Below are 57,823 nucleotides of genomic sequence, written 5' to 3'. Positions count from 1 at the left end.
ATTCCTTAACGTGAACAAATGGTCACTAGTATTTTCCTGAGCGTCAAAATTCCCTCCAGCCAGGATAAGCTATTTTGTATCCTGGTGATTTGGGCTATGATGAACATTATCATGTGAGATTTCCGCTCTTCAGAAACTGATCGGCAGAAAAAGCATGCGTAAACAGCGCAAATTTGCTTTGATATTTTGTCTCAGAAGTGGTGCAAAACTTGAGATTGCAATACATAGGCTACCATAGACTAAGGAACCCGAAACAGAACAGTTCTAACGGGAGGGCGGCTCGTTTTGTCTCCGCAAGGAGGGATCGGTATAAACCAGACGGGGTGGAGCATAACACTGCCGTGCCCCTCTTCCCGCAGACGGCCTTGTGTCCCGTTTGCCTTGAGCAGAGAAAAAACTGTTGAAACTAACCGACAGAAAGAGGGGGCCGGCCTATGGGAGGGACTACTGCAAAGGGAGAATTGGAAGGAGGAGGGGGTGGGGAGGCGGCACGGGTGCTGTTTCTCCAGTCTCTTTCCCGTGTCTTTGTCTCACACTCTTTTGTTAGCCATGCCTAGCCTGCTGGTTCTAGCAGGGATCATGGACAAAAATGGGGGCTACGGCGGGGATCTAGCCGGCTCCGGCTTCGGTAGTGAAGGTCTCCTGGTGCCACCCGATGAAGAAGAGGATGGCTCTCGTGCCCTCAGGGTCGCGTTGGGCCAGCTGTCTCTGCTGGGTCTCGGGGAAGGCGAAGACGGTGGTGGGGTTCCAGCAACTGGAGTACAGGACCGGAGTAACAATAACAATAACCCCCACAACCATGCTAACAACGTCGGAGGAGGTGGTGGCGGCGATACCGGGCTTTTGCAAGGGAAGAGCAAGTTATGTGTCCTGTACGAGGGACCCTCAACTGAAACTAAAGGACGTGGCTGCAACATAACAGAATGCGTCCCTGTGCCCAGCTCTGAACATGTGGCCGAAATAGTGGGGAGACAAGGTAAAGACTGAGATATAATTCCCCCTCTTAATTCAAGCATGGCAGTCAGTTAAGTTTTTTGTTCGGGTTGTCGTTGTAGCCTGTTGTTTTGCTGCGCCAGAATTGATACCTGGGGTTATTGATAAAGAAAAGGGAGTGGTGCTCAATTTATGTTGTAGTCCGCTGAGACACGGCAACGTTGTTGCAGTTGTGTTATACATAACTGCCATAACTTGACACACTTACCCCTACATCGTAAATTTTAACAGTGTCCCATCGTGTCATCATTGGACAGACACAAAGCGCCAGTAGAACCGTTACCTCATGGGCGCATTATTCTAGCTCCACGCCATCAATGTCAGCATGCAGGCGCACACTTCACGCACGGGAAGCACTCCTTTGTCGTCTGAGCGCGGGCGACAGTTTTCAAAAAAAGAAGAAAAAAAAAAACCGTAAGAAAGCGCAAGCTACTCAAATCAACTCAGGGATAGGCTAAGTAATTGATGCCTAATTAAGGATTGTGCCGTTAACTGCCTAGGCAACGGGTGTTCCCCGAAAACATGTCTCTTCTCAAGTTGTTCTCAGTTTCGTTAAATTTTAATGCTGGCGGTTGTTTTTGTGTTCGGATGGCCTCGGTGACAGCGGACAATGGCGAAGGTTCACGTTGTAGCCTAACTAAGTTGCTCTAGCCCATGAAGACTACTTAAGTTTAGAGACATTGTGGCAGTTCTTTTCGGGTTTTCTATGAATGGGTTGACGTCCAACGATTTGGACGATACTGTAGATGACAGCAGCTGTCAAACAAAGGTGTGAGATTGAAAGAGAGGTGTGGTTGTGGGAGGCTTGAGCTGTTGCTTCCAAACAGGGGAATGAAAACGTGACTCAGCGAGAAACTAGTTTAGATGTATTGTATTTGGTCATAATTACTTTTATGCTCTTCTATCCCCTGGGTAAACTGTAGCTGGGTTGGAGATCTGCATGTAGCCTGTAATGCTGGCAGCACAATGCACATGATCTCAAATGATCAAATGGCCACATGGTTGGATAGCCTACTCTATTGGCTGTCTTGGAGTTTTAGGGAGCGTTGTTCAAAGTGCTTGTTGCTGTTATCTGGAGTAAAAAGTAGCAAAGTGTGTAGCCAATTTTTACAAAATGTGGATGCACTTAATTACCAGAATGTGCGCTGCATTGGAAATCGAGAATAGCTGGTAAAAAAATGGAGTGGGAGGGGGCGCGTTTTGGAATCGGTGAACATTCAGTCACGCCCAGCCACCCAATACAACAGTCCCTGAGATCCCCCCCTACGGAGCCAGCTTGGAAACCGTGGGGTCAGAGGAGTGCGCGAAACTGGGCCATGAAACAGCTGTCTTGAGACTTTGAAACCCGAGGCTTTGAATGAATTCACTGAATGACTTTTGAAAAAAAAAAATAAATAAATAAGAAAATGCACAGCTAAAAATTTAACCAGTTGTATGTGGTTGGAGAATAGCCAACATAAACCTCACTGTATGGCTCAATGTATAGCTGTTGGAGTTATGGCTCTGGTTCTGGATCTGGTTTTGGCGGTCATGTTTTGTTTTGTCTTGTCTGGCCATCCTCGCGCGTTTCTCTGAAGTGTGCGTTTGAATTTTAATGTGGGAGATGACAGCGCCATAGGGTGGATCCACGGAGCACGCGTGCAGCAGAATTTGCCCTCATTGAGAATTGCTGATTTGCAGGGTTTTAAAACAGTATCTCTGTTAATATGTTTTTGTGTATGTTAGTTTGTTCAAACCTTTTGTTGCACAACCAAATAATCCCTTTCTTAATGGGTTGTGGGGTATTTTGATAGGGATAGTCACCTCTGGCACTGGGTGTAGGGTGCTGTGCAGGTTTTGTCTTAGTTATCCTTACCTTGTCCTGGAGAAGCTATGGGTGTAATTTCATTTACAGGTGTCCATTTTTCAAGAGATTGAGAGATTCAAGAGTTTCAGGTGTTGAGATTCAGAGATTGATAGGCAGATCCCACTGTAACTAGTCAGTTGCAGAGCCATGACCAGAGCGCCTATTATCAAAATTATCACTCTTCGCACAATGGTAATAAATTACACAAATCTCATGATTATCTTAGTTGTTTGTGCAACTTGTATCAATTCAGTTACTTCTTCTATTCATATACTGTCAGGATTATATAAACATTACAACACAAATGAAACGTGAGATATTTAGATTAATGTCATTCTCTCAACAGATACCCATTGATTGCGAGCAGTGAGCAGTGTAGACATAATACATAATAACAAATAACATCATGTATACAGCCTACCTTAGTCAATATCATTCTTATTTTCAGTGCACTGAGGAACACAACTCTGGGCCCTCAATATATGAATATATTGTAGGGACTACGTGCAAGGTTCAGTCTGATATATTTCCACCACAAAAGCTTGGCTTTGTCAAAATGTCAGACAAATATTCTCTGAGAGGACCACACTGGAGGCTTTTTGTCCACCGTTAAATTCAACTACAATCTGATGCAATGCGCTCCAATAGCCATGGATCTTGGAAATAAACCACTGTGGTGAATATTTTTAATACAAATTTGTACACTGAATTTAAGCACCGAACACTGAATTTTCAAGCGTATAAAGCTAAGACCATAAAAGATGCTAAATTCCTTAAGATGGCAGGCCTTGCTTTTCAGCGGATTTGTGTGAAGCTTAAGAAATTCCTTCTTGTGGAATGTTGACGGAGTGAACGCTCATCCAGGTAAACTTTTTGTCATCTTGAGGATGCAAATAGACTGATGATGCTTGGGCCTCTCCATCACCCATAGTAATTCTCATGTTTAAAACAGATTTATTAGTGAGTGGGGCTTTACATAGACATACACACACACACACACACACACCCTGTTGCTGTATAGAGCTGATGTTCACTCGAGGTTCTTGATTTTCAGACTCTAATGTAGTAACGAAAAGATGAGCAGAGCTCAATTGAATAAATTAGCTCCCATCACCAGTAAACTACATGCCATACAACAACGTGTGTGTGTGAACTTTCTCAGTTTTTTTTCCAATCTGGTACAATAACAACCAGTCTCAGGTCGCCATTCACTATTGTAGCAGAGAGTATTGTTCAGTTGTCTTTTAATATTAGTGCCATGAGGGCTCTGAACTCCGCTTTGTCACTGTTCATTATCTCTCCATTCACCAGTGTCCTGCTGTTCTTTAGCATTGCATGCTAGCATCAGGCTTCCGTGTGAAGAACACGGCAAATAGAAAGCTTTCGTATTTTACAACTCATCGCCTCATGTATAAATTAAGACTGTATTAGAGCCAAGCCACAGGTAGAAGTTGGGTGGCTAAACTACAACATACATGGCTAGGTGTGTTTCTTGCCTAGCTCTCTGTTATGTCAAAAGCATGCCTGCCATTAGTCCAGTAGTCCAGTAAAGGTCCAGTTAAATCACTGAAATATTATTGGACAACATTGTTGTTCTACAGAGCAGATACAGCTTAATTAGAGGATGTTTCTCTTCTCTTTTGAAACGGAGCTATGGGTTTGGCATTGAACGCTCCAGTCTGTGCCAGTTTGGACACGCTCTTCAGCATGAACATCCTGATGGTGAAACGCATAGTTATTAAAAAAAACCAGTGATGCTGTAACATCAGGTTATTTCTAACTGACAGCCAAAATCATTCTTTCCTGCATATGAATGTCCTCTACCCAAGAACATGTGTCCTCTCCCCTCCCTCAATCTGGCTATGTTCTCCCTACAGGGTGCAAGATCAAGGCACTCCGAGCCAAGACCAACACCTACATCAAAACGCCCGTCCGGGGCGAGGAGCCTGTCTTCCTCATCACCGGCCGCAAAGAAGACGTGGCGCTGGCAAGACGCGAGATCATCTCAGCGGCCGAGCACTTCTCTATGCTGCGGGCTTCCCGCAACAAGCTTGGGGTCTCCTTCAGCGGTTCCCCGCCCACGCCCCTGCCTGGCCAGACCACCATCCAGGTAAGGGTCCCGTACCGTGTGGTGGGCTTGGTGGTCGGCCCCAAGGGCTCCACCATCAAGCGCATCCAGCAGCAGACGTGCACGTACATCGTGACTCCCAGCCGCGACAGGGACCCCGTCTTCGAGATCACGGGCTCCCCGAGCAACGCCGAGCGGGCACGCGAGGAGATCGAGGCGCATATTGCCTTCCGCACGGGCGGCATCCACGACCACAACAACGAGAACGACTGCCTGGGGCCCGACAGTGCCACCACGGGGTTGGAGAGTCGTCTGCAGCAGGTGTGGGGCCTGCAGGGAGGCCAGCGCAAGCCCCTCACCAGCAGCTACCGCCAGAATTTCTCTGACGCCATGGTCGGTGGTAATGGAGGAGTAGGGGGCAGCAACGGTGGTGGGGGCGGGATATACAGCAAGGGTGAGTACCCCAACCCTGGCGGCAACGACAAGCCAGGCTCCTACTTCGGTTCCGACGGATCTTCCAGCTGGGTGGACCCTGACTACCCCAAACAAATGGCCTTCTACGCCCAGCAGCGCTCCAAAAGCTTTGGGGGTCTTCCTCTGCCTCTCACCAGACTGTCCCCCAGCCTGCCGGAGTCCTGTGGCACCACGGCGCCGCCTGTGGTCGGGGGGTCCCCCCACGCGCAGGCCCGACGTGCCCACAGCGAGCCCACCTCCAGCAGCCCCGCCTTCCCTCCCGGTCGGCTGCCACTGTCCGACTCCCCGCCCACCATGAGGGACTGCATGACGTGTTTCGAGAGCAAGGTGACAGCTGCACTGGTGCCATGCGGTCACAACCTCTTCTGCATGGAGTGCGCCATCCGTATCTGTGAGCTCAGCCACCCCGAGTGCCCTGTCTGCCACACCCTTGTTACGCAGGCCATCCGAATATTCTCATAGAAACAAACAAAAAAAAATCTTTTTTTATTTTAGTTTTATGTTACTCTGTGATTGATTGAATGAATGATTTAATGATTCAGTGAATATGATTTTTTATTTTATTTTTTATGTTTCTTTTGTTACATTTTGTGTTTTGCTCTTTTTTAAGTGAATTTTAACCAAACAAGCAGATATTTTAGAGGGCACTGCTTGCTTTACTAAAAAAAGTCAGAAATATTTTTAAGTTTTTCTTTTATAAATATACACACATATATATTTTATAAAACTTTTCATTTATACGTAAAATATAGGTCGAAACATTTTTCTTTGACTCAAAAAGGCTGCTGTTTACCCGATCTTATTCAAGAATGGGTGTGAACAGACAACTCATAATGTGAACATTTGAGTTATCTTTTTTTAAACGAGAAAGTATGGAGGATAGTTTTACATCCTGGTATTCAAATTAACATGTAAGAAGCAAACATATTTTGAAAATATGTTTAAAAGAAAAACTAGCTGCACCTTACATTTATTCACATCAAACTATGATTGTCAACCCTCCTTGCTAATTAGAATATTATTATCGATATATAGGATTCTCCAAACCTTAACTTGATTTTATATGTATACCAAACTAACAGTTGAGAATTGAACAAAAGCTCAGAGGACTGACAATTTATTTGCTATTTAATTTGCACCATTTTTCATAATTATGAAACAAAGAACCCTTACAAAAAATGCTAGCAGTCCTGTTAATATCCACAAGAATGTTCTGGAAAAAATGGAGGGAAAGAAAAAAGTAGGAACCTAAGGAATTTTACTTAACAATATGTTTGGCCAAATGCCTAAGTCTCTATGTCCAGTCTGCCTAGTAACACTCGGTATGTCTTCATACATCAGTTAGAACCATTTTATTCTTAAACACTTTTAATAGATATTCAGATATGAACAGGAAACCATTTTTATTAGTGACTCATGTGACATCGTTGTGGTTTTCTGAATTTATAAAACTCAGTAGAAGTTGAATGAGGATGGCTGTCTGGTTAGGATTCATTCAGTCTTTCCAGGAAACAGTTTCCCCTCAGAATCCTCGTCCTAAAACCCCCCTCTCGTGCCCAGATAATTTCTCTGTTCAGTGGGTGTTGCGTAAATAATCTGAGAACTGTTTTTTTTTTTGTCTTGTTGGATGTCCAAGAGTGTCTGTGTGTGTGTTAACGGTTGAGAGAAGCTTCACAGTATAGTTGAGCTGTGAGTCACAGATGATGCAGCGATAAATTTGGGAGAAAAGTTGGCCTATAATCAGATTTGGAAAAAGCCCCGCACAAAGAAGGGGACAGGGCGAGAGGCTTAGCTCTACTCTACATCATGAGGCCTCCCCTCCCCCATTTACCACAGTCGTCTATTTGGGCTACAAAGTGCCTGCTGTCCGGTTTTTGTGTGTTGTAGTAATTACTGAAGCAGCAGCTAAAAGCAGGTGTTTCATAGTGCACTGTAGATGTGACCTCAAGTTCAAGTCCTCCCCCCTCCTGCTCCTTTCTGCCAGCCTTTCTCTCCCTTCATTTTCTTTAGGACTGCCCCCCCCCCCCCCCCCCTCCCAACTTTACCCCGTTTAGCCGCTCACACATACACAGACCCAAAGCAAGCCTTAATGACTAGCTGCTGCTCCTGTCGGGTCCTTCCCAGAGCCTCACATTGTTTCGTCCATAGTGGCGGCATTGGCGCACTACTCTCCGAGCTCAGTCCTCCCTTATGAGGGATCGATAATTAATCACGTGACCTGGTTCCAGGTGCAAGCAGCAGCGGCAGCATGGGCACAGCCGAGGCAGCAGGGGAGGACCAACAGCTCTGGGTCCAGCTGCCAGTGGCGAAACCGACACACACACACATACACACACACACACACCACGGCCAAGCCACCACCTCCACAGTTGGGTCTGAGAAACAGGCCGCTCACTTGCTACCCCTTACTCTTTTCATTTGGAGCCTGGACTTGGTGCAGCTGGGACTGCCCTCCACCTCCCCAACAACCACCATACACACAGACACACAGACACACACACACACACACACACACACCTCCCTCTCTAACTCTCCCTCCTCCCTGCTCTAATCTACAGTGCTTCCACAGGGGAAAGGGGCCTCCTTTGTCCTGTCAAAAAAAACGACAAAAAATAAAAGATTTCAAAGAAAGAAAAAACAGGGCCAGCTGAAATGGATGCCAACTCAGACTGCTTACTGCTAATCAGTTGCCTTTTGTGTGTGTGTGTGTGTTTTTTTTTCTCATTTCGCCCCCTACTTCTTTTCTTTTGGATGACAGTGGTATTGTTGGGTTAGGAAAGGATGTCCCCTTGCATGAAGTTCCCCCACACACAAGAAGAAGAGTATAAGATGATGCTGCAGAGCTAGCGAAACGAAGACCTAAGACCTAACATCATACAAACTAATGGTTGTGTTAGTGGAGGGGGAAGTGCAGATAATGTGTGAATTGTATGCCCTTATGGGTTGGTGTGTGTTATGTTTGGGGGAGGGCTGTATCCTTCAGTTACCCCACCACACACACACACACACACACACACACAAATGCACACACAGGTCATGGTTTGTGTGTGACCTCATCCAGCCCATAGCAGGACCACACTGGACTCCAGAATGCAATCACACAATTGTAAATGACAAGAAAGTGGAGGAAACGCCCCATTTAGCTTCTGCTCATGCTGAATCAAATTACAGAGCCACTGCCTGCCACATACCCAGGCTGGGGCTTTTCAGAGGAGGGGATTAGGGCCATTGGAGAGCGTCTTTTTTGAGAGCAGGGGAGAGAGGGGAGGATGGAATACTGCAAGACTGGAGAGTTGGTGTGGAACTACAGTGTTTCTGAATGGCGGGTTGCTTTTGGAATTTGGGTGAGGTTCTCCCTAATACATCCCTTTAGAGCTAGACGTTTGGGTTCATGATTGGTTTTATTCAGGAGCCTTTTAGCTACCCATGCAATAGGTGTTTTTTGAGGATGGCAAAAAAAATGTGCGGCGGTTTGGCCTTGATTTGAACTGAATATTTAAAGGCTTCCTCAACTTTAAATATTGACAGCAGCTTCTTAATAATCAGTGTGGGGCAATAATTTAAAAGACACGGGTAAGCTTTCAGTTAGTTGTACGTAGATACCCACTTAACCCCTTCAGATAATTTTTACTTAAATTAGCCATTTAATTCATGTTAAAATGCGGCGATAATGACATTTGAAAATATTGAGAAAGCACCTTATTTCTAAGAAAGGACAGTATGGACGGAAGCTAAACCGACTGTTGATGGTGGACATTCATGGTAGTTGAGAGTTGTGCACAACCTGGATTTTATTCAAGCAAGATGATTGTTGTTTGGTGTAGTGTGACTAGATTTTGGGTGTACTTTGATTTGCACTGAAAGCTTTTGGAGAAAACCATTTCAAATAGTGGTAGGCATGATGAGACCGTGAGTTTAGTTCAAATGGGTTCAGGCATCCACACTACTATATATATCTTTCTGTTAGCTAACACCGCCCTCTTACTGAAATAGTCGTGAATCTATCAAATAAACATCAGATGAATCGCCATACTCTCTGACATAGATGTTTAGTAGAAGTGTACACACACTTTATTGCACTGCTATTACCTAACATCAATATATTACTCATTCATCAAACCATAAGCAGAAGAGTGTATCTATGCAGTGCATGGCGTTATGGTTAAACGCTTTTGTCCAAAGTGACGAACAATAACAACAATAAGCATTTAGCTAAATACATCTGTCACATTGAAAGATTGTCAAACAACAGTTTCCACCACCAAAAGATCACGCCTTTACATAAACCAGGTTGCACATAAATGCTGGAAAAAGCAATATCACTCTCAAACAAACCAGCAGTAAAACTTCATAAACAGAAAAAGATATTAAAACGGTTAACATACTTTGTTGTAAGTTTATATCTATAGTCAGTGGAAGTTCCAGTGTGAGGGAAATCCGTGACAAGTATTATTTTCAATTCTTGAGTTGTTGGATGATGTATTCTATCTTTTTCTGTTACACTAACGCGTACTATTCCCAATTGTCACTGACTGCATATGCATTCAAAATATGCCTTCTTACAAGAACTTTAATATTGTTAATGCCAGCACAGTTTGTCATCAGTGAATATGTTTGTATAGTTAAAAACTTTTTGTGTTTTTATTTTTTGTTTTGTTTCATTTTACAAAGTTCTTAAGGTGACAAGAACAAAAGCTACATTTCCTGTTTGCCCCAAGCAGGACAACAGGGGCCCCTGAACCTGTAGAATGGGATTTTTGTGTCCAAAACAAGTCATGAACAGTTGTGAGCACAATAGAAAGTTTGGGAACAGTTTACTTTATTACCCCTTTAGGACTGCTCAAAGATGGCTTTTACAACCATGAACAAACTGATGCCCACTAACTAACACTATTGAGCCAAACATATCTCTTTTAAAGAAAAGTAGCATTTATTTGACATTTATTACGTGTACTCATATGTAGGGAAAATCTTTATAAAAAAATATATAGCATACCATAAGCATATCATGAAAATATATTTCAGTATTGAAGTTGATTAAGAAATTATTTTCTGTAGTTAATGGATGGGACTGCTTAGCTAGGTCTTTAAAATGTTACAGCTAGTTTTCCGTTCTCTGGGTAAGAAATTTAAGATCAAATGTCTATGGTAGCCAAAGAATAACCGAATAGGGAGGCATTTCTAAAATATGTAAAAATAATCACAATACTGAGCAAACATCATCTGAAATATATTGGATTTAGTATGTTCAGGCAGCTGACTGAAACCAATTCATAGCCAACTCAACCAACTCCCTCCATCTTACAACACCATCCATTCATCAACGTCTTATGCCACTGAACGATAGAAGAAAATCTTGCAAAACAACGGTGCACTTCTGTGGAATTCATATCCAGTCAAGTGCAATCCCAGTAGTATTGCATGATTCATTTGCAATCCAACTTACTTGTCTTGTATTGAACTCCATAAAAAAAAAAAATCAGGTAACACCAGGTTATGTGATGGAGTGCTGTTTTGTCAACATCACCAGGTAGTCAGGCGTGCTTAATTAAGGAGACGGGCCTTTGTTTACACTTTATTTTCATGAACAAATGCCACATGGGCTATATTATTCTTTGATTCCCCCAGGGATTTGAAATGTAAAAGGGGTCTACAAGTAAGGGTTTAGGTTAAGAGTATACTATGGTTTTACGAGTATGTATTGCTCTTGTATTTTTTAAAATACCATGTTTATAAGTAGCTCTTTGATTTTGCATGCCGTTGAATTGATGCAGAACATTAACCTATAAAATGTTAAGAGTAAGATATGGACCACAGGCTGTAAGATGAAAGCTTTAGCAATGATTTTTACCTAATGTTAGCAACAGTGTAATAATGACTATAACCACATCTTAATGAAATGTTTGCTTTGAGATATAGCTTCATATATTCCCTCAAATGGTAAAGGATGCTATCCCATGTCTTAAAATTAAGAAAGCAGAGCTTTTTTGTGACACAGGGATGTATATCTTCTATCCTCATTCCTATAATATTAGTATTATTCATACAATATTACATAAGCCTATATTACAATAGCTATGCTAGAAACTTTATGATAATTTATTTTCTGAATAAGATGTTTTCAAGGCTGCATTCTACATTTTATAATCATGGCAGTGTCCCTTTTCAGTGATTGGAACTTTAGATGCACTTAAGTAAGGCCTATCAGTATAGAAAGATAGGTAGTTAATACATTTGAATGTAAAATTACCCCTCCCCTGACCCAAATCTCTACATCAACCAATGGACTTCTTTTGCCTTTTGTTTATTTGTCAAATATAAGCTTTAAGTTGTTGTCATGGCAAGAGCATGAGAGAAGGGTCAATCACAGTATATGTTTGGGTCATTCCGCTCCACGTTTATAGAAAGCAACTAAAAGAAGAAAAAAATATTATTACAGTTTCGTAAAATTCTATTTTGCTAACATGAGTTATTATTTCATAGCAAGAGGAAAAAAGGGTCAGTATCTGGATGTTATTTATGAAATCAAACATATTTATGAGTGACCTCAAGACATTTTGTTTTTTAATTAAAAATTACAAGAAGTTAATATATTTCTAAACTCGAAGTTGGTTTCTACTAAAAATATTACAAAATGAAAGACGTTTTATTTATTAAAGTTTAAGAAATCCTTCCAGCTTGATTTCACTGACAAAGTGACATCAGGTGATGGAGGGTTTCTTTGACTTCTACTTAAACTTCAGATATGCACTATTTTAAAGGAAGACCAGTGCATTCAACAGTGGAAATACGTCAGAGTGTAATATAATATTTTTAGGATTTGGAAGTATTTTAGTTACTCAGCGTTAAATTCGTGCCTCAATTACGCATTACTTTTGCGTCTTGCATCAACACTTAGTAAGTGTTGTTTGCTTAACCCTCTGACTAATCCCACATAACCAACTCGACATATAACACCCCTTTTGTGTCCTAGAATTCCTCCTATAATTTGTATTTTGTTTTCCTTCCTTGCTGCTGCATCATTCCTGATTGCAGTGCTGAGAATTGATATCACAGGTGACGAAGTGAGACTGATTCATTCAGTCAACTTACTGTAAACAGACACTAACTTGCATACTTACATGCATATATATTTACTACACATACTGGTGCTCTTAAAATCCTGTGGACACAATTCAGGGCCTGTGGAAAATGACATCATGGGAGAGGCAATGTGACAAATGAAATGGCTCCATTGTTATGAACTCTCATTTTAGAGACTATAAGTGTCAAGACTGTATTTGGATTTTGTACCATATTCCCGGGATGTTTCCATGAATACTTGAGCTTATGTGTAGTGGATCTATGAGTCTCTCTGCCGCACACACATACATGCAGACACACACACACACACATACAATCCAATATACCTGTACAAGTTTGCATGTATCATATATCATCACCAAAACTGGAGAAGCATTGAACCTTTTGTGTTTGTGCTGTTGAACCTATTAACACAAGGGCTCAAGTGCTTTTTTCCGCTTGTAGATTTTCATAGGCAACACTTAGAGGACTGTGTATTTACAATATGACATCAATAAAGGACACAGCTTATGTCCATCTGACTATTTATAATATGACATCAATAAAGGACACCGCTTATGTCCATCTGACTTTGATGGCACATTTCAATAGGCTGAAGTGAAGGAAATGTCTGTTGAAGTGTGTTATCAGGTCAACACTCTTCTGAACAACTTTACATCCATTTTTTTGTTGTTTTTCTTCAAACCTGTTTCATATATGCATTTACAAGAAATTGTGTGTGATTTGTTCTCAGTCATGAATGGTATTGAATTAAGAGAGGGATGGGACAGTCAGTCTTATCCTTTTCAGAAGGTGATATTCCCGTCTGTCTTAGGTAGCTTTCAGAATCTTCCAGCACAGTAGAAGTGTTCCATACCAATTTTACATGAATAAATACATACATACAGTAGTGATCTTAGTGCTTTAGGTTTAAGCCAGTCAACTCCTAGTCTCAGTTTCTGGTTTCTTTGTGGTGAGTGAGAAGAGTTGGCCCTCTCATGGCCAGCCATTGCTTAAAAATGTTCATGTTCATTTGTTTTGCTTTGTTTCTATTCTGTGCAGTGCCCTCGTCAGGCATGTCAGATTGCAGGTTTATTTCCTAGCACGATTTTTTGTGAGTTATTTTAATTTGTTTACTTTTTGGGATACTTTTATTAATGTCTATATGCCATCTAGTTTTGATTATTTTCTTTATTCTATGAAATTCAAAATGTATTGTAAATGTTTCTAATAAAACAAAAAATAATCCTCCATCATGTTGCCGTGTACTGAAGATTAAAAAGCACATGCTTTCATGCATGACACATCGTAAATGGAACAGAATCAAGATGCCTGGGCCACTTGACTAATAGCAAATTCATTTTATTCATACATATTTATTCCAAATATACATAATGTTATTTATCATTAAAAATATCTTCCCACTACCAACCTATTCCTGCTGAGCAATGCCACTAGTGTTGCCAAGCCAAAGTTTCGAGAAAACGCACTACTTCAATCACATCATCAGGATTTATCCAATTAACAATGTTTATGTTGCTACTGCATAGGAGAGTGTTTTTGGTTGCATTGCCATTGATAGCATTAGGCTCTGGTTCTTTGACATGTTAGAGGGAAATACAATTGAACTGCCAGCGTGTCGGTCTGCATCGGAGCATCGCAGCGGGCACCAAGTTAATATTGACCTTCACTGCAGTGACCTTGACTTTGAAACAAGGCCCCCTACCTCCATGACAGAAGGGGTCTTGGTTGAGCCAATCCCCCACCACCACTGCCGCCGCCACCCTTTGGTCTGTCCCCTTTCCCCCGTACCACCCTGCTTAAGCCAGAACTCCAACATCCAAGCAGGAGGGAGAGCGGGGCCATAATCCATGAGATCTCCCATAAGACCCAGCTCTCTTTAGGTTACACACAGAAGAAAAAGGGATTTCATTTACAGTGAGACGAGTGTATAACGAAGCCTATCAGACATGCACAGGACAGGCCTGAGGCAAGGCGCTGGGCCTCCCTGCTCCTTGCAACCTAATACATGCACACAGATGATGAGGAAGCAGCCTAAAGGGAGAACAGAGGGAGCGCTGCATGCCTATTTGCTCTGAGTCAGACCCTTGAAACCTTTCCATCCAATAGAGACGTGGCTTTTAGAAACCGGAGATGCACCTTCAAAACAGTGTCCGGAGGCCACAAGCCACTGGTGCACCCGTTTAATGACTTAAAACTAACAGTACAAAGTGTGCAATGCATGGATGTGTTAAATGTGAGGAGGAAATAAAATACTATGTAAAAAAAAAAACATACAGTGAATCCAACATTGTCAGAGGTAAAAGAAGCTTCCAGTAAAGCAAGTACAAAAAAATATTTCTTAACATGTGCTCGTGATTTCTTTTGACACATCCTTTCATTACAAGAAATTGATCTGCTATACTTGACAGGTCTTTCATGGCATTCCCCTCAATCAAGTATGCATTTACTCGAAGCTGAAATTAATCGCGTACAATGATTTCATCCTTAAAGAATTTCTTGTGAATTTCATGTGAATCTGTAGTCACAAAGAGAAAAGAAGAAATAAAAAGAGTCACCCTTCATATCCCAGAAATAATATTAAATTAAAAAAGCCCAGTGTAGCTTTGAGATGATTCTCTGCGAGGCAAAAAAATAAAAAAATCCTCAGGTCAAACAATACAAACGAAAAATGTTCATATTAACATTAAATAAATACAGTAGGGGATGTCAAAAAAAGCAGTAAGCCAGAACTTTGCTGGAAGGTAGAACATAAGGTAATCTTTGCCATGTGCACAATGCGGTCAAATGGGTTTTTTTTTTTTTTTTAAATTAGCTGTGATTGACTCCATAAGCACAATTTCCCTTTATGGTAATTCAGACATTGAGCCAAACTGGGATGACATCCAGTATAAACTGCTATCTGCTCTTGCACCATGCCCTCGCTGAACGTTTCTCTCGTATACTTCTATCTCAGCTGCAAAGAAACATCAGATGTGCAAATATGTGCATGGGCCCAAATTTCACCTACATGTCCAGATGGATGGGAGAGAGACAGTGATCACAGCTAGCGGAAAGACTGCACTCTGCCCCAAACCATGGCTCGTTGTGACCCGCCCATATAATCGTATTAGTGTGAAAGATAAGAGGTATGGTGTTTCAGGAACAGACTAATCAGTATGCTAACCAAATTCATTTAATTCTACATTCACCCAACTCTTTCCTGGTGGTGCTTCATTTTTTTTGTCCACAGCTTATTGCATTTGCAGATTCTGGGGCCATAGCTGTAAAGCTTATTGCAATTGTAAGTTAACAAGAATGCATAGATAGAGTAAGGGGAGTACAGCGTACACAGCACTCATGCAGACACCTGTGTGTGTGTGTGTGTGGGGGGGGGGCAGTCCGGCATTCTGACTGTCTGTTTTACATTTTGCTTTTTTTTTTTTTGTTGCTTTTTTGCCTTTTCCCTCATGTTTTTTTTTCTGTTACCCAGGATCCTTAGCGTGTGCAGAAACTTCAGTTGTTCTGGCAGCAGGCGCCCTGCTTTGCTGAGCTCTGGGTGGGTTGCACAGTGATCGGCACAACATTGGAGTTTGGAGAGAAGTCGGCGTCACTACGCCCAGACATCTGCCGCTGGGACACTATGTGGTAGATGGCTGTGGAAGGGAGAGGTCATGAGGAGATGTATGTTAAAGGAACACTTTGCAGTTCTTTCACCTTAAAATAACAGCATCAAACTCATTCTGATGCTACACTGACACTATACAGTACCTAATCTCACTATATCCAGCTGTTTTTATAACTGGGAAGTTACTTTCAGGGTTACATGGAAACCCCTTAAAAATAATAATAAAAAATAAATAAATAAATAAAAAGACTTGCAGGTCAACTTTTGGAGCACTGCTGACAGGCAATGTTGCCGAGTGAGCACTTGGCCACTTATTTATCTGGAAACACTTTCATCATTAGTGGGCAGCTTATCACAGTCATCCGATCAGAACCACAGGAACTGGGTCAAGTAATTGTTTCAGGAACACTGCTCAAAAACATGCCCCTTGTATCATCACCACCTTAAGATATCCATTAAGAGGCCAGGGGCTGAGGGTGGTGTGCTAGTCCAGAGAGGTTTGCAAGTCCTATGATGCCAGCAAGCACCAGAGCTTAAACATGCAGTATGAGCTGTGGCCGAGTATTGACACTATTTACAAACCCACAGCAACTCTGTTCCAGAAGTAAAGAAAAGGAAGGAGCTTCTGAGATGATGCAAGAAAACTCGATCAGTGGAAGAACAGAATGCCATGGTTGTATTTTTGCAGAAGGGGAATACGTTGAAGGGGCAAGGGAACTGGAATGTACCTTTTCTCAGTTCAAATTAAAATTTGTAAAGCCATGTGAATTACCTCTCCAAAGAGATCACTAGCTATGCAGTAACTCTCTACAAAGAGGGTGGGTGGTGCCATGTACGCATACATGAGCCATTCTCTTAGACTGCCTTTTTTGAAGGCGGGTGAGGCTCCTCTTCTACACAGTAGAGCACTGAAATGGTTGGCCCCTGTTGGATGAATTAAATGAAAATATCGTTCATTAGCGTGGCGGCACGTCGTTAAGGCCCTTTTATCTGTCCCCAGCGCAAGACTTTACCTGAGCTGAACCTTGTTAATTTCTGACCCTTTATGCTGTATCAACCCAAGTTCCTGGGATGACCGACTCTGATAAATGATAGATCATCTGTAAAAATGGTAAATACTTGAAGACAACAGCCTGTTTTTGATGCTCTCGGGGCAATCTCAAATTTGGTTCTTTTGTGTGCAGTAGTAAGGAAGCTGTGTAATTGACCTCAGATTGATTTCATTCATGAAACAGCAGTCACATACAAACACCACAAACTTGGAATTTGCTGCCACCTACTGGTAGCAAGAAAGGGGATGTTCTCAAAATACTTGAGTGTATTCTTTTGGTCACCGACAGGCCTACATGACCCACTGACCTGTAAGAATAGTCTGGAAAGCCAACTCCACATTGGACGAGTCCAAAGCAGACGTCTCCAGGAAGGACAGTCCATGCTTTTCTGTAAAAACAAAGAGAGAATCGTTGTCATCAGAAAAAGCATACTATTCATGGGTTTTATCACGCCCCTTTCTACAGGTGTATTAATCAAGCACCATGCAGTCTGCATTCATAATCTAGGTGCTTGATTTTATACACCTGTGGAAAGGGACCTGATGAAACCCATGAATAGAGCAGTATCACCATTCACCTCTCCCTATGAGAAAAGAAGTATACGTAATTCTAAATTTTAAAGTTTAGTAGTTTACCATATATACCACTGCATTGCTTTGCTTTCTTGGAGTTCTGAAACCACACTAATGCTTTTGAGCCCATGGATTTCTATCCTAACCAAAGAATAGTGAAATGCCTATACACTGAAGACACCATTCAGGCATCATATTCCATCCTCCCCTTGAGCCCCGTTGAAGGGATATTTTCAAATATACTAATTTCAGTTGAATTTATTCACTCTGTAAATGTTAAGGGCCGTTGACACCAAGACCAATAACGGCAAAACATTATTGCTCTAGCTAATATGAATGACAACATCCGGTCCACACATAAACTATAACAATAACAGCATCCATGTTAGCTAGTGATGCTTCTTTGCCGTTTTCGTTATATTCATCGTTCTTGGTGTGAACGGGCCTAGTATATAAATATATATACTCTTTTGATCCCATGAGGGGAAATTTGGTCTTTGCATTTATCCCAATCCGTGAATTAGTGAAACACACTCAGCACACAGTGAACACACAGTGAGGTGAAGCACACACCAATCCTGACACAGTGAGCTGCCTGCCTACAGTGGCGCACGGGGAGCAGTGAGGGGTTAGGTGCTTCAGCCATTCCTACTGGTCGGCGTTCGAACCGGCAACCCTCCGGTTTCAAGTCCGAAGCACTAACCAGTAGGCCACGGCTGCCCCCTAAGGCCTTTACACATGGGAAGCAGAAGCAGCAGAAGCGGACGACCTACCAGCGAAGGCCTTGGCCTCGTCCGTGGGCACCGCTCTCAGGTGACGCAGGTCACTCTTGTTGCCCACCAGCATGATGACGATGTTGCTGTCAGCGTGGTCCTGCAGCTCTTTCAACCAGCGCTCGGCGTTTTCGTATGTCAGGTGCTTGGCGATGTCGTACACCAGGAGGGCACCAACAGCTCCTCGGTAGTAACTACACATGAAGGTAAGGAAATGATTAGCCCAGAAGGGGATTAAAATAGGTAGTGCCACCCATTGGACTTGTTTAAATAAAATAAAAAATACAAAAGTCAATAGGTAAAAAGGGTTGCACATGACTAATGAAATTAAAGTTGGAGAATGAACTTACTGCTACAACACTGTTGCTGATGGCCATTATATAGTCAACCTGAACCTTTGGTCAACTTATAGTTTACCGACATATGTTTCACAATGCAATAAGCAATGTCACAAGTTATGTAAGGCATAAATGTGTCTATTTCTTCACTCTGTGAGGGGGGTAGGAAGTACTTACATGGATGTGACTGCCCTGACGGGGGTTTACAGTGACTTACGCGTAGGGTTGCAAAGGGGCGGAAAATTTCCGGAAACTTTCCATGGGAAGTTAAGCTGGGGAATTTTGGAAATATTCCAAATTGGAAACTTTCATGGAATTAAAGGAAATTATGGTAATTAATGGGAATTTACGGGAATTAACTGGGAATTTTTGGTAACTCCTACTGTTTCATATACAGACATTAACATTTTGTTTCGTAATAAGCAATATGATTTGTTTGTTCGTATTTTCGCTTAGCTTAGCATACAAGGATAGCTAACATGCTAGCGGGAATCCCATTCTCTGCCTATGGTTTACTAGCGTGCTAAGCAACACTGAAACCACTGAACTGCCCAAGATACACCACGCCACTCAACAACAAAATCCAATTGGTTGGAACATTGACTGACAATCAGTTTGTTCAGTTAGAATCCCAGAAAATGGTAAAACAAATAAAAAATAATGACAACATACCACCCCAACCAAACCTTATAGATTATGTAAATTATATATAAATTGTCAAGCTTAATCAGACAGATTAATCGTCCCATTACAGTTTATGCAAAATTACGTACACCCATTTGAATGAAGACTCCATTGCAAACTTCCACCAGTTATTCCCACATGAGATGACATTTTCATTGGGAATTTATTTTCCCCATGCACATGAACGCATCATGGGTTTCCTTTATGTCTAGTAGCCTATGCTGATTGCTGTGTGCATGGGATTGACGTATGTGCAGGGTAGAAATTTGACTGAAATTGTTGTTTTAACTAATATTATGCTGCAAGATGGGGTTTTGTCCACTACATTTAAGTTCCCTGTTATAGACTAACTTGCCATATTAAAAATTCCTAGTTTATTCCCATTAATTCACGTTTATTCCTGTTAATTTCCGTATATTCCCATGGAAAGTTTCCAATTTGCAAAGTTTCCCAAATTCCCGAAACTTTGCAACCCAACTTACGCGGATGTGACTGCCCTGACGGGGGTTAACAGTGACTTACGCGGATGTGATTGCCCTGTAGCGCTCCTGGCCAGCTGTGTCCCAGATCTGCGCCTTGATGGTCTTTCCCTCCACCTGGATGCTACGTGTGGCAAACTCCACCCCGATTGTGCTTTTGCTCTCCAGGTTGAACTCGTTTCGGGTGAAGCGGGACAGAAGGTTGCTCTTTCCCACGCCAGAATCCCCAATTAGCACCACTGCAAGGTTGGACCAAAGCACAGTTTCATCAGTTGTTGGGAATGGAGCATAAATGCATTAGCAAGTACTAGAGTGCAAGTGAATGTTCCAAGCAGGGAAAGAAAAACAAATGAAGAGTTTGGTTCCAAAACGCTATATCCACCATTTTAATGACTTGTCATAAATATTTTTTTATTTTATTTTGCTTTGCAAGTAATTTCAGTAGAATTGTAATTGGATATGGTCATTTGATTTATCTTTACTCAATCAAAACAACAAAACAACAATTTGATTGATATTACCTGAAATACACAATGAAATAACATGACTTTTTAATGTTTTTAATGTTGCTTCAAATGTTCTGTTTCTCTTCACTATAGTAGTGGCCTAATACATAGTGGTGCAGTAATGTATAACCTAAAACCTAATACATGGAGAGATGACTTGATAACTAGTAAGTCAAAGCAGAAAAACTACTTAAAAGTCCTAAAATTGATTTGATTTAGTGATCACTGAAATCACCAATTCAGTGGTTTCCCATTTCATTTTCTTGAGTGAATAAAAGTAAAGAAACAATAATTGTGTGGTCAGTGCTTTTGTGACCCCAATGGCCTCGCCATGCCTTGTTTGCCATTGCCATCTGAACCGTGCTACACAAGTATCATTTTCCCTTTTGCAGTGAGTCAAACAATGACTGAATCACTATGGAATCCTTCAGCCAAGTCAAAATGATCCCCTTCTCTACAACACTGTACTACCTTTGTGTCGAACCAGTACCACATGACAGTCTACCAAACCTGATCGTTTGAGTTCATCGCACACCGACACACAGGGCCATAGTGGTTGTTTTCCACTGTGACTCCCGTACGTCCCAAGTCATGCTCCCGATTGTGACGCAAGCAAACGACTGGGCGTCAGCTCAGCTGTGCCACTGGACCGAGGGTGTGTTCCCCCAGATCTCTTTGACTGCTGAATGAAAAGCCACCTGAGAAGGACGCTCCCCTCCCATCCTCACCCACATACCATTGTGAAACGCTGCCTGGGTTGGGTGTCTGAGTGCACAACAAAGCCACAAAGAAATCACAGCCACTGCCCCATAGTGATCATGCAGCAATAACGATTATGTTATGGTGCCAAAAGTATTAGTGTTCAATGTGGCTCACAATTAGCTTTGATGTAACCTAGTATCAAGCTCAGACTGTAACTCCAAGCAATAAAAACAAAATCACAATGCAGTTATGACATACAGCCACTGATTCAGAAGCAAAGCAGTCTGCCTTACAGCAACACAGTGGGGGGTGCTGTAGAAGTGATGAAGTGGTTCTGCATGCTCTACCACAGCGTTCCTCAAAGTGTGGTCAGGGGACCACAAGTGGTCCGCGAGCAGACATGGTAAAATATAATATAAATGAGTTGTTTGCAATATTGAACCAACTTGTATGTAAATCCAAACAGTTCTGCAACACTATGTAAGCCTATGCCAGTTTAAAACATAGGAATCCTCTGAAACAATAAGCAAGGTGCAAAGACAATTAGCAAGGTGGTTCAGTGAGTAGGCCTTTTGTGTGATATACTGTTGACACTGTTGCTGTAGGTCTACTCTCTTTTTTTAGCTAGGTTGTCCATGAGTTTTTTTATTGGTTAAGTGGTCCTTGGTCTGAAAAAGCTTGAAAAACACTGTTCTACACCAACATAGTTAAACACCAACTAGGCACTGCAACTACAGTAAGACCAACCCACATCTAAGAGCATGTTTTGTGTGAATTCACCACATTCTTACTCTAACCAGTGTCATCTGTTTGTTTAATGATATCAAGAAACAAATGTGCTTGTGCCACACATTCATTGGAACCACCTCAAAGCTAGGGCACATTTTAGTCTCTAACTCACACCGGCATACGCATTACACACAACCATGCACAGACACACACTCTTCCTGATAGTAATACAGGTCTTTCCAGTTGGACAACTGCAGAGCCCGTTCCACTTGGGAACAAAGGGACACTTACTGTATTTCCTCTCTGGAATCAAAGACAGCTCAGAGAGTGAAGTCTGTGATTAAATGCATATCAATTCATATACAAATTGTAGTGTATATATACATATAATGTGTTATATATATATATATATATATAACACATTGTGTTCAAATGTATACTAGGCTATCCAAGACTGTAGCCTATGTCAATGTATTTAAATATAGATATTCCGCAGGTCATTTTAGGTAGGCTTAAATGATGTATCAGGTGAGACAAAACATATTCTAAGTATATATCGATCTATCTATCCGTCTTCTAATAACAGAAGTGACCAAGAATTTCAATGGCCAAAACAAGGACACTGGCTCAAGGTACCTAGGTCCACCTCAGGGTGACTCATCGCGATGTGTCATTCTGCCAACTAAATTCCCGATGACCACCTTCTAATTAGATTGCATCACATGCCTTGCTACAGTTGCTATTTGAATAGCTAACATGTGTTAGTTAGTTTGAAGTTGCCAGTCAAAACTGTCATCTACCGATTTTTCAAATTCCCTGTCACCCATCACACGCCTTGCAACTTAACGCAGACAGTATAAGCTAGTGGCACTAAAACTGTTGACTTTTTCATCTGTAGATATCAACAAAACATTATCTAAACCAGCAGCATACTGTTTGCTGGCAAACATCAGCTGATTTTAACATAGCAAATACATTGTTCACCTTTGCAAAAGTTACAGTGATCCGTCTGGCTACTTTACTGATTAGTTTGGTAAAATCATAACGATCGCAGTTAGCATGTAGACTAGCAAGCTCCAACAGCTTCAAGTGGCATTAGCTACTAACCTTGCTAGCGTACCTCGCTAGCTTACTAGCTTTTGCTAGCCAATTCACAAGGTAGCTAACTGTGCTAGCTGTGAGGCAACGTCATCGTTTAATGCGGAGGACTCACCTTTAAAGAGGTAGTCATATTCGTCTTCTCTCGTCGCCATTTCTTCAAATTGCTGTCCAGACAGCTCTTCTCGGGCAACAGATATCTTCTCGGGCAACGTAATTTGTAACGTTAAGTTACGACTTGTTGACTCGCCTTTGGCTAACAATTCCTAGCCACTTTATCGCGTGAGTCAAGGCAAATTCTCATCCAAACAGCTCGTGACAACCCACAAGCTCCTCTTTGGTTTATCTGTAGCACTCACTACAACTAAACTCCAAGGTCCCTGCTTCCGAAATAATTTAATTATATTATACTGCATCTACGTCTGAGAGGAGTGCAACAACAGAAACCCTGAAGCTTTTGGAAAGTTTTTAAGCGACCTACTCCTCCACTTCCGAGCGGCGTTGTGTGACGAATGCGCAGTCCCGCCCCTTGTTTGACTGGCAAGTAACACTAGCTGTCATTGTCTCTACGATGATTTGCCAGTGGTGCTTTCAGTCACGGGTTGCTTCACTGATTTTACCTGAGTTTTTTTTTCCTGAAAAGGTATGCGGTGCTCCAGGTTTCTTACCTGTACATCAGAGAAACAGACTGTTAACTGGCTATGACCTCACTTCCACATGATTTAGCTGCTGCTGTGGTGACACGTGGCTTATACTTTTGAGTGACAGTCATGGTACCAGATAGGTGTGGGCTAGAGAAGGCCTACCAACATAATTACAAGACTTAGTAGCAGGGGTGTAGTGGTGGGTGAACTATAATGGTGCCATGTGGTATCAGATTTATTAAAAAGACATTCAGAACATGTTTGATGATGGTGGAGGTTATTGTTCAATGTTTATAACAATACCAGTGGTATTAAATGGTTCCTAGAGTGTTGATGAGTGTAAATATTGTAAATGTGGTTAATACAGTGAGATTTTTGAATGTCAAAAACACTAATAAGAGGTGGATAAACTGTATTTCTGACATTTCAGAGGAGGATGACCTGTGTTTACTTGTGTTTTCCCTCACAGGATCAAAAGAGTATATATACTTACTCCACTACAGCCCTGCTAGATATATCAGCCAAGGTTGCCATATCCCTACAGCAATGAAGTCGAAGCTTGATGGAGAATTTCTCAAAATCAGTATCACCTAGGCCTACACCTATTAGCCTAGCAATTACTGGCATTTTCATAATTATTTAGTCAAATAAACCATGTTTTATACTTAACAGTGGCAGGCCTATTTATTGACAAGATTGGAATGAATATCATACAACAACGATATCCGACATACTTTAGCCTACTTTACTAGCCTATCATTTCAGATACAAATACATTGAATTTTCATATTCAGATACCTTAATACATTGAACTTTATATGACAAGAATCATTTATTGCAGTGATGGGAAAGACAAATCAGATTAGATCAGTAAAATCAATTTAACAGAAAGGTGTACAACAGTTTATCTAAAGGTAAACCTGCACTTTGATATGCCACGGTTTCAGATACTGTGAAAATTGTGTCTCTCGTTTAAAAAAACAAATTACAATATGGATCATAACCAGAACATAACAGTGAAACGCACTCACGCTCTTCCACTTCACACAAAGCCCATACGCTTATCTGTAAGACACAAGCCTATGACTGCGATCATCTAGTGTGTTTGTAAAAAATATAATTTATTTGTTCTAGTCACTAAAATTCACATGCTATTGTATAACATGATATTTTGCCTCTTTGTGGATCAATTTTGAGTACAAGACAAAGACTTTCAGCAGAGATTCTTGAACTTTAAGGGAGTTAGAGTCCATTTAAAAAGTATCAGACATTCCTGCAGCATGGTTTATTCTCTTCATTATTGGTGGATAGAGCATTCTCGCTAGTCAATGTCACAGCACTGATTGAGCCTCTGGTCACTTCTCTGCTGGACACTTTCTTGTGGATCTCTGCAAAGAAATGAGAGTACTCATGTCATATCAGAGGACTTCAGTCAATTATAGTTAATAGAATTTGAAGAATAGAGTTAATTAGAATTGTAATTTGTAATTTACCAGTAAGGACATTGTTAAAGGCAACCTCGACATTTGTGGATTCTAAAGCAGAGGTCTCCATGAACAACAAGCCATTCTTTTCTGCATCAAGGGGCAAAAAATGTTTTAAAACTCTGAATATAAATGTCCTTGAAAATATAATGGAAATTCATCATCAAGTGGTCCTACTCATTATACATGACCCATCAAAAAAAAACTATTTTTGCTTTATTTTGAGAACTGGCATTCATTTAATGGATACCTGCGAAGCCCTTGGCATCCTCAGTGGGAACTGACCGCACAGATGCCAGGTCAGACTTGTTTCCTACCAACATGACGACTATGTGGGGGTCTGCATGATCGTATAGCTCCTTCAGCCAACGTACTGCACTCTCATAAGTAAGGTGCTTTGAAATGTCATAGACAAGCAGAGCTCCAACTGCACCCCTGTAATATCTGGAGAGAATGCACCAAAAAGACTAAATGAGGAACACATTGAAACAGCAAATGTGGGTGGACAGACAGAAAAATAACTCTGGGGAGAATGTTTCTTAGGGTTAAAATGAGGTAAAGAAACAATCTCTTCAGTTGTCCTGGCTAACCAAAAGGAATTCCAGTGTAACTTCCATACAAAATACATGGAAGGCATTTATGGTTTGTATTGTTCCTCCAAATAAAATAAAATAAGCAACACAGGTAGGTCACAAAAACTGAATTATAATGTTACCAATGTACCAATTAGAGGATTTGTTTCTCAAACAAGCTTAAGGCTACATGCCATAATTTCCCCCCAATGTTGATGTGAACACATGGGTCAAATCATATATAAGACTAATTTAAAGTTGTTGGTGTTAGGAATCAGAGCATCCCCAGCAGGAAACACACTATATAACAAAACATATCTGTTGAGAGGAAGGACGGCATTTTGAGCACATCTGTCATTCTCCTATGCTACGAGTAGACTGACAAGTGGTTAGTTTGTAGCAGAGGTGTCAATCTTGAGTAGTAACCCACGCTGAGGTGATGGCCCTGTAGCGCTCCAGGCCGGCCGTGTCCCAGATCTGGGCCTTGATCGTGAGGCCGTTCAGCTGCACGGTCCTCGTGCTGAACTCCACTCCAATGGTGGTGCGGCTGTCGTGGTTGAACTCATTTTTGGTGAAGCGTGACAGCAGGTTGCTTTTGCCCACACCAGACTCGCCAATCAGAACCACTAGAGGCAACAAGAAGAACAGTCATCTGAGAATTAGCATTCCTTAGCTCAACTAACTGAACTGTGGTACAAATAGAATAGTATAACGTTGCAGGATTATAGCTATTTAAAGATAGAGATAACTAGTTACTAATAAATAGCAATGTTTCCAGAAAGATGAGGTAGTCTATGTCCAGTGAAGGAGTGCAGATATGAGGTTGCAAGGTACAGTCCCTAGTATCCACATAATATGTTACAAATCCTTAAATAACCATGGTGCACATTTGAGATTGGGCAACGGGTGAAACACTGCAGTCAAGTGCTCTAAATGAATGAGTAATAACAGACACCAGACACTCCCTACACGTGATATCTGGCCTCCAGTCTTAATGCTATCAGTAAGTCAGGACATGTATTTTCAACAGAAAAAAAGCAAGGGAAAGGGAAGGGCATTGTATAGTGCTCTCTTGCACATCACTGATCCTACTGTGATTCAAGACCAAACAAGGTGGTGGGGGCAGTTGGTGATGTGCACTTGCAAGAGAAAAAGAAACATTGTTTTTCACACTTAGTCTGATATGTGAGTGGAGTGTTTTCCCCCCTCAAAGTTGCAGGCAGCAAGGAATCAGTCAGTCACTAGATAATACCTGAAGACTTATGCATTACACATGCTGGTGGCATTCACCACCTCTCCTACTGTTGGCAGCTGATTCACCTTTCACATTGCTTGGAGTGGAGTAAAGGAGACTAAGTAAGACATTCTTGACAATGGGGGAGATACAGTTGGATACAGGGGTTGTGACAATGGAATTATATTCAGTGACTTTCCCAGAACACCAGGAGTGACCAAGTTAAATATTGTGTGACATGTTGCTTGGGGCCAGTTTCTTTCAAGTGTTAAGGCGTTCATTTTGTATTATGTTTTCAACCAGCCCAGTTATTTTGACAAATATGACTCAAAATAGTTCACAGTTATTTCTCAAAACATTCAAGTGCTGCTAGCTTTGTCTGAACCACACAGTCGGTGACCATAAAGTAACCTAAGATAGTGTGAAGGAAACTTTGAGTTGCTCAACTTTCGTCTGTTTTGGGTAATTGTTCACCACACTGCCAATGACAGACCGTTGTTTCCCTTTGGTTTTCATAAGCAAGATGAACACAACTACAAATGCTTCCCCTCCTCTACTCAGTAACCTATCTTATGCAAACAGTAGTCAGGTTGCCATGGTGAAAAGGACCGAAGACCTTGAAGCATTCCGAAAAGCTCTGTTTATATTTTTGAGAAACAGCACCTTAGGAAAACATAGTTCTGCTTGTTTCCCATTGTCATACTTTAGGATTTAATTCCTACAAACTCTTTGGACAGAACAACAAAAGTTTTATATGAACTATAAAAAGGCCTTATAAACCACTCAAAGGAGATGTATTGTTTTCTATCAGTATCATTTTACTTGCATTATTGAAACCCCTTACTTTTTCTATAGCAGAAACTCAAACAACATGCATGTTTTCTCCGTGCATAACTTAAACCCTGGGTCATATGAAGGGCTTTAGATGCATCCGAGCGAATACAAAAATGAATGACATGGCAACAAAGATGGTATCACGTTTTGGATATAAATCATGGGGCACATGATCCATTACTGTGATCCATTACTACACAAAAAAAAAAATCTTTTATTGAGGCTTCACCCAATTTTATGCCATATCACACACCAAGTATAAGTACATTTAGTTGAGACATTTTGTAATGAAGATTATTCTTCTTTGAAATGCTTTATGAAATGAAAGGGTGTAATGAAATGCCTAGCTAAATTAGTGACCATTTAAAGTTTAATAATAATAATAAAAACTTTGTCCAGAGTATTTAACAATCTTATCAAACCAGTTTCCTTTATTTACCTAAGCTACAACTAACTATTAAGGGTGAGAACCTGCCACACACTTTGTACTGTAATGTTAACTGTAATAGTTTAATCTTTATTAGTATGTATTCACTTGGCTTTGACAACATATACCATCATGCACATATATGTAAATATACTTTACAAGTATCTTTAAACAGTAAAGACACAACTCACCCTTAAAGACGAAATTATAAGCCTCATCTGACCCCATGCTTAGCCCATTCAGTAGTTCCTCAACAGCCTGGCTTAAATGTGGAGGCGTCTCTCAAACTGAGATTGCAGACTGATGACAACACCTTGAAGACTGTTTCTCTTCACCACATGGTCAAAAGACTAATAGTAAATGGCTACTATGGATTCTATCCCATTAGCATTAGACTGGTTTTCTCTGTTTAGTTGAGGACAGTGTAGTCGTGTGTACAAGGAACTGCCCTGCTCTGAAGCAAGGTAGTTCCGCTAACAAGAGCAGTGGGGGTTGGGGGGAGGCGTTCCCTTCAGGAAGGCGAGAATGCAGGTTGAACAGGTAGGGCGATACAGGCACAGGTGCAGTGATACAGGCAGTGCTTTCGCTCTGCACCTGCTCAACCAATGAGATCACTTCCTTTCACAAAGAGCCAGTCATTATACCATATGGTGCCACAGTGGCCCCTGACATGGAACTCATATCTGATTTTGGTATTTGAGGTAAATATTTATAGCTCAGCTACTGAATTACTGTACCCGAGATAATTACATTTACTTTGAAAACATTTCTGTTTTTCATTTAAAGAAATAACTATTGCACTGACATAATGCATATATCTTTATTCAAAATAAACAAGACATACAGTATTTGACCATAAACAAGGGATGATGGTTTTAAATGGGCGTTTTAATACAATTACTTAATATATTTACTTGCGTGTTTTCAGCATCTTTAAGTACATTTGTACAAATTGTTGACATTGTACACATTTCATACAAAAAAAATCTTTCATTTTCACATATATCTTCCAGATTGTTGAGCAGAGACAAGCACAACAGAAGGCATTGTTTCTCACACAGGCAAAGCTGTTAGTTCACAAAGAAAACAACACACACAGCAGTCTATACAGAACATCACACATACCTCAATCCTGCAGATATGAGTGTGAGCGTGTAAAATAGTTATATAAATAAATAGTTAATTCTCTGTGAAGACAGTTGACAGCATTCTAAGTCAAAGTCCAGACTTCCTAACATGCAGCCACACTCGAGCGCACAAAGTGAGTCTCCCTTCTGCTCCCAAAAAATGACACCAGAAAGAGGAAGAAGTGATTGCGTTCATTTTCTCTAAGATGCTGCCACTTGTGTCAAGGGTTCCTCCAGGTATTGTACAAGCGCTTCCGCCTAAAAAAACAAAATAATGATGCATCTTAAACAAGTGGTTTAACGTTAAATATGAATGAAATAGATGTGTGTGTGTGTGTGTGTGATAGTGTGATGATGTGTGTGTGATAGATTGTGTGTGTATGTGTGATAGATTGTGTGTGTGTGTATGTGTGATAGATTGTGTGTGTGTGTGTGTGTGATATGTGTGATTGTGTGTGTGTGTGTGTGTGTGTGTGTATGTGTGATAGATTGTGTGTGTGTGTATGTGTGTGTGTGTGTGTGTGTGTGTGTGTGTGTGTGTGTGTGTGATAGATTGTGTTTGTGTGTGTGTGTGTGTGATATATTGTGTTTGTGTGTGTGTGTGTGAGTGTGTGTGTGTGTGTGTATTAAAGGTTGTATCAGCGATAGCGGGGATACGTCACTTCTGCTGATGTTCAAACAAAACAGAGAGCTAGCTCGCTACTCCCTCCCGGGCAATTAAACGCGCATCTCGTCGGTTATTGGTTAAAACACTTTATTTTGATTTTGAGGGGTTGCCAACCCTTGTTGGTAGCAATTGTTTTTGTGTACAGATCTCGGAGCCTATAGGCTGCCTAGAGAGACGCGTTTTTTTGACGGCCTGCTTATGGGGCAGGCAGCTAGCAGATCTTTAGGAGATTTGTAGAAGTTTGCATGATAACTACCTGGTGGTTATAAATGTTAACATGAGAGGAGGTGGTGCTTGACCCTAGATGAGTGCACTACAGGCCTCGGAGGTCTACAATGAAGCCATCTCACATGGCTCCTCAAACAAATACCTTACTGTTTTTATTAACAGTTCACTGACCTGGAGCATACATGTTGACAGCCTGTATGGCAGACTACAACAACATCTGCATCAAGTTCACAGGGTTGACCCAAAATGTATGGTAATCTTTTATCAGGCAATCTTGAAAAACTTAATCAGATAGGGCACCACACCACTGCCTGATTTGGTAACCTCTCTGTGCAACTTAATTCAAAACTAGTCCGTCTCATGCAAACTGCATAAAAGATAAGGTGACTGACAGCATTCATCCCTTTGGTCTACCTATGAACAGACTGTTACAAGCAAGCCAACAAGATTATTCTTTCACACAAGCTTTGCGTCAGACAACTTGAAGGTATCAGAGTTTTGTATATCAGTTAACTTTGAAGCAGTCACCTTACTTTGGATAGAAAATAGCATTAGATCATAGGAGAAATTAGACGGGAATATTTCAACATTAGGCACCTCCGATATGTTTAGTGTTCTAAACTGGGCAGCCGTGGCCTACTGGTTAGGGGTTCGGGCTTATAACCGAAGGGTTGCCGGTTCGATCCCCGACCCAGAAGGAAAATTGTGCGTGGGGAAGTGGTTGAGCACTGCTCTCCCATGCCCACATCCACAGCTGAAGTGTCCTTGAGCAAGGCACCTAACCCCTCACTGCTTCCCAAGCGCCGCTGTTGCAAGGCAGCTCACTGCTTCGGGTTAGTGTGTGCTTCACCTCACTGTATGTTCATTGTGTGCTCTGCGTGTTCACTAATTCACGGGATGGGATAAATGCAGAGACTAAATTCCTTGTATACGCAAGTATACTTGGCCTATAAACCTGATTTACATTTACATTAAAGATGTCAAATAGCTCTTTATAGTTACCAAAATGATAGCTAAGGAGCCAGACGTGAACACATGGATATCTATAAAAATATCTATAAACACTGTACAATTAAACAAAATACTTTTATAACCCTGGAGCCAGCTCCATACTGTGGTCTCAATGGCGATCCAGCTTTTGTTTAAAGGAGAATTCCGGTGTGATATTGACCTAAAGTGTATTGAAACATGATAGAGTGTGAACGTATGTCTCATAGCCCATCTCGGCTTGTCCCCTGCACTCCAAAATCTGGCGCTAGCTAGCCGATGCTACCAACAGCTTTTTTAGTGGTGCCCGGCATCCGGGCTAACCATGCAAATAAATCACTGTTTTACACCCATTTCACGAGGCTCAATGTATCTCCACACTTCATTGGTAGACTTCCGAGGCCCTGACATAAAGCGAGACATTGAGAACTTTGAAAAAAAGCACTGGTAGTTTACTTACAAGGCGATTTATACAGACAGTATCTTCATCGAAGTTTAAGCGTTTGCAGCCATCTTGAATTTAGTCACGATAAATTAGAAACAGCGGTAAAATGAACAGGTATGATAAGGGATCAGATTACAAAAATAATTCAGTGGAAATGCATGGATTCCAGTTTCTTCCAGTAGCAGCAACTGGAATCCATACATTTCCACTGAATTATTTTTGGAATCTGATCCCTTTATCATACCTGTTCATTCATACTAAATTTCGATTTATCTTGACTAAATTCAAGATGGCTGCAAACGCCAAACTCTGTGAAGATACTGTCTGTATAAATCGCCTTGTAAGTAAACTACCAGTGCTTTTCAAAGTTCTCAATGTCTCGCTTTAAATGTCAGGGCCCTCGAAGTCTACCAATGAAGTGTGGAGATACATTGAGCCTCGTGAAATGGGTGTAAAACAGTGATTTATTTGCATGGCTAGCCCGATGCGTCGGCACCACTATTGAAAAAGCTGTTGGTAGCATCGGTTAACTAGCGCCAGATTTTGGAGTGCAGGGGACAAGCCGAGATGGGCTATGAGACATACGTTCACACTCGGTATCATGTTTCAATACACTTTAGGTCAATATCACACCGGAATTCTCCTTTAAGTATAAGTATATATACTCTTTTGATCCCGTGAGGGAAATTTGGTCTCTGCATTGGTCTCTGCATTTATCCCAATCCGTGAATTAGTGAAACACACACAGTGAGGTGAAGCACACACTAATCCTGGCGCAGTGAGCAGCCTGCATCAACAGTGGCGCTCGGGGTTAGGTGCCTTGCTCAAGGGCACTTCAGCCGTGCCTACTGGTCGGGGTTTGAACCGGCAACCCTCCGGTTACAGGTCCGAAGTGCTAACCAGTAGGCTACGGCTGCCCCTCCAACAATATGGCATACCTGGTACTACCCACAAATAATGACAAATATCCACAAATGCCAGTATGTTTGAGTGAAGTAATATCGGAGTCAACTCATGTGCTACATAATGAATACCAGTTCCTACCATCAGGTTTAGAATACCGTAAGGCCTATTTATTGATGATTGACCATTAACCAGTTGTAGCGGCTCTCTGTAGGCCTCTGCTTTTATAATTTTCTACACTTTGGGACAATAAAGTGAATCTTGAATCATGTATTGCAATGTTATCTATGCTAGTTCAAATAAAACTCTGAGCTCACTTGGCATTTCAATGTAGTATAGTATTTTTTTTTCCTGCAGTCCAGTCTCTTACCTTGGCTTTCAGCATTCCAAAGCCCACTGTCTCTTTGGCATACATACACAACAATAGGTTTGCGACACGAGTGATGGCCACTCTCCCCTCCTGTAAAGTGGTCAAATAGATATTTCAAATAAATCGTTTGGCGATATTTTGCGTCTGTAATGTTCATTAGTAACCTACAAAATAAGTGTTGATAAATGGAATCAAATAAGCAAGATAGGACATCAACATACAGCATACAGAGATCAACGTCATCAACGCCACCGCAACACCATCTTCACATTGGTACAATTTCGATAGAGCTAATCCCTAAACCAAAAGGAAAAGGCCATGCTTACCATGCAGTCCATTAAGATGAATTTCAGTTTGTCCTCGTTGAAAGCTAGATGACCATTTTTGTCATAGGCTGCCCAAATGTTGCTGGCAATAGCCGCAGTGACCCGTGCGTCTGTGTCACCATAGCCAGAGTATGCCAGAAGGGAACCTTCGTTGTTCAATAGTCTAGGAGAGAATGAATGATCATTTTTGTTTATCAACATTACGTTGGGTTAATCGATCCCTTTCACTTGCTGAATACAAAGTTGGTAAAATATTTAGGCAAATCGCGTTAGGCACAAAGAAATAGAAATAAAAATCAAATAAGCTGTTTATATAAACTTTGAAAGAGTCATTTTACCAATCCACCAGGGGAGTAAAAGGGTGTCTAACTAACTTAGCAGATACATGACCTAGCAGGCTAGCATCTAGCTTCCTTTCTACCACTGCACAATTTTAGTTTGTTAGCGATGTAAATGTTAGCATGTTAGCATAATATTACGTATTTTGACCCAGGCAATACTTACAATGTGCTTTGAACTCCGTTTGTATTTGCTTGGCTGAGAACTTGGGTCAAAGCCTTTGGTCGTAACATTTCCGATAATTTAAAATGACTGCTGTCAACACAAAAGATTGGAAGTGGGAATGAAGATAGATATTTGGGCACATACGGTCCGTGGACGCGGTCAGGTGATAACTGCACGAGGGCTCACTGTTGCATACTGGGAGATGTAGTTGTTCTACTGTTAATCACATGTCCATGGTCGGTCATTTAGGTCCAGTTTACATCTGCTTACGCTGGCTTTGCCGTTACTGCTAGCGAAATAAAGCTAGCCGAGGCCTGCGCTCAATCTAGAATGGCCTATTATGTTTTTTCTTCTTCTTCTTCTAAGCAGGTTCCCTCTTAATTTGTCTGAGCAATAAGACGGACTATTAGGAACCATTTTACTGAACAATCACTGCCCGGCATGTGCATGGTGACGTTATAACTCCGTCAAGTTAACTCTGTTCAGAGTTTAACATCCAGGAAAAATACAGTGATGTGACTTGGCAATGACAAAAAAGGCTAACCTGGTGTAAGTGGCTACTCTACCTCAATTACATGGGGATTTGTGACCTAGGTTTTAAATAAAGGATGACACTCAAATGGAATGCAAGTTTCTACTTTCTGTCAGTTATACCCCAATATCCACACAAACTATCCTTTTATCATTGCAATGGTACAAAACAATGATCAGCTACGTAAATAATAAACACCAATTGATTTGCATTAACCTTCAATAATTACCAGAGTAAAGTCTAAACAATGGACTCCCGACATGCAGCAAGAGGCAAAGTTGAAGACATTTTAATTCACATCAAAATTCAACTGTTAGTTGCATTAGACTGCTGTAAGCTAGCCATATAGTTGGTGAACAGGTTGAAAATAAAGCATCATAGCTATCATGCTATTCCGTTACTGGCAGATCTTAAGTATGATGCTGCATCAAATGTACAAGTTTTTCTTTTTTTTTTTTTTTTCCAAGCACAGCAGCAATCTCTTCTATGTCAAAGAATAGGGATATGGACAAAATAAAAGTTGTAAGCTTCTTAACATGGCTCTTCAGCTTAGAAATATTTATTGATACCTTGTTACATTCTTAACCATACGGAAAAGCCTCAACCATAGTTTCATGTACACCTGTCAGTAAGCAATGACTAAAGGAGATGACAATGCCTTTTTTTCGAGTAATTATATCTTTTCTTCCCATTCCAAATCCATTCCTCTCTACAGAAGCTGAAGTGTAAGCAATCATCTGAGTCAGGGTGTTATGGTGCTCAAACAGGGATTCCAACATCCTCATCAATATTAGATTTCAATTAACACGTCAAATGTCAAGGAATTCTCAAAGCAGTGTGAAATGAGACGGGGTGGCACAGGAAGGAAGAGAGGTGGGAGAGAGGCGGGTGAGGGAGAAATGTCTACAGCTGTTGCAATAAATACTGATCTTAATCCAGCATGATCAAGGAGAGACTGAGAGAATTAAGATGAAGTGAGCATTCTTACGAAACACAGGGAGTCTTTGTTCTAAGAATTAAAAAGGCTTATTTCCCCCTACAACGCCTCCTACCACAAGTACTGCCTCGACAGAGAATTTTACGCATGTACGTTTGTCTCAATCCGAAAAGGAATGGTCGGCTAAGAGGGAGGAAGCACAGAGGACAAAAGTTCAGCTGTGTGTGTATCATCTTGTTAGGGTCTCAGCTGTCAGCGAGCAGAGGGGGGAAAGATGTTAGTATGACATCATTTCATACTGATTACTTCGTTGGTTTGCCCAGTTAATTTTAGTTTTGAAAACCCCAATTCCTATGATTTTCACAGATCAACCAGAGGGGACGGGAGGGGGTGAGGTGGGTAAGAAAGGGTGGGAAAAAAAGAAAAGAAAGAAAAAAGGAAAACAGAAAGAAGATGAGATGCAATTGGAATTCAGTCTATTCAGGGGGGTTGCTGTTGTAGATTTAGTTTGTTTTTTCTTTTTTTTTCTCATGTGGTGAAGGATTGTGTTCATTTCGTTATGATCTCCCCCATCCATCCATCCATCCATCCCTCCCACTGCAGCCCCCCTGCCCCGCTCCGGGCTCTCTGGTGGCCGAGGAGTTAGGAGGGCTGGGAGCCTAGTAGTCTTTCGATGGCGGCATTGATGTCTCCCCCCGTGGCAATCAGGGCCTGCAGATTGGCCTCGCGGTTGATGAAGCCCATGGCGCTCAGCTGCTCCAGCTGCTGCTGAAACCTCACCTCTGGAGTCTGGGTCTGCAAAGGTCAAAGGGCACATTTAGCTTAGCTCTTATCCTTCCACCTTTTTTGCGCTATGGGTACACGCTCTATGTGATTTTTCGATTACTGTACAATAAATATATATATTACATTTACATACACATATGGATGTCTGAACTAACAGTAAATGTCTAAATGAATGTGCATGTTCTTTTACGTTATCCATTCATTTTCCATGTTGCTGTACTTGTTAGTGGCATCAGATTTTTGCTTCAAGGAGCCAAATTATACTGGAATCTATTAAAAGAGTCTAATGACACTGGCGTCTCCCTGTTTAAAACTTACTGATGCACTTCCTCCGGCAAACATCTGTAACATTTGCTGCATAAGCTGCTGCTGAGTGGGGTTGGCCCCAGCAGCGGGGGTGGACCCCTGGCCCGAGGGAGGAGGCGGGTTCTCTGCGGGCGCGCTGCCTGCTGCAGGAACAGGGGCACCTGGGATACCACCTGGGATACCACCAGGGATGCCACCAGGGAGACCACCTGGGAGACCACCAGGGAGACCACTGGGAGACCACCTGGGAGACCACCTGGGAGACCCACGGGGATACCGCCAGGCAAACCACCAGGCAAACCGCCAGGCAAACCGCCAGGCAAACCGCCAGGGACGAGACTGTGGGGGAGGAGGAACAATTAGCCCAACCAATGCTGCGTTAAGTGATGTTTGCTTTAACAGAATATCCAAAGTTAAAGTTAAAAAAAAAAATAAAGAAATAAAAAAAAAAAAAATAAAGAAATAAAAACTGCTTACCTGGGCATGAGCCCAGGGCATTCGGTCTGAAGGGTCTGCAGGCCTTGCTGGATCTGCATGAGGGCCTGCATGGCCCGTGGGTTCGTCATCACGGACAGGGCCTCTGGGTTCTGCATCTATGGGTCAAACGAGGAACACCACGTGTCAAAACGCCATTCAAATGCCGTGTGTCAGAGGTCGACTAGTGGGAAGGTTCATGAAAGTTGAACTTTGTTCTGACAACAACTGACTGATACAGCGAGAAAACCACAATAGTGAGTGAAAATGGCAGGGCGGCTCTGACCTGCTGAAGAAACACGGGCAGCTGGTGTCTCAGTTGCTCCTGTAGTTGTGGGTTACCAGCAAAGAGGGGATTGTTCATCAGAACCTGTAGAACATGGAGACATTATGATACAAAACCCAACAATCCACCCACACCACCAACATGTTTCCACAAACCCAACAACAACAAGTAACGGTGAGACCTCACAGACCTGTGAAGCGATATCTGGGTTCTGCGCCAGAGACTGCATCATACTGCGCATGTATGGAGCAGAGAGCATGTTCTGCATCAGCTGTGGGTTCTCAGAGATCTGCTGCATCAGGCTCTGCATGCCAGGACTGTTGAAAATGCCTAGAGACATATTATGATTACTAAGCTTTGCACCATTAAAAATATATGCTAAATGAAGTTCATCATCCACATTCCAAGTTCCATGGTAAAAAAGATCATGAAACTTCAGCATATGCACCTCTACAATTAAGTTTCTTCACCGGTGCTGCATTACATTTGCACTCGTATTTTCTAGTTACGAGCAGGAAGTTGCAATTGGAATGTCCCCTCAAGTCATAATTCCTACTTGTTAACTCGTTTGAACTCAGAGTATCCGGAGTTCCAATTTCCAAGATGGCTGCGCCCGTTAACAGTAAAGAGCATCCACTGTTTATTAGCAGTTCTATCCTATTTGTGTCTCATTAAATCAGTCATAGAAACAATAATGTCCAATCTCTCTCTCTGATGCTATGTTGCCACAACTTGCTATATCAGGTAACAATCGCTAACAACAACCAATTGCAAAAACACAGTGGCTAGGACTATCAGGAGCAACAATGGCCAAATTAGCAACAATGGCCAAATTAGCATACAATACAACACTGCCTGTCGTCAACGCAATGATGCCACTACCGTTTCCAAGGCTGGCTGCATCGACGCCCAGGGGGTTAGAGACGCTGGGGGTGGTTCCGCTAGTCGAGGAGCTGGTGGAGGAGGTGGTGGTGGTGGTGCCAGTGGCCCTGTTCTCAGTGGAGCCGGTGCTAGAAGGGCCCCAGGGGTTTGGCAAAGGCTCTCTGTTTTCTGTCCTGGAGGGCTGAACCCCAGAGTTTTCTCCATTTCCTCCCAAGGCAGAGAAGGGGTTGTTTCCAAACTGGACAAGGGAAAGTTTTGTTAAAATGTGGGTGACTGAAAAGCTGACCATTCATAATCTCCCAATGCAAACTTGCTGAAGTTAAAATGCAAGTAAACAAATAAAAAGAAAACAATAGGTCTGCTTTTCACAACAGAACAATTTCTTGTTCAATTAGGACATAGAATATTGTTACACAATAGCAAATGTTTATATCAGACAGGAATGCACTTACATATCGTTTACAAATGGAAGTGGCTGATTATCTGTAATGCTGCATCAAGTCTGCACTAGCTAAATGTTGTGTTATGTGTGGGCTGTGCCATTCAGAGATGGTGCTATGAAGGCCCAAAACATTTGAAAATGGTTTAGATATTTTTTTTAAAGAATATATTTGTTTCCTTGCCGCTAAAGGGCATGATTAACAATAAAAGAATGTTAAGACTCAGCAAATAAACAAAGGAATACCAGCACGGTTATCAGCCAAATTGTTATTTAAAAACAGGATTTCACAAATTGGTACATCCCTAACATTAAATAGATCAGTTCTAAGGACATAGCATCAATGCAAGTAAGCCCATATGCAACACATATCAATCTGAACACTGAAGCACATTTAGGTTGAATAATGCATCACCTGTTCTCTCGCAGCACTGAACATGGGCTCCTGAATGTCTGTATACATCCTCCTTAGGGCATTGTATCCACCTGGGATGCTCTCCAGGTTGCTAAGCGCCCGGTCCTGGTTACGCATCATCTCTTGCATCATAGCTGGGTTCCTTGCCAACTCCATAGTCTAAGCGGGTCAAAAAGGTGGGAGAAAATTGGCATTGATTGTAGTCAGCCAAAAGCATAGTATTTCTTTAATGCCTTATTCATTCCCTTTTACCTGTGTTAATTAATTTTTACTAAACATTAAAAAGCATGCCCTAATCCCTAACAGTAATAATTTATTAGCCTATTTTTATATATCAAACCAGCACCATCTGATCACTTTTGCTTTGTATATCATAAATGGAAAGCCTACCATTCTGTTGGATTGAAATAACCACATAAAGTTTGTCTGCCGAACGGATAAATAGATACAAGCACCATGCTGCTGATTAAGAGTGTGCGGGCAGTGCTGCTACCCCATCTCTGCACACCTGTCTCATGAGCTCGGGATTGTTGAGCATGTGCGAGATTTCTGGGTTGCGCTCCATCAGCTGCTGCATCTGTGGGTTGGCCACGATCATCTGCCGCATCAGATCCGGGTTGGACATCATGTTCTGCACCAGTGGGTTCTCCATGATCTGCGACAGCATCTCCGGGTTGGACATCAGCTGCCGCTGCATCTGCTGCTGCAGCTCCATGAAGTTGGCTGAGCCCATGCCCAAACCTGACAGATTGGACAGGTCCCCAAACCCAGCTACAAACACACAAATGGGTCTACGGTCAATGTGAGAGCCTCAAGCACAACTGTACTGAGCTTCTGTGATGTGACAGGCAGTGTAAAACTCACACAGTAGGTTGGCAGGCTGAGCAGGGGCAGGAGATGGGCCTGTGCCCTGTGCCGTGCCCCCGGTGGACGCTGGACTAGGATTGGCAGAGCCAGTGCCACTTCTATTCACAGGTGGTGTGCCAGGGGTGGTGGACACTGATGCTTGTGAACTGCCACCTCCCGAGGCTCTGGAATAGCATTTAAAAAAAAAAAACGTCCGTTACCATTTTCCACTTATTACAATGCGACATTTGAGTGTGCCGTTGGTACATGGAGGTATATAGAAATCTCTTAAATAAACAAGACAGTAGTTCCACCAGTACCAAAAGAGGAAGAAAGCAACAGTTTCAGCACAAGCTTACTTTTGCGCGGTTTTGATGACGAGGTGGACAGTGAGTCCATCTTTGATGCCGTGTTGGTTCAGCGTGTCACCGTCTTTAAGGATTTTTCCAGCAAAAATTAATACCAACTGGTCCTGTTTTGCCTTAAATCTCTTTGATATTTCCTCCTTAAACTACCAGAAAAAAACACATGAGAAAATTAATTGACCTAAAGGAAGAAGAACGCAAGATGCGCAATACAGTGATCATAATGAAAGTGGCGTCAGGTGACCCATGAAAACAAGTGTCATGACAGGGGCTAGCTTGTTAACATAGTCAACGTTATCGATGGTAGCAAGGTATTTCAGTAGGGTGTGAATGACTGGTTAGAGGAGGTAAAATCACGATCATGCCTAGAAATCAACCTTCCCATCCTTTGTTTCAACTACTATCTCCGAAAAAATGTGATACTCATTGGCTAACGTGTTAACGTTACCTACTGATCCAGATAAGATCAGATCCGTCGAGAATGTTCTCTTTGTTAAATCGATGTGTACATCTGATTTTAACTATTTCAGTCGGCGGTTAGGTTTGGCAAGATAAACCATTCACCAAGCTACGATACGTATTCATTTTATTCGGGAACCATAAAAGTCATCGTGAATCGTTTAATAACCAACACCTAGCCATCAACAATGTCTCTCCTACCACTACGAAGAACCTTCCGATTGGCTGCCGCCATAGCCGGCTAACATTACGCCGATACACTGGTAGCAGCATTGCCTAGCTAGCCGACAGCGTCATGACATACCATTTTTTATACCTTGTAAATCCTCATTACTTCTTACAATTAGCCATTTTCTTCACGTCAACAGTCTAACATCACCACAAAGGGCACCACAAACAACACCAACAGCTGCTAAATTTAACATAATGTCAACGCTACACGCCCAATTGTCCGTGGTAAGTTAGCTAGCTAACAAGGTAGTTAGCTTGTTAGCTTTCTATCCCGTCAAAGCTAACATTAGCCATCATTCAAGTTGCATAGACAGTCAGCTAACAAGCTAGGCAGGTAGGAAGGTTGCTAGCTACTCAGGAGGCTAACAAAACATGATACACTTCTCGTTAATCACTGAAATACCTGCGCAACAGACGAATCTTCAGATATAGCTATTTCCTCTTTATCCTTCGGAGTTTTGACAGTGACCATGATAATGGTCCCGCTGGTGGCAGCATTTTCCTCGGTGTTCGTATTCACGGCAGGATCTGTGCCGCTGTTCTCCGCCATCTTTACTCCTCTTTTACTTCATTACATCACCGGACTGACAAGAATCAAAAGCTGAGTTGGAAGTTGCGCTACCTAGACTTGTTCAACAATTCCGAACTCTAGCGGTTGGGAGGGAAATTGCGTCTGAACGAATGTGAGCTGCTCTGCCTTCAAACACAAGTTTGAGCAAAGTGTGTTTGGCTAGACTCTTTAAATTTTAACAAACAGGTCAGCAGTGTTGTGAGTGGGAGTTTTTATCATCTGAGAGATGTCGCTATGGTAAAAGCAGTTTTATCCCAAAGTGATTTAGAGCAAATTATCCATGCTTTTATCACTAGGCTAGACTAGGCTACTATAAAATGTACTCTGTTTTAACCCAATCCAGCATGGCCAGATTGCAGCTGGTGCAAAATGTGGCGTATTGTGTGTAGATTGATGACATTTTTTTAAATCCATTTTAAGATGAGTCTGAAAAATAACAAAATGTGGAAAACTTGAAAGGGTCTGAAAACTTTCCGGTTGCTCTATATTTCTTCAAATTGGAATTTAGAATTTAAAATGGAATTTTGCTCAATTTAGAAGTTTTAGATTTGTGCTTCAAAATTATCTAAATACTTCAAGTTGATTATAGATAATTGAATATTTCACAATTATCACAACCAACACCAAACAATGCACATATTCAATTCAATTTAATTTAATTTAGGCTAATTTAAAAATACACTGCTTACAATTGGACATTACTATATCAAAGTAGAATTATACAAGTAGACAAAGGAGGGTTTGTTCTTTATATAGGCTACAGTCTATGTGTCAAACAATCCGGTGCAACCAGGCCAGGACAGACATTTCAGAGAAGAAGAGAACCCCCGCCACCCACGCGTTGGTCCCCACGGAACCACCAGAGGAGACTGTAATCAACATCTCAGACTCTGACCTGACGGATACAGAGAAAGCAGTAGCCTACTTCGGAAAGGACTCTCGTTTGCCCCATCTAACTATATTGACTCCTTCTCACTGAAAGTGGACTCGTTTACATTTTTTAGACAGCTACACTTGAAACATTTCTTTTCTAGGCCCAATGTCCTATTGAGTAACAGTATAAGCAAAAACCTTGATCAGTGAACCTATTAGAGAAGTGACCCCTTTCAAGAAGAAATCTAGGTTCCTGCCGTCTTCCAATTTAAATCCCACCATCACTTTCAGTCAGCTAGTTGATCAAGATATGGGCAAACTAAACATGCTGCGCCCTTCCAAAAATAAAAACTTGACAAAATGTGAATTTGATGCGCTACGCTCCTTGGAATCTAGAGAGGACATTAATATTCGTCCCGCTGATAAGGGGGGCGCTGTTGTGGTCATGGGCTTAAAGAACTATAAGTGGTATATTGGAATTACTAAATGATGAAAAACACTACCAACCCCTTCCCTCTAATCCTACTTCTAGGATAAAAGAGTCGATTTATGAATATATTGATGCATCTCATAAAAAAGGTTGGATTACCGATAAAGAAAAGGCTTTCTATTAAGTGATCACCCGGATGTCCAGTATTTTATGGTCTACCTAAAATTCACAAATGACTCATTGACCCCCCTCTACGGCCCATTGTAGGCCTATCTGGCATAGGGAGCCTCACTGAGCCTCTCTCACAATTTGTTGATTTCTTTTTAAGACCGTATGTTCACAATCTACCATCATACCTTGGGGATACAACAGATGTTTTAAATCTTATAAATAATTGGAACTGTGAAAGCACTGATATCCTTGTGTCTTTGGATGTACAAAGTCTTTATACTTGCATACCCCACCACGTAGGTCTACACGCAATGTCATTTTATCTTGCCAAACGTAGTGTTTATGTGTTGCCGCCATCAGAATTTCTTGTAAATTTGATCGAGATTATTCTTTCGAGTAATTTCCTTAAATACTCTGATCAGTTCTATCTACAGCTACAAGCGACTGCAATGGGTAGTGCCTTTGCACCTTCATATGCCTGCCTAGTGATGGGTTATTGGGAAGAAAGATTTATCCACAATACTGAAAACAACCCTTTCTACTCCAAAATATCATTATGGCGCAGATACATTGATGATGTCCTTCTGATAAGGGCACAATCCATGAGCTAAATAGTTTTTTGATCTATGCCAATTCCACTGCAGATTATCTTGCTTTCACACTGGATAATAACAACAAGTCCATTGACTTTTTAGACCTTACTATCTAAGGACGAGAGCTAGGCTACACCCTACAATCCACAATTTACCGCAAACCACTTAGTCGGAAAACTTTGTTAAGAGCGGACAGTAATCACCCGCCTCATTTAATTCGCAACATACCAGTGGGCCAGTTCTTGCGAAATTGTAGTAGCCTACTACTACTGACTTCAATTTAACAGCAGCCAATCTAGCGCATCGTTTTGCACAACGCGGTTATGACCAGACTGATATTAACAAAGCATGGGGCAGGGCTTTAGATAGATCGTGCCTTACTGCTAAAGAAAAGAACGAAGCCACAAACAACATCTAGGCCATCTTTTTCCACTTGCTACACCCCAACAGGACACATAAAAAACATTATTCGCAAACACTGGCATGTACTAAAAAGTGACCCGACACTACCGGATATTTGCGCTGAGCCACCCAGATTTATATTTAGGCGCGCTCGTAACTTCCGCGATCGATTGGTCCACTCGGACATGACCACCCCACCTCCTATCACTTGGCTATCCTGCCCACCACAAAGTTTCTATAAATGTGGAAATTGTGCACAATGCTCAAATTCGTCCAACACAAAGTACTTCTCTCACCCTCGCACTGGCAAGAAATTTCTTATCTCTTCATTTATAAACTGCAACACCACACACGTAATCTATCTTCTAAAATGTCCCTGTGGACTGGCTTATATAGGGCAAACAAAACGCCAACTTAAAATACGGGTATCTGAACACAAGACCTAGCCTAGAAATCTAGACGCGCCTCTACATAAGACCACCATTCGCACCCAAAACATATGCCATGGCGCGACATTACAAGGAGGCCAATCATGGTTCTCCGGCATCTTTGAGATTCTGGGGAATAGAGAAAATCACAGCCCCACCCAGAGGTGGTAATATTATTAAAAAGCTCCTGTGTAGGGAAGCTTATTGGATACATGCACTTGGCACTTTAGAACCTTTAGGCCTTAATGATGAATTAAATCTATCATGCTTTCTGTAAATGTTAAACTGTTAATGTTAAATGTTTCTCCCTATTATATTGTGAACTATGTATGCTTGTTTATACGTATGCCTGTTCGATCATTTTAATTACTTCTCTGGTTGGGCAATTTTCCTTTAATGACTTAATGTTGTGAGTGTAGCTCCTTGGAAGCTGTGGGTGTATCTTCAGGTAGCCAACGCCCCCTTTTATGCTCAATCACACCTGTAGGTAATCCTTATCAGGGCTTTACCCCCCATTCCTTCCAAGGACTCTGATGAAGATGTGACTACATCGAAACGTATGTTCTGCACCTTTTACTAAATAAATTAGAATTATACAACTTTCAACTTAATATTATCAAAAAAAGAGAGAAGGGAGTACATTACAAATACAAAACTTTCTAAACGTGGGGACCCATGGGCCTATACATTTCTAAACTGCATGCCTATTTCCAGGTTCACATTAGGCTCTATGGGCTGGCGAATATGTGCCTTTAGCTCTCCCTTTATTGTCACTGTCACTGCAACTGTGATAAAATTTTGATGAAAAAGGGAAACCTTTAATATGATAATGATAGGCTAATGATATCGGCCAAGTATAGGGCCTCTAACAACACAACCAGAACGTCCATAACTAACTGCTCATATCCTATAGTCCTACAAGCCTCCATTTTTTTATCTGGACAAATATGTGGCCAAGCCTCATGTCGTTGACCTTCACTTTAAGGTTGTTTAATAATTAATTCTCCTTGGACACACCCTTTTTCAAACACTGTTAAATACGTGTGAGCACCATCTTACAGCACACTAATTCAAAGCTTTGTTTGCCTACAGTCTTATGAGAAGGTAAGTCATGTTGTCAAAATAGTATTTGAGGTTAATTATTTAATATGCTGAGCCATTATGGGCCAACTTGGACATTTATGTCTTCTTTTGTTGACAACTATTGGAACTAAATGTTGGATAACAGCTAAGCTATTTTGTGTATTCAACAAACGATTAAAGAAAGAAAAAAATGATGGGCTTCCATTGGATATGGTTGTTATGGTTGCATAGCCTATCTGAATTTGATTCATTTTATCAAGTAAGCTGTGAGTAACTTGGATTTATGCGCAAAACCCAGATATGAACAACGTCATTTGGAAGGTTATTTTTGTCTCATTGCTCATGTAAGTAACCTATGAACGATGGAGGTATGTGAATTATATTTGGCTACAAACACATGAGTTGAATGAGAAATGCTAAAAACAGAACTATAATTATATTATTCACCTTATTGAAATTAATGTTAGAATTCATAGTTAATATTTGCTATTAGTTGGTGCATGAACAAAATCAAGATAAGCTTATCACTATCGGAAATTCACAGTTCTTTATCAAACAATCTGTTCCATAAACACCTTCAAGTCCTTGATGAGTGCTCCAAGATCCTAGAAAAAAAATAACCCAGTGTTTGATCTCACAGGACATTTGAGCACATGAGCTGCAGTGAAGACCAATCATTTAATGACGCCTCAGTGCTTAGACTACCACAATCATATCACATTGACTGGATGAGATCCATTGATGACAACAAGTTGATCTCTGACATCACCATTCCCGGCACCCATGACACCATGGCCCTTCACGGTGGCCCGGCTGCAGAATGCCAGGCCTGGTCATTGGCAGATCAGCTAAGGGCAGGCATACGCTATCTGGATCTCCGGGTGTTTGCCTTTGACCATAAGCTCTACATCATGCATGGTGTGATTTATCAGCACACTACATTTACTGATGTGCTGAGCACTCTTCGGGACTTTCTAAAGGAGTACAGGAGTGAAGCTGTTTTCGTGAGGGTAAAACCAGATGGCCAACTGTTTGATAAAGATGAGGTTGAGGGGTTGGTTGAAAAGCTCATTGTTGGTGATGAAGATTTCTGGGTTGAGTCAGCTATACCAAGGATGGGTGAGGTTAGAGGCAAGATTGTGTTACTGCAGAAAGACAGCTTTAAGTTAGGTATTCCAATTCTGGGTACTGACAAGAAGGGTGACTACGAGGTTACCCACATTCCTGAGAAAGAGCGTATGATCGAGACACATTTGAAAGAGGCTGAGGGAGCCTGTGGTGGTGGGGATTATGTTGTACTGTCTTACTCCAGTGGGACTGGCATTGGCACACTGGAGGGCATGTTTTTAACGCCAAAAAGAGTAGCTGAGAAAATTGATCCTTGGTTCTATGGCTATCTGAATAAGCTTGACCCAGAAAAGGGATCCTGTTTTGGCATCATTGCCATGGATTTTCCTGGCTTAAACCTCATACAAACTGTGATCAACCTAAATACATTTTAGATGTTATACCAAATGTGTAATCACTAATCAAATCTATGCAGAATATAATATATAATCAAAAGACTGCATTGTAGTCAGCATATGTTGCACAAATACAAATCCATTTGCATGATTTTAAACCGTGAGAACCTTTCAATCAAATAGCTTATCCTCTAATAAAGTGATAGTTGAGGGCACTCTTGGAATGTGATTTAAAACATCAATTGTTGTTTATTCAGGGAAAACTGACTGAGCATTAAGCTCTTTTACAGCAATGCCCTGCGTTTACAAACAAAGAGAATCAAACAAAAACAATTATGTAGACAGATGAAGACACAAATAAACAAATAGACCCACAAATACAATAGATAGAGCGGCGTGACTCGCCAGCATAACTGTAACCCAGAACACTTATTTTAAATAAGGCTAACAAATAATAATAAAATGTTTAAAAAAAAAAAAAAAACTAAACAGATGTTTAACTCAAAGTTGTATCAACACTTGATCATGGCCAGTTTGTCATGTATTGTGTATGGTGACATTCCTGATGATTTCTTATGAAAAATCATGACAGAGTGAAAAACTGTGATTATTAAATAAAGACTATTGTGACACACACTAAATGTCCCATTTATTGCAATCTGTTTGTTCCAATTTTGAAAATGGAATGTCTGTCATTTCTGTAGCTCTAATTTCTGTAACAATGTATTTTATATCAGATCTATAAGATCTTGGACCATTTTAAGATGGTATTCAAAATAAATATTCTAACAACAAATATACGTATACGTAACAAATAACCACAGTTTTGAAAACGAACGTTAAGGGTAGTTTTAAGGACATGTTTGTGCATGCCCATAGCCAGCCACTCTGAAATAGTCAAAGGCGATTGAAAACGAGTCAGAAAGTCAAAACAGGACCCATCGTCAAAATTTCGGTGTTCACCACTCTAGTTCATCCAAAACAAACCAGAAAAGGGACTCAAAGTGCTAAATACCGGAATTATCCTTTAAGACATATCACATGACATAACCCTTGCTTATTTGACTGATGGGCCCCATTTAGATATCAGGGATGGAGGACATAGCGACTTCACGCAGAAGCTTGGCCTTCAGGGCCCCGACAGACCTGATCAGTTATCCATCCCTGGATGGAGATGATAACAATAACAAAAAAGAAGTTTGGTTAAAGTAACAGTCTGCTCAGTGCAGAACATTAAGGCAAGAAATGTCATTGGGTCTGTGTAAAAAGATGCTAACCAGGTCCTAGAAACATGTATGTACTATAATGTGACCAGCAATATAGAGAAGAAACAAATACAGCCTCAATGTTCCAGAGAGGTCTTAAAAAAACATCTGTTTGGATACACTACTTTTGTTATCATGAATATTAAAACTTTTTAAACGTGGGGACCCATAGGCCTATACATTTCTAAACTTTGGTGTGCCTATACTCAACATTTCCAGGTTCACATTAGGCTGGCGAATATGTGACTTTAGCTCTCCCTTTATTGTCACTTTGCATGTGCAACTGGCAACTGTGATGAAATTTTGATGAAAAAAGGGACATCTTTAAAATGATAATGATAGGCTAATGATATCACCCCTATCAACACAACCAGAACGTCCATAACTAACTGCTCATATAGCCTATACAAGCCTCCATTGTTTTTATCCGAGGACATATATGTGGCCAGGCCAGGTAATTGATCTTCAACTAAGGTTGTTTAATCATTAATTCTCCTTGGACACACCCTTTTTTCAAACACTGTTAAATAAATACTGGTGTGACCACAATCTTACAGCAAATAATTCAAAGCTTTGTTTGCCTAATATGCTGAGCCATTGTGGGCCAACTTGGAAAAACTATTAAAGAAAGTTAAAAAAAATGATGGGCTTCCATTTACATTGATGTTATGGTTGCATAGCCTAAGTTTGGTTAAGTTAACAGTCTGCTCAGTGCAGAATGTTAAGGCAAGACATTTTTAGATACATTTATCATGTGAATATCAAAATATTTTGGTGGCAGCTCCTGGTAGAGATGGGCTACGGTCAAACTTTTATTTTAATTAAATCTTTACTTTTTGTAACAGTGGTTAAGTTCTGTGCAACTCTCACTCTCTTTCTTTCTCTCTCTCTCTCTCTCTCTCTCTCTCTCTCTGGAGATGAGGAAAGCTATCCTTTAAATGCGCAGTCAGGGATTTCGCAGGAAGTCACATTTGTTTGTGTTTATGTGTAGCTCACACAGAGGTGGACAAAGTACACAATTCCTTTACTTAAGTGAAAGCATAGATACGCCTTGTCAAATATTACTAAGTGAAAGTTGCTAAGTCAGATTTTTATTTAAGTTGAAGTACACAAGTACTTGCTTTGAAAAATATTTTAGTATTCAGAAGTAAAAGTAATGTAATGTTTATTTGGCCATTAATAGGGTATACATCCTTTGGTTGGTCATAGGACTAGAACAGAACTTTAGTTCCTTACATCCAACAAAAAATATTTTACCTATTTGTAACATTTTGCGACTGTTCAAATGGATGCAATAATATTAATATATATATAATTATTCATTCTCTGTTCACAAATCTAAAACATTTCCACCACTGAATACAAAACCAGACAACTCAACTAGATTGTCCTCTTCATCCTCTCCCGCTTGTCAATTTGTAACTTGCAACTTTTGTGTATGCTTATGTGCGTGTGTACATTTAGTGTGTGTATGTTAATTTATCTCCATCTCCTATAGAGCCTGACCAATATGCAATATGGGATTTTGAAGGCTGATAAACTACCGATTTCGATATTTGAGTCATTCAAAAAATGATAAGTGATATATCGGCCTATAGTAATTTTTAATAAAAGTTTTAACATGTGTAGCACCCCTCTACTCTATTTAATAAAAATAATGTAGCCTACTTTAAAGTAAAAGGAGGTGCTTCTATAGGTTACTGTTAAGTTTAGGCCAGGCATTAAGGGGGGAGTAAATTGACAAGGACACCAGTATGTAAAATGTTATAAATAAATAATGCAGGTTTATTAAATGCAAGAATATCTTTTCTCTATGAGAAAAGAAGAGGAAATATTAGTAAATAGAAAATAAATAGTAAATAAATACAAAACCCTATTAAATAATAAAAGAGCTCTTAAAAATTCAAAGTATCAAAAACTCAAATGTCCAAAACAAAAGAAATACCCGGGTAGGTGGTGTGAGTGTACAGTGTATGTGTGAAGGTTTATCTGTGTCCAGGGAACAGATCCAAGGGACAACATTGTAAAGACGGTCCTGGACAAACACGACAATGTGGGTCCTGGACCAACATTGTAAAGACGGTCCTGGACAAACATGACAATGTGGGTCCTGGACCAACATTGTAATGACGGTCCTGGACAAACATGACAATGTGGGTCCTGGACCAACATTGTAAAGACGGTCCAAGACCAACATGGCAACATCGCTCCAGGACCATGTACAAACAAAAGCTAGTGCTTTAGCCTATTACCAAGCTACATTAATAGTCCAAAAGTGTGCTCCTTAGCAAGTGAACTAACATAACACCAGCTTGGCACTTCACATAGTTGCATGCTGCACCTACCTATTAGCAAGCTAATTTGGTAGCATAAATTTATGTTCCCTAGCCTAGCCTCTAACATAATAACAGTGGCACCAAGATTGCTAAATGAGCTTCAAAGCTACTTCAACTACTGTATCCCTTCGAAATAAGTTATTTAAAAGATGCATAGCCACTGAATTACCTATTAGGAAGCTAATGTATTACAGTAAATGTATTGTCCCTAGCCTGGCAGCTAACATTAGGCAAACATGGAACCAAGTCAACTAAAATGAAAATAAAAAAAATCTAAGGTGCATATATTCAGATTCCACTCGGAATTACTTTATTTTACAACTATTTTACACACAAATATGCAAGGACCTACCCTTATTGAGATACAAGTATGTGATCCACTGGTTGTTTCTGGAGGGACATTTCAAAATGGCAATGGGAGAAGCAGAAGACTCACATTGATGACATCACAAGGCTGTGATTGGTTAAAGAGTTGTTGGTCCAGGAACAACTCTTACTTGAACAAATCATGGTCACCCTGATGACATCACAATGGACTAATTAACTTGATTTGCACCTGTATCAACTTCCAGCTGCTCATATAGGCCCCATCAAAGAATCAGTTCAACTGATTGCACCTGTATCAACTGCTTTCTGCTGAACTAGGCCAACTCTCTCTGTGTCTCTCCATTCTACAAGGATATAAGGCACATTTTATCCAACTTTCTATCCATTCATCCTCTTCAAACCATTCACTCATCCACCCATTAAACTATCCATCAACATCCATTCAACTTTCTGTCTATCAACATCCATTACACTATCTACATTTTTTAAACTATATACTGTCTCAGGCTTTAAGCATACAATATGGCTCTATTAAGACTGCCGTTAAGCAATTAGAATCCTAGGCCAGGTGGCCAGGCTATATTAAACCTCATCTACCTAGTTCAGTCATTCCAACTATATGAAGGGGCCGTTTATATACGAGAACGATTGCGAAGGAAGACGACAAAATATTTTATCATAAGTGCCTTTCGTTTACACGGCGACCCCGCCATCGGGGCTTGAAGACGCAAAAATCTGAAGACTCCTTCCAGAGTGTAGAGTTTTGAAAACGACCCGGGTTGCGTCTCCGTCTAAATGGCTAAACCATCTAAACTGTCAAATTAGAATGTCTGCGAGTGACGTATCAGGGTTCTATCACTCCACCACCCAGCGTTCTGGAATGCATATCCAATCGAATATCACATACTCTTGCATCTATAAACAAAGATTTCCCCCTGAGAATGCTCGTCTATACACGAATAAAAAAATGAAGACGCGACGCCACTTCTGCGTCTTCTCTTTTCATCGTCACCGTATAAACATAGCCTAAATCTCATCTACCTAATAATTTAACCATTTAAACTATCCACCTATTTAACTGTCCATGTCATTCCAACTATATTAAACCTTGTCTACCTAGCAAATAATTTAACCTTTTAAACTATCCACCTATCTGTTCAGTCATTCCAACTATATTAAACCTCATCTACCTAGTTCAGTCATTTCAACTATATTAAACCTCATCATGTTGGTTGCCAATTAGCACATCATCTTTTTTAACAATATATTTCACACCATATGTTTTGCATTTTCATGCACTGGTAATTCCCTGGAATTGCGTTTTCTAGTTGTTATTCTTCTTCCGACCAAATTTGACGTTCAAAGGCTCTAAAACCACTGAACCGTTCGACGTCATTTAACCACTCCTACAAAGGTCTTGTAACGGAGATTTGTTCTATGTTTTTTCACATTTGTGAACTTTATACTTTTTTAGATATTTATGATAAAATAGCAAGAAATTCTCATAGAGTTAACATTGACCGCCATGGCGGCAACTTTTAGCATTATGACGTGACCTGCAGCTGAAAACAATCAACAGCTGAACGCGAGCTACTAGGCCTACTACCACTGGAGCTGTGAATCTTCTGAACGTCTTCGCCTGCTGTGCTGTGGTCACTTTATTTGCTCGTAAAACTCTCATTCAGAGGCACATTTCTCTAATTACAGACAAGGTAAGTGTTCCGGTTTTTGGTATTGGAGTCATTTATGTCATCAAATATTATAATATGTAATGTTAAATTGTATGAAATGATGGGTCACAAATAGATAAACTAACGTTATAACGTTAGGTCACGTTAACGTTATAACGTTAGGTCACGTTAACGTTAGTGAAATAGTTAACGTTAGCACCTTGCTACGTTGATGTTATTTAAGGAAACCCACTGTTAATCAACGTAAATATGTCGTCAACTTTACAGTGACCGGTTAGCTGTAGGTTTCGATAGCTAACGACAATCAAACGTAACGCACTAACGTTACATTTGTTATTAGGCTAACCAGCAGCGTTTTAACTATAACCAGAGCCCGTCTGTCTTCTCTGCTAGAACGTTAATGTAGGCCTACAGATAGGCCTACTAATGGCTCTGGTTCTATTCAACATCAGGTCACTTTCCACAGGTTTATAGAATCAAGCACCTAGAATAGATTATGAATGCAGACTACATGGTGCTTGATTAGGCTATACTGTGTGAAGGGACCTGATGAAACCCATGATGTGTTTCATTTATTGCATGAATAACGTTACTCATTGTTGATGGTCATAACGTTATAGCTTCTACCTTTCACATTTAGTTAAAGCTAACAAATATGTTACTGTTTTTATTTTACCAAATTTTTAACGTTGTACACCGCTTGTTTGTGTATCAAATAGGCCAGGCTACATTTTCATTCTACGCTCCTGATTCTAAGTAGCCTAAGTAAACACTATCACGGTATGCTATCGTTCGTCTATTGTTTCGTCAGGTCCCTTTCCACAGGTGTACATAACACCTAGGTTATGAATGCATTGGTGCTTGATTAATACTCCTGTGGAAAGGGACCTTATGAAAGCCATGAATAGGCTACTGCTAGGAAATGGACCATATCATTTAAGTCTTGTTAAAACACACTACAGAAGTTGAGCTGTACCGTTTGTGTTGTCAACATACGCTACAATAGTATGTTTACTTGGCTTACTCATTTCTGCATTGTTCTGGTCTATAAATTAAAGTGTAGCCTGGCACGTGAATCAAGCTTTCCAGTTGTAGTACATAGTAATCTGTAGAAGAAAATGTTGCTCACAGACCTAGCAAGCTGTTTAAGTTATACCAGTTGCTTATCAAGATACTTAGTATCAGAATGATTTGTCCTTACTCATATGATTATTAACAGCAACAACTAAGCTATTTATGTTTCGCAAATTGAAGTAAAATACTACTGCTAAATAACAACAGCAGGCTTACAACCTCAGAACAGTATGCTTGTGTTTGTGTTTGTCTGTGTCTAAATTGTCTTTATTGCCACAGGGTCTGAGCTCCAGGGTGAGTAGTGTATAATTACTTTATCCTAAGCTTTATTTTCATAGGAATGTGTTCAAACCAAAATCTTATAAAACAATGCTTACATTTTACAATACACCGTACATATCCTAACTTATGAATCCATGTCGTTGGATTCATTATGCATTTATTTTTACTCTATCCTTGTTCTATGTGCAAAGCATGTTTCTGTTTTTTTCCCCCCCAGAACCTATATGCTCAGCATTTTAGCGCATCATGAAGATACAGGTATGTAACATACGACAGGTAAGTTACATTATATTTAATTTTCAATGATATTAATGAGTACCTTGTTCGCCAATATGCATAATAGAGCCATGTATAGATTTAGGTCGTCCAAAGTTTGCAGGAAGGTGGGGTATGTACTAATGTATGTTAAATGACACCTACTAGTGATAGGCTTTCAGAAAAAATGTAGTTTGGATAGGAGAAATTGGTTTGCCTTTGAATTGGAGCTCAAAATGGGTCATGTGTGTACCTCGTTCGCCAATATGCATAATAGAGTCATGTATAGATTTATGTTGTCCAAAGATTGCAGGAAGGTGGGGTATGTACTAATGTATGTTAAATGACACCTACAAGTGACAGGCTTTCAGAAAATACATGGTTTGGATACGTGAAATTGCTTTTCCTTTTAATAGGAGCTCAAAATTTGTCATATTTGCACCTTTTTTTAAAGAATTAACCTGCCATGTAATGCACTTTGGGTCAACTCCTGTTGTATTTAAATGTGCTATATAAATAAAAGTGACTTGACTTGATTTGTTGACTTGACTCTATTGATTGTGTTATTATATTTGATATAGGCCTAAGCAAATTCCTTGTATGTGAAATTCTTAATAAACCTGATTCTTACCATTTTTATTATTATGATTATTATTATTGTTACTACTACTGTTGCTACTATCACTCTAAAAAATGATTCATGAGGATAGTAGATAAAACTTAAAATGAAGAACATTTTCGACATAAAAAAATTAAGTTTGCTACTTGTACATGTATAGGTGAGTTGACAACTTATTTTAAGGAGTTTGTCATGCTGAAAAAGAAAGAAAGCTGTCTCAACTTATTAATATTTGGATTTTCAACACACAGTCTTGCTTTCACCTAACAATAGATAAGTATTAAGTTACTGAAACTTGTAAATCTCGTGACCAAACTTATAAAGCTGATAACACAACTATCGTTTATCGATAAACGTTCAGAACCTTCCAGACCACGCCTGAGAAGTAACAGAAATTATGGCACAGGATCCTGTAGCCTGCATCGAACATCAAAGGTACGTGAAAGTAGTCTAGCCAACTATTTTTGTGTTTGTTTTAAAAGAAACAGCTATCAAACTACGGCACACAGTGCATCAAAATCATTGTCACGTGACACTACTGTGTCTGTGAAAATATGGATTTAGCTAGCTGTCTACAGACAGTTAGCTATCATGTCTTCCAAGCTAGCTGCTGCTTGCACGGTAATTAAACCATTTGAAAAGATTACTTTAGCTGGCATCTTCAAAGTTACCTGCAGCCTGCCTTTTGATAATTTGGAGTTAGTAAAGGTAAATTTAGCTGTCTGGTGTCTTCAAACTTCACCATGGCAGTTGTATTCAAAGTGCTGAATACAGCTGTACATTAGTATTGCTAGTTCTAACACTGCATGTGTTTGAGGATCATATTTGGTCGTCCTAGTTAAGCCTAACATTGTCACTATTTATGAAGGATTGTGGGCCATTTGACATTCTTAGCTTAACCTGAACATAATAGGTAGGCCAACATTTATTTATGTTTTGAAGTTTGAGAAATATTCTGTGTCAATCCCTGCAAACCACGTTGTAGATTTTGTTCATTTTGTTGTTTGTCTTGAGGTAAATTTTCTAACATTGTGCCTTTCTTTTTTATACAGATAAATGAGTTGCCATTGCTTTAAAAAATAAACAATGCTTTCAGAAAATTTAAATCTGTGTGCTTTTATTCAGACAGAAGTAAAGTAAGTTACTATAACTTAAAAAAGATCCATGCAAATTGTTACCTTTTTTTTTTTTAATTTTTCATTGTTATTTTGAGTAAATATTGTGAGACTTTTATAGTGAGAAGAACTCAATTAGTTTAGCACAATCAACCTGATTTGTCCTCTAAAAGCTTAATTAACTTGAACCAACTTAATTATATTAATTTGATCATATAATATAATTCAGTTGTTCTAACTATATAAGTATCACAATATTTACTCAAAAACGGCTCGAGTTGAAATTACTTAAAAAGATCCATGCAAATTGTTACCTCAGTTTTTTTAAGTTTAGCCAGTGTATTATTTTTTAGAGTGTAGGCCTACTACTACTATTAGGCTATTATTATTATTATTATTATTATTATTATTATTATTATTATTATTACTACTATTAGAACCACATTCCTCCCATTACCCACATTGCATTTTGTTAAATCTTTTTCTCATCTGACGTCAGCTCTCCAGTGGCAAGGTAGGTTGTATGCTAACGTGTTTTGTGTAATCTTAATAGTAGTCAATAGTAGTTAAGGAGCTGGTAAGGTAGTTGAAACAACTCTACTAGGTTGTGTTGTATTGGTCTGATATTATACATGATCAGAATTATTTTGAGGATTAAACAACTCTTTAGTGCATTGCTGGTATTGTTATCATTAGCTTTTGACATAGCGTTAGCGCTCACTAACAAACGTTAAGGTTAGCTATCCTTAGCTGCTACCAATTGATTACTTTATTTATAATCAGTAGAAAGGAATTAAGCTTACACTTACACTAACTTTTTCATTTTCATGTATATATATGACCACCTAACTGGTAATCTTGCTGATTGTGGCTCCTTTCTCCTCTCTCTCTCCTACTCAAGCGAGTAGGACGCATTTCACACTGCTCCTGCTTCACCTATCCTTTTAGCAATTTCCACTCTTTTTCATTCTTTTATTTCATTTACAAGATAGTTTAGCAAAAACAGTGAAACCAGTACATTTAAATCTGAAACTTTAGTGGTTAGTTTTTTACTTTAAATGAGCCAGCCAAGTCAACGAGCAAAAACTGAACGGCAATTCACCTTGAAGTTGGATTAAAACAAAATGCGCTCCTCCGGCCAGAGACCCAGGGATCACTCTGATAACCACCCACTAGCCTCCACTGAAATGCAGACCTTGGAGAAACATAAACAACCAGCTCAACAATGCCAAGCCATGTCCACTGGACAAGATAAGATGGGTGCTGCTAAAATGACTCAAAGTCAATCACTGGCGTCAAACTCCCTGGAATCTCAGCAAACAAATGGATGTGATGAGCATGAGGAGATAGCACCTATCAAAGCTGCTGAGAGGATATCAGAAAGGAAGGGTCATGTTGTAACACCAGTACCAATACCCCTCCCCACCTCCATCGTCTCCTTGTCACCACAAAGACACAACAACATGGAATACACTACTGGAATACATGCTGAAAGCGGAGCATCTGCAACAAACTTCCCAGAACCTCAGCAGGCAGATGTAGACTCTGGATCAATTTTCAACCCCAACCTCCTTGATTTCCCATCACCACCCACACCCAATCACATCCCCACCCAATCAAACTCCCCAGGCCACAAAACCCCCCTAATCTCCCATCACCATCCCCACCCCGTCATCCCACCACCCACTCAAACTCCACAGGATCCCCTGAATACCCATCACCATCCCCACCCAAGCACATGATGTTCCCTGCAAGAATGGAGAGACTGCTACCAGTAGCCATGCAGAGTTTTACTAGCCCAAGATCATTAGCACCAAAGAAGCAAAGGGCACCTCCACCCCTCGCCCTCCCCTCCCGCTTAGAAGGATCTCTTAAGCAGCAGCAACCTCTTAGTTCATTTTCTCAGCCGGCATATAGCATGGAATGTGCAGTGGAAAATACAGATGGCAGCAGCAAGGGACAATTATATGATGACTGTATTGCATGATATTCTCAGGGTCCCTGCAATATAAATGGTACTGACAGTAGTTTTGAGAACATGCCGGGACCCAGTAAGCCCATGACATTCTCTATTCCTGTATTGACAAGAAATAGAACACAAATGCATCGAGCTTATAGGGTAAACCAGTCC

At 40.6% G+C, this 57,823-nt stretch overlaps 6 protein-coding genes across 7 annotated transcripts; 2 read left to right on the top strand and 4 right to left on the bottom strand.

The window, feature by feature from the left end:
* The first annotated feature begins 269 nt into the window (after positions 1 to 269).
* On the top strand, positions 270 to 13,694 carry mex3a (mex-3 RNA binding family member A). The gene is made up of 2 exons (XM_048261825.1): positions 270 to 976; positions 4,717 to 13,694. The coding sequence occupies exons 1-2, from the start codon at positions 550 to 552 to the stop codon at positions 5,841 to 5,843; spliced, it is 1,554 nt and encodes a 517-aa protein (XP_048117782.1). The 5' UTR covers positions 270 to 549; the 3' UTR covers positions 5,844 to 13,694.
* Positions 13,695 to 13,789: 95 nt separating this feature from the next.
* On the bottom strand, positions 13,790 to 23,488 carry rab11al (RAB11a, member RAS oncogene family, like). Its single transcript, XM_048261826.1, has 5 exons — positions 23,120 to 23,488; positions 20,013 to 20,208; positions 18,469 to 18,662; positions 17,431 to 17,511; positions 13,790 to 16,099 (listed from the first exon to the last, which is right to left on the bottom strand). Exons 1-5 carry the CDS (start codon positions 23,157 to 23,159, stop codon positions 15,960 to 15,962), a joined length of 651 nt encoding a protein of 216 aa, XP_048117783.1. The 5' UTR covers positions 23,160 to 23,488; the 3' UTR covers positions 13,790 to 15,959.
* A 967-nt stretch (positions 23,489 to 24,455) lies between these two features.
* Positions 24,456 to 28,698, bottom strand: rab25b (RAB25, member RAS oncogene family b). Its single transcript, XM_048261827.1, has 5 exons — positions 28,391 to 28,698; positions 26,135 to 26,330; positions 25,383 to 25,576; positions 25,142 to 25,222; positions 24,456 to 25,036 (listed from the first exon to the last, which is right to left on the bottom strand). The coding sequence occupies exons 1-5, from the start codon at positions 28,425 to 28,427 to the stop codon at positions 24,912 to 24,914; spliced, it is 633 nt and encodes a 210-aa protein (XP_048117784.1). The 5' UTR covers positions 28,428 to 28,698; the 3' UTR covers positions 24,456 to 24,911.
* Positions 28,699 to 29,005: 307 nt separating this feature from the next.
* Positions 29,006 to 33,945, bottom strand: lamtor2 (late endosomal/lysosomal adaptor, MAPK and MTOR activator 2). Its single transcript, XM_048261191.1, has 4 exons — positions 33,757 to 33,945; positions 33,253 to 33,415; positions 32,927 to 33,016; positions 29,006 to 29,584 (listed from the first exon to the last, which is right to left on the bottom strand). The coding sequence occupies exons 1-4, from the start codon at positions 33,822 to 33,824 to the stop codon at positions 29,528 to 29,530; spliced, it is 378 nt and encodes a 125-aa protein (XP_048117148.1). The 5' UTR covers positions 33,825 to 33,945; the 3' UTR covers positions 29,006 to 29,527.
* Positions 33,946 to 34,561: 616 nt separating this feature from the next.
* ubqln4 (ubiquilin 4) lies at positions 34,562 to 41,300 on the bottom strand. Of its 2 annotated transcripts, none has more exons than XM_048261189.1 (11): positions 41,118 to 41,300; positions 40,019 to 40,170; positions 39,678 to 39,844; positions 39,322 to 39,584; positions 38,814 to 38,972; positions 37,960 to 38,197; positions 37,268 to 37,407; positions 37,078 to 37,161; positions 36,795 to 36,910; positions 36,330 to 36,656; positions 34,562 to 36,020 (listed from the first exon to the last, which is right to left on the bottom strand). In XM_048261189.1, exons 1-11 carry the CDS (start codon positions 41,262 to 41,264, stop codon positions 36,002 to 36,004), a joined length of 1,812 nt encoding a protein of 603 aa, XP_048117146.1. In that variant the 5' UTR covers positions 41,265 to 41,300; the 3' UTR covers positions 34,562 to 36,001. The 2 variants fall into 2 exon arrangements, with proteins under 2 accessions (XP_048117146.1, XP_048117147.1); XM_048261190.1 differs by having other exon boundaries at positions 36,330 to 36,561.
* Positions 41,301 to 45,258: 3,958 nt separating this feature from the next.
* On the top strand, positions 45,259 to 47,252 carry LOC125306226 (1-phosphatidylinositol phosphodiesterase-like). The gene is made up of 3 exons (XM_048261457.1): positions 45,259 to 45,286; positions 45,564 to 45,609; positions 45,906 to 47,252. Exons 2-3 carry the CDS (start codon positions 45,566 to 45,568, stop codon positions 46,765 to 46,767), a joined length of 906 nt encoding a protein of 301 aa, XP_048117414.1. The 5' UTR covers positions 45,259 to 45,286; positions 45,564 to 45,565; the 3' UTR covers positions 46,768 to 47,252.
* Positions 47,253 to 57,823: the final 10,571 nt, after the last annotated feature.

The sequence above is a fragment of the Alosa alosa genome, chromosome 13, assembly GCF_017589495.1.
Source record: "Alosa alosa isolate M-15738 ecotype Scorff River chromosome 13, AALO_Geno_1.1, whole genome shotgun sequence".
Taxonomy (NCBI): Eukaryota; Metazoa; Chordata; class Actinopteri; order Clupeiformes; family Clupeidae; genus Alosa; species Alosa alosa.
Note: the sequence above shows the minus strand (reverse complement) of the source record. Positions and strands in the feature narration are given on the sequence as shown.

Coding starts and splice junctions, on each gene's coding strand:
- lamtor2 (XM_048261191.1), bottom strand. CDS start 33,824: ATGTTACGACCAAAGGCTTTGACCCAAGTTCTCAGCCAAGCAAATACA. Junction 33,416..33,756: donor AACGGAGTTCAAAGCACATT/GTAAGTATTGCC, acceptor ATTCTCTCCTAG/ACTATTGAACAACGAAGGTT. Junction 33,017..33,252: donor TCATCTTAATGGACTGCATG/GTAAGCATGGCC, acceptor ACCACTTTACAG/GAGGGGAGAGTGGCCATCAC.
- mex3a (XM_048261825.1), top strand. CDS start 550: ATGCCTAGCCTGCTGGTTCTAGCAGGGATCATGGACAAAAATGGGGGC. Junction 977..4,716: donor CGAAATAGTGGGGAGACAAG/GTAAAGACTGAG, acceptor TTCTCCCTACAG/GGTGCAAGATCAAGGCACTC.
- LOC125306226 (XM_048261457.1), top strand. CDS start 45,566: ATGAACAACGTCATTTGGAAGGTTATTTTTGTCTCATTGCTCAT. Junction 45,610..45,905: donor ATTTTTGTCTCATTGCTCAT/GTAAGTAACCTA, acceptor TTGATCTCACAG/GACATTTGAGCACATGAGCT.
- rab11al (XM_048261826.1), bottom strand. CDS start 23,159: ATGGCGACGAGAGAAGACGAATATGACTACCTCTTTAAAG. Junction 18,663..20,012: donor TACAGGGCAATCACATCCGC/GTAAGTCACTGT, acceptor CTTCATGTGTAG/TTACTACCGAGGAGCTGTTG. Junction 17,512..18,468: donor CGAGGCCAAGGCCTTCGCTG/GTAGGTCGTCCG, acceptor TTGTTTTTACAG/AAAAGCATGGACTGTCCTTC.
- ubqln4 (XM_048261190.1), bottom strand. CDS start 41,264: ATGGCGGAGAACAGCGGCACAGATCCTGCCGTGAATACGAACACCGAG. Junction 40,171..41,117: donor AAGATTCGTCTGTTGCGCAG/GTATTTCAGTGA, acceptor TTTTTCTGGTAG/TTTAAGGAGGAAATATCAAA. Junction 37,408..37,959: donor TGCAGCCAGCCTTGGAAACG/GTAGTGGCATCA, acceptor ATATGTCTCTAG/GCATTTTCAACAGTCCTGGC.
- rab25b (XM_048261827.1), bottom strand. CDS start 28,427: ATGGGGTCAGATGAGGCTTATAATTTCGTCTTTAAGG. Junction 26,331..28,390: donor TTATAATTTCGTCTTTAAGG/GTGAGTTGTGTC, acceptor TGTTGCCTCTAG/TGGTTCTGATTGGCGAGTCT. Junction 25,223..25,382: donor GGATGCCAAGGGCTTCGCAG/GTATCCATTAAA, acceptor CCCTTGATGCAG/AAAAGAATGGCTTGTTGTTC.